The sequence below is a fragment of the Strix aluco genome, unplaced genomic scaffold (assembly GCF_031877795.1).
Source record: "Strix aluco isolate bStrAlu1 unplaced genomic scaffold, bStrAlu1.hap1 HAP1_SCAFFOLD_86, whole genome shotgun sequence".
NCBI classification, from domain to species: Eukaryota; Metazoa; Chordata; class Aves; order Strigiformes; family Strigidae; genus Strix; species Strix aluco.
The window spans coordinates 12,775-74,673 of NW_027436536.1; the positions used below are offsets into that span (position 1 = coordinate 12,775).

Genomic DNA, 61,899 nt, shown 5'->3' on the forward strand with positions numbered 1-61,899 from the left:
CCCAAGCCCTAACCCCAACCCCCAACCGCTAACCCTAACCCCCAAGCCCTACAACCTTACCCTAACCTCTAACCCCTAACCCTAACACTGACTCTTAACCCCTTACCCTAACCCCAAACCCCTAATCGCTAACCCTAAACCCTAACCCCTCCCCTTAAACCCTAATCCTAAACTCTAAACCCAAAACCCTAACAACTCCTACCCCTAACCCGCTACCCCTAACCCCTAATGCGTACCCCTAAACCCTAACCCCTAACACTAACTCCTAACCCTACCCCCTAAACCTAATCCCTTACCCCCAGCCCTAACCCCTATCCCCAACCCCTAATCCCAATACCTAACCCCTAACAATAGCCCTAACCCTAATGCATAACCCTAACCCCTAAACCTAACCTCCAAGCCCAAACCCTAACCCTAACCCCCAACTCCAATGCCTAACCCTTAACCCCCAGCCCTAACCCTAACACCCCTAACCCCTAACACCAACCCTTAACCCCTAACCCAACCCCTAACACCAACCCTTACCCCTAAAACCTAACCCTAACCCCTAACCCTATCCCTAACCTCCAACACCTAGACCTAACCCCTAACCCCGTCCATAACACTGTCCCCTAACTCCTAACCCTAACCCCAAGACCTAACCCTAAACTCTAAACCCAAAGCCCTAACACCTAAACCCTACCCCTAACCACTAACCCTAAGCCTAACTCCTTCCCCTACCCTAACCCTAACCCTAATCCCTAACCTTCCCTTGACCCTAACCCTAACATGTAAATCTAACCCTAATCTGAAACCTAACCCAACCCTAACCCCTAAACCTACCCCTAACTCACCCTCACCCTCAATCCTAACCCAACCCCCAACCCCTAACACCTAAGCCCTACCCCTAAACACTAACCCAAACCCATAACCTTAACCCTAACCCCAACCCTTAACCCCCAACATTAAAACCTAACCCTAACCATAACCCCTAACCCTCACCCTAATCTTAACCACTAACCCTAACCCCTTCCCCTACCCTAACCCTAATCCTAACCCTAACCCTCCCCTAACCCTAACATGTAAATCTAACCCCAACCCTAACCCTCACCCTAACCCCTAACCTGACACCCTAGCCCTCATCCGACACACTAACCCTAACCCTAACTCAAACCCCTAACCCCAACTCTAATCACCATAATGCCTAACCCTTATTGCCCTAACCCTAACTGCCCTACCCCCAACTCGTAACCCCTAACCCCAACCCCTAATCCTGCCGCTGAGTCCACCCTCTAACCGTAACCACACCCCTCGCCCTGCCTAGTAACCCTAACCCCACCCCCAGCCCCACCTAGTAACCCTTCACCCAGCCCCCAGCCCCACCTAGTAACCCTTGACCCAGCCCCCAGCCACATCTAGTGACTGTAGCCCCATCTCCAGCTCTGCCTAGTAACCCTAGTCCCACCCCTGGCCCTAACCCCAGTAATCCTAACCCTACCCCCAGCCCCACCTACTAACCATAGCCACACCTACTTGTTGTTATTGGTATAGGTTGTGATGGAGTGAGTGTAGGTGGAGGATGTTATGTTGTTGTGTGGTGGTGGGTGTTATGGGGGGGTAGGGGTTTATTCATTGGTGTCAGGTGTGTGGTGTAGTATTAATATTATACAGTAAAAGAATAAAAATAGTAAGTGTGGTGCAGCAGTAGAACATGGCCAAATTACCAGGGAGTAATGTAGTTTAAATTTTTTTTTTAATGATTACTCCCTGGCAACAGCCATGTTCTAGTACTGCTAATTACCAATTAACTAAAAGAGACAAAGAGAGAAATACAGACACAAAGTCCAAGTCCGAGAGAGACACAGAGAGACAAAATCAGAGAGACAAAGTCAGACACATGGCGAGAGAGACAAACGGCAAACACAGAGAGACAAACTTACACATCCAGAGAAACCACACAAGAGCCAACCCCAACAAATACACCTTTGTTAGAACTGCATTACAGAACAGCTTTTACTTACTTAATAAAGTTAGAACCAAGAGCAAATACAGCTTCATTGAGCCTACCTTGCACAAAGCTTTTATTTACTTTGGAAACCTTACAAGCACTGCAAGTACACCTTCACTAAATCCACATTACAAACCACCTTTTACATCCTTATTAAACCTTGGAACCAACACCAAATACACCTTTATTGAACCTACACTACACAAAAACTTATGGAATTCAAAAACCCCAAAACCATTACAAGTGCTTTACCTACCACTATTACCCCTCTCAGCATTTATGGTCATTTCACACATGCCCATTAGGATCATGTCTGTATGTAGGGCATACTAACTACATTCATAACTGTTTAGAGACTACTATGACATACGTGAGTCCAGGAACACCATTCCCAAGGACCTCAAAAATCACCCTGCCTGCCAAAAACTCCATCCCTAGACTGCTCCGCATCCAAACACTGGTAACAATCATCACCTTGCAGAGTGGCCAGGACCAGGGTGAAAAATAAATCCCCCAGCTGGGTTGTTTTTTTGGTTTTTTTCTGACTACTCAAAACACTCCACCTGCAACAACAGAAAAACCCCTACATTACATTAAACAGCCATGCACAGGCAAACACGTTTTAAACACACCACACATTCAGCTACCCCACTAACCACCCCCTGCTCTCAAAGCCATCCCAGTACAGGACCACGACATGTCCCTCACCCCATGGCTGCATGGCTCCTCGGGAACACTGTTCCCGGAGGCCTCCAAAATCGCCCTGCCTGCAAAAACCCCGGCCCTAGACCTCTCCGTGTCCAAACATTGGCGATGATTGTCGCCTCGCAGAGTGGCCAGGACCGGGGAAAAAAACCCAGCTGGGGGAAAAAAAAAAAGAATTCCCCGGCTGTTTTTGTTTTTTTTTTTTTTTTCCCCCTAACTACTCAAAAAATTCAACTCCACCTGCAAGAAAAAAAAAACATTAAACACTCATGCACAGGCAGACACATACTAAACACACCACTCATTCAGCTACCCCACTAACCACCCCCTGCTCTCAGGAAACCCACCCGGCCACCTGACCCCCACAACACTTCCTTGACCCACTGCTGTGGCACTCCTCGGAACGTGGTTCCTGAAGGCCTCTAAAAATCACCCTGCCTGCAAACGCCACGGCCTGAGCCTAACCTCCACCCAAACGCTGGCCATGAACATCACCTGACAGAGCAGCCAGGACTAAGCGACAATAAACCAGGTCAGGAATATAAAGAAATCCCCCTGCTCAAGAGTTTCTTTATTTTTAAAAGACACATTAACTTTCTCTAAATTCAATATACCCTGAAATGAAAAGCATCCTCACATCTAAGGATAGATGCCTTCCAAAACTAACACTCATTCAATATCTACTCTATCTAACCATCACCTCCCGGAGTGGTAGATCACCCCAACTGCATCATCATGCACCTCAAGCCATCACAACCACTTCATATGATTCCACACCGCAGGCCCTCATAGTTGGAAGAAGAGGAATATGTTCCCCTCTGTGCACTGCTCCTGGTCCTTCTTTGCTTCATTTTGTACACTCTGGAAAACTTCATGGAAGCATTTGCTTCTGGATTCCCGGTGGCCCTATTGTACCTGCAAAAGACAAAAGAAGGAACTCTAGAGCCTGCTTACCGATAACTACTGCCTATCCCCAAAACCAACCTACACAATCTCCACCCGAACAGGCCACGCTCACCGACAAATCATCATCCCCTTCTGGGACCATTCCACCCCATCCAGAATGGCTACAAACACACAAAGCAGCTCCACCTCAAACACACACGTCTACATGCTCACAAACATGACCTAAGGATGCAAGAGTACCACACAGGGTAGAGTTAATGCCAGACCAAGAGACACAGCCTGACAGTACACACAACGATGCTGAGGTGATGTGACGCAGATGCCCAGGTGTGGCCTGCCATGTGAGAATGCCAGAACGGTGGATGATATATGGGCGATAACACCTCAGTGAGTAATGGAGACAAAACACTGTGAAAGACTAAAGACTACAATGACACAGGTGTGGGAGATACGGACATGCCGACAATCAACATGATTAAGCAATGTCAATTTTATTGCGGTGAAGCAAGCCTTTTATAATGCTAGTGAGAATCACATGATATAATCACATGGTATAATTCTTTCTGACTGGACAGTTAGCTTTGCACAAGCTCCTTAAGCTCTTTCTTCTGATTGGATGAAAACTGCCACATTGACATTGTACAAACTTCCTTCTCTGCCCAAACCCACACCCTGAAGTTGTTTAACTTCCTGTGTTCTTCTTCATTCTTTCTGGGTTATGTCCTTGCCGACGCTGAGGCTTTACCAGTCTTGCTCATATGCAGGATTGCTCACAGGTCCATTTTCTCGCAGGGACTCCTTTAGAATCCCCACATATCCCTCTTTTTGTTTTTAAGCAATCTAAACTCCTTGTAAGCCTTTTTGCAACGATTGTCCAATACAGGTAATTTAGCATGGCAAAATAATAGCAAACACAATAATCACAATAATTACAATGATTCCTCCTTTTAACAATTCTTTTAACCATCCTGTAATTCCCAGGGAGTCAAACCATTCAGATAAGGCATTCCTTCAAGATCTTCACATCCATGCCCTTGTGCTAAAAGCAAAAATCAATGGCAGCTCTATTTTGTAACATAGCATGTCTGACACTATCAGCATCAGTTAAAAGACCACTTAAAGCTAAAGAAGTAGCATTACTTTGTTTGCTAAGCCAAAACTGCAGTGGATTCGGCCATGTATCCACAGGTATTTCTACCAAGCACATAGAGAACAGATTTTCAGGGCTTCCGGTGGCGTTTGGTTGTGAGACCACCCATCCTTCACCCTGAGACAGGTTCCAACACAGGCCAAACACCGAGCAGGAACCCAGCGAGAGCTGGCATCTGTGAAAACACAAACATAACCCTCGCTCCAAGTTAATATCTCATTCGGTTTCTGTTTCATCTTTCTTAACTTCCTTTTTCCAGTATCAAAGATTGGGTAAAGACCAAGATCAAAGTGAGAGGAAGACTGAGAAGAAGGATACTTTCATATTGCCTTCTGAAGAAACCAACCTCACACCCAGCTGTTACCTAGATGTGATTTCTATCTTTGTCTCAGGCATTTTCCCCTTTTCACATTTACCTGACCTTTGGTCATTCTCAGAACATCATCGGTTTGGGAGGAGAGCCCTTCAAACTTCTTTCTGTAGCTCTGGGATCCAGCACTTATCTGGGTGGCACCTGTAACTGTGAATGTAAAAGTGTTTTTCTTCCTTGGAGCTTTTTCTTCATTGTGACTGTCTAGAACACGGGGATGGATCAGACACCTTCCAGGGTGCCTTCGAGCTGAAATGATTCTATCGTTCTAGGAGAAATACAGTCATACAGCTCTCTACCCTACTTTATGGAGAGTATCTTGCATAAACCTCAGGTGGTCATGATGTAATTTTTTTTCTATTTGGAAACCTAATTTTTAATCATTTGAATGGGAACTCTTTAGTCCGAGGAGGAGAAGGCTAAGGGGACACCTCATCACTCTCTACAACTATGTCTTGTAGAGAGGTTGGTGCTGGTCTCTTCTCACAGGTCATTAGCGATAGAACAAGAGGGAATGGCTTTCAAGTGCAACAGGGGAGGTTCAGACTGGACATTAGGACAAAATTTTTTACAGAAAGAGTGGTCAGACGGTGGAATAGGCTGCCCAGGGAGGTGGTGGAGTCACCATCCCTGGATGTGTTTAAGGGTCGTTTGGATGCGATGTTGCGGGATGTGGTGTAGGGGAGAACTTTGCAGAGTAGGGCTGAGGGTTGGACTCGATGATCCCAAGGGGTTTTTTCAACCTGAACGATTCTGGGATTCTGTGAAATTTATAGAGGCTATAGTGATTGTAAACATGCATGCAGTTAGGCCTCACTTTCCTTAACTGAGAGAAGAACAGAAAAATCTAGAGTATCTGGTTTAGCTGAGAGTTAGAAAATGTAAAAAAACAGACAAGAAACACCTTTTTGAAATCAAGGACTAAGCGTCTTGCCTCCCCTCTAACTAGACATCGCAGTTTCAAATTGTAGTACCTGATGCCTTGCGGCAACATGGTCTACGTTGTCTGCCTGAGGCAATTTAAAATCGTACTCAGAGGGATACTGTGTCCAGTTAGATAAGGCCTGGCCTAGCCGTTACCTAAGAGCGCAGCGACAGGTTCTCAGGTGAACGTCCTTTTTGTCTGACAGTGGAAATGAGGAATAGAGTTGGCTTCTTTAGGAAAGTCCTGTAAGAGCTCCAATGACCAAAACGGGGTGACTTTTCCATGGACGGGAAGTGCAGGGTGTGCTTGGGCCATAGTCGCAGGCCCATTCAGTGCTGCACAACTTGGGGCTCCCAGAATCTGAATGGTTGTAGGATTATCTACACTGTCCTCCTTTCCTTTTAAATGCGATCTCAGAAAACCAGCACCTGAAGAGATGCTTTACACAATCCGAGTGCCTTTCCAAACTGGGATCATAAAGAACTAGCACCTCCCGATGCAATTTCACCCACCTCCCCACCCCAAAAAGCCATCCCAACAAGCCAAAGCCAAAAGAAAATAATTTTCTAGCATCTTGACATGCCGATATGCCCAGCACAGGATCGGGCTGAGTGAGAGGCCCAGCTCAAGGGAAAGACAGAGAAAAGCAGGAGGAGAAGGACACGGCCATGGGGGCGACACTTGGCTGGTCCTGGATTGTTGTGGAACCACAACCTCAGTACATTATCTCCTCCCTCTTCACTGGAGCTTCCCACAGAGAAATTACAAATCCTGTTCTCTTGAGTCATCAATTGCTCAGTCCAGAAAGTCATAGTTAGTAAGAAATACCTCATCACTGTACAATAAATACATGGGTCAATGAGATATTAGCAGTTCCTGTGAGGTGTGAACTGCTCTTGACTGAAATCAGAGGAACACACAGGGATCAGTGTTTTGTGTAATCAAATCCTTATCTAACATTTCCTTTTCACAGCCTCAACAGCACTAAGATCCATAAAAATATTAAAAACATACGTGTGCTTTATAGATCATGGGTGCATCCCCTATTATGTTTCTTAATCCTCTTCTGTCTGGTTGTCTCTGTCATTAGGGACCCAAAGGGGAGTCAAAGAAAATTGAGGATATTCTACATTTCATGCAGCAGGGCCCTAAAGACTGTATTTCTGTGTTTTCACACACTCACTGCATGACAAATCCTCCACACTGGTTGAAACTAACACTACTTGAAAATAAGTCCTGAGATAACGAGCCAAAGATCCAAGGCGGAGGGCTACTGAAGGAGAGCTGAACTTGCCTTGATATTACGTATGCACATACATCGTCTGCTGCTGAATTGAAAGGCCCAAGGGAAAGAAAGGATTTGTTGCTTTCACCTTACACCTGTTAAAACATACTAATGTTTTTCCAGATGGTACTTCTCAAGATCATCAGACACCTCCTGTAGGTGCATCATATCAGATCTCGAACAGATTAACAGTGGTACCACCTGTATTGTATTAAAAGTTTGCAAAGCTTCCAGCCGGAGATCCATCATTCCTGAACAAATTTATATGGCTAAATTTAAACCATCAACTCCCAACATCTTAGCAGCACTGATATTTTAATGAAGCTATTTACTAATTAAGGTAGCAAAATCCATCTCAAGTCAACACTCAAATGAGAAAGAAATTGGTTGTTGTAAAATAAAAACTGAGCAAAACTTCTCTGGGAACTTAGAGATTGCTTAAAATAGAAGGATGTTGACAATTTCCTCCTAATGAAGACATTTGCTGATAAAAGCTCCCTTGTAAAGTAAGACGTTATGTAAAGATATATATTTATTTTTTTATAACAATTGAATCTGTTAATTATTTAACTGTTTCTGCAGTCACTAGGGGTCAGGGCAGTCACAGGAATGGGCTCGAACAAGGCCCTAGAGCAAACCTTCGCTAGCATGTACTTTATTCCAGCTCTCCAGAGCCAAAGCCTCTCTGCAGTGCTCTGCAACGGCTTTAAATTAAGAAAAAAGGGTGCAGTAGGCTTGTTATGCTTCCTCATGGCCAACTCAGGGGAGAGGAACAACAACTTCTATTCAAAATCGCTAAATAGCTATTTTTTGTCTCTTAAAACACAGTGATGGCACAACCCTACTTCTCCATCATCCTACACGGTTTCCAAAAGGCATTTCTGTTCCCTCCTGAACTGCAGAGCCCTCACCACACCTTCTCCTCAGGGAAACAGTCTTTGAAAAGAGGTGTTCCCAGGCAGGGAGTCTCATTTTACCTTTCCAGTCTGGAAATATTTTAGATCATTTTAACTGCCTTTGCTTTTCCCATTCTGTTTTTCTTACAGGTGAAAATAATGATAGAAACATGCTACTGTTGAATGTAGTATTTGAGGCACCTGAGAGTACAACTACTATGCTGCAGAGTAACAGTTCCAGATCTGTGTCTACGTTATCACTTTAGACCCAGCCTTTCTGAGGGACCTTCACTCAGAAGCGACATTCTACTTCAGACCATTACATGATAACAAGATTTGCACAGCACAGTTATGAACCAAGTATTTGGCCAGTAGGTTCTTCCTGCAGGCTTGACTAACTAGGGGTACAGATCACACACCACAGAAACATCTAAATGCCTAATCACATTATTTATGTTTCAAAAAATTAATTTTACTTCCTGTTTTTTTGCCTCAAGAAATTATGAGCAGTGAAAGAAACCCTAAAGCAAAAGCAGACAATTCATAGATACTACTGCACACGTGGATGCCGCATCGAGGACAATTCTCACAGCAGCAAGATCACTGTAGTTTTGCTGCTAGAAAATCACAGCCCTGAGCTTCAGAACTGAGCTCTTCTCTTACTATGCTCCTCAGGCAGGTGACCTTGAAATACATAGCATAGCCAGGAGGACCACATGCAAAAGAAAGGTTAGAGAACGTAGAGCGACACAGCAGAGTCCACTTCATACAGTATGGCACATGTAGAAAGATCTCATGCCCGCTAGAAAGCCCTGCATAAGCCTCAAGTTTATACAAGAATCTGCATTTCAGCAGCATCACACTGAAGTGACAGTTACAGTACACCAACCACCAAAACCTAACTCAAGCTGCTGATGATGATTCATGAACAAAAAGTTCTGCTCAACAATACCCACTGCTTTCTAGGATCATTGCAACAAATTGTATTTACCCAGACTGTAGACCGCATTCAGTGTCATTATCCATATACATTACGCAACAGTCCCCAGAAACATTAAGAACCTGCTGGTCATCCATCAAGGGAAGGAATCAGGAGTTTAACAAAAAGCATACTTGCACTTATGGGGACTACCTGGCAAATTTACAGGCACACGAAGACCACCATTCTTCCCTCCACTTCCCCCCAACAGTTGTAACTGAACATTTTTTTTTCCCCACCCAGTTTTCTGTTATCTCAGTTATCTTAAAATGGCACACTATTTTCACGGCCATGTTGAAATGACCAGACTTCTTTTATTTCTCAAGATGTGCATGATTTTAGCTGTGTAACTCTTTCATCTCTTTAAGTGCTGGTCATTTGCTCAGGTGATACAGCAAATCATGTAACACTAAGCATTAAAGAATGACTTTTTGGGCTCACGCTTGTCCCTGGTTTCACACTAGGATTAAATATTCCTGAAGTTTGGCAGATGAGAGCATAATTAAAAGCAACCTTGCAGAAAGTAGTATTATTTCCTAAATACCTGAAATAATTAAATATTCCCGTACAAAATAGCAAAGAACACCGCCTAGAAACTTCTCTTTGAAGAGTGGACTGAGCCATCCCAGAAAGGGGTTACCATATCTAGTTATCATCGATTAAACAAGAGCTCCTCAGGGAAAAGAGAGTGCTTCAAAGATAGAAAACTTACCTGGCAACAAATTCCTACTGCATCAATTTTCAATCATCTCAGAAGACAGTAACACAGTACATGTCAAATCTTCACAGCCATCTTCCCTCTGAGCACCTCCCTTTCATTACATTGCTGCAGACAGCAAGCAAAAGAAAGATCTTTCAGACTAAAATGAAATTTATTAATAGAAAAAGACTAAATATATATTATCTAAGAAGAACCTGGTAGGTGAAAGTACAATAAAGACATAAATGTGACTGCTAGATATACAGTAAGAATTGTGAGCTCCCACAGACTGTGGGCTTATTTGCACAATTGCCATTTTCTTCTTTTCTCACAGCATAAAGAAAACAGAAAGAAAAAAAAAAGCGTAAATTACATTTATACCACCTGGAAACCGTTTGTATTTTAGTAGACGATGTACCTGAGAATAAACCCTGTATTCAGCCGCTCAAAACCTGTCAGTGTTTCCCCACACCCTGGAACACCCATCCCAGGCCATATATTCCTGCAGGCAGCCCCTGAACTGCCTTATTTACAAGCAGTTGCATGAACACCACGCTCATCTTTCCCACTGTTCATTTTTGTTCCTCTCTCGCTCTTGCTTTCTATTCTCTCACTCAAGTTTTACCTGTAGCTGAGAGAATACGTAATAGGTGTGTTAGAACAATTTTAATGTCATTGGAAGCACTTTCATATTTGTATGGGATGTTGATTCTGTCCCATACATTTGTTTGCCAGTCATCAAGGCAAAAATGACTGACTATGCATAATCACATGTACAAACACTGATATGCGAGAAGTCCTAAAGGATACTCACATAAACTACAGAATTGTAATAACTTTGTTCTGTAACGCTCCTCATCTTTTCCAAACTTCTCAGCCCATTACTTGTCATTCTCCTATGCTTCATCTTCTCTTCTTTTTCAGGTTTTTGGTTTTTTTTTTTTTTTTTAAAAAAACAACACTTGTTTATGATAAAGTCAGCATTACTTCCTTGCTTACCTTGCACATGCCAATTCCCTGACTGGGCAACTGTTCAAACAGAAAAGAACAATTACTTACGGTCTACTTTATCAACTACAACAAAGAAGCCCCATGAACAATGCACCAGGCTGAGTACAGGTGCCAAAAATCACAAAGCTCTCTAAAAGAAGATGAGATCTAGCTATGACTGTACTCTTCTTTTTCAGCTCCTCTCCAACTACTCTAAATTACATTTTTGCTTCAGAATATGGTGGTAGGCTTTAGTTAATTTTAAGTATTTTTTTCCTCTAAATTTGAAGATATAAATACAGTGGAAAAGCCAAAACAGTGTTTATGTCATGCTATATCTTTCAAAGCTCTCATCCCCTTCTCCATTCTGTAACAGAGTTCATTGTATCCCCTGTGAGTTGCCCCTTCATAATTACCCAGGAAGAACAGCACAAATATACAAATATCAGAAGGGAAGCCCAGAATGGAAGCAAGCATAGAGAGAACATCAGGAGAGTTTCTTTAGCTTTCAATTTTTCTCTCCCCATTTCAGTGTAAGGACTATGGGAACACACAGACTATGGGAAAATAGCGACTGTGAACAAACAGCAGCAGAACAAACAGCCTTGTCCTTGCTCAGCTCCCGGAGACAGCGGGTCTCCACAAGAGCACAGCTCCACCCAGACAGCTGTTATCCATGTCTGGATGCACTGCCTAGCCATGCTGCCATCAAAGGAGCAATTATTAAAAGGATCAATGTAATTTACTTGTGTTTTATGTTAGAGCAGAATTATTTATTTTTTGTTTCCCTTCAAACAATGGGCCCTATCAAGAATGGGTTAAAAACAAGCACACCTACACACCCTCCCTAGAGCCCTGCCAGCTAAAGGGGTGAGCCTCTGCCTCCTCAAGCACAGGAGACCAGCTAGATGAAGCTGGCCAGCTGAGGGTTCCCTGCCATGGGCTCAAGTTTACAATTCAAATTGACTATTTTCTGATGGATGTTAAGTTTCCGCATGAAGCTGAACATCATGCTATTGTGTAAAAAGGCGAGAAAAAACTTCAGCAAGGTCTTACTACAAAGCCAATGGATATGAACATTTCTCCCAGCTCTCACACAGAATTGAGGTGTTTCAGCAATTATCAGTATCCATTCCTCTCTTTCGAGTTTCCCTGCAAGCAATAGAACTAGATGCGATCTCTGCAAGAAATGAATGAATTAATGGCAAAGACTCCTCAGCATGATAAGAGATAGTGCATTGAGGGTATTAGGATCAGGCTTTAATGCCCAAAACCAGTCTCACAGCCATGTTCGAGCCATAATGGAGCTAGAACAAATAACAGTGCTACACAACATCAACTGTCCAAGGAGTTGGGTCCCCACCCCCACCCAAAATAAAACTTAAGAACAATGCAAAGATTAAACAGGTTAATTCTCTTTCTCTATCAAGAGAAAAGTGTTTATGCTCTCTGTTTAAAGCTATTCATAACAAAGATACAACACATTCATCCGTAGAAGCTTCCATTCAGGTCAGAGAAAACCCTTTTTAAACATCAACAAGTTACACCTCTTCAGCACTTCCTATAAAATAAATATTACCTATAAAATGAAGGTAGTATTGTAAAGAAAAAAAAAAAAAAAAAAAAAAGAACTACAGGAGGCATATCCCACTGAATTTGGGTAATACCTTCCTGGCAACTATTTCTGACCCAAGAGACTTCTGAACCAACACCTACCACAAAAGGTTTTTTCCTTCTTCAGGTGTTAGCTAGCAGAGATCACTGTTCTTTTAATTTAAGATTGTTTCTCTAGAACAAGTGCACTTTCCACTCAACTTTCTTCCCCAAAAGGAAACACCTTAATGGTAAACTGCTGTGCAAAGAATATTATGTGTGTAATACCTCTAGAGGGACCAGAGTTCAAATCAAATCTTTACAGAACCAAAATATCTAGGCTGTCTATAGGAGATCAACACTTCAGAGGGACACTCAAACTCACCACCTTAGCTTTCCCCTTGAAGAAACCTGCGATCCATACGCCAGCTGCTTATCCAAACACCAGCACACACAGACCTTGCTAAGCAGACCCTTTGCTTGTGCTTCGCTATCAAGCATCTAAGGTCCTGTCTGCACTTCCACATCAGTGAATATCCCCAACATACTGTCGCTGTGTCCGATGGCTGCTGGTGGAATCAAAGGAGGCTCCTCTTCTGGGGTCAGGGAAGATTGTGGTATGGGCAAAAATGAGTGAAGAGGAAAGGCCACTGGTGGATTTGGACATGGTTGCAACAAATACACAGCACAGTACTTACACAGTTGGAAAAGTAAAAAAGGTTTCAACACCCTCTGCTATCACCTCAGTAGTTCCTAGACATTGAAGGCTGCACCCCACTCCCACATGGCAGAATAGCAGAGTCCTTCAGCTGATGGGCTCAGGTAAGCCAAGCAGAGAACAGCTAGAAATAACACTGCCAAGTGATGAGGACTGGTTGTAAATTCAAACACCATTTTGATTCATTAATCTCCAACAGCTAAAGACAAACCTAAAGCAAAATCAACATGACTGTAGACTAAGCACTCATACTGGGGCTATTTTTCAGCCTGCTGAGAGAAAATGAGCTGATCAGAGACACACTTCATTGAGAGCAGCCACATTAGTGCTGCTTCAGCAAGCCTGCAGTTAGTTCCCATTAACTGACCTGTTTCAGAAGCTGGTAACACCATAATTAACCTTAGCTTCAATTTGAGGTGAAACCTGTCCACCTCCTGATGATACCGCACCTGCCCTACAAGCCAGTGCAAGTTTATCTCTAGTCTTTTGGTGGCAGTGTCCTGGTGATGAGCTGTGACTCATTTCCCATTAAGGGGCACAAACATTCAACACTGGCTCAACGGACAGTGGCCAGTTGAAATCCTACCAGGTGATTGCAGGGAAGCCAGGAGCCCACTACAACTGGCAGCACCAGGAGCTAAGAGCCATCAGCAGCGAGCCAGCTGAGAAAGACACAGAGCAACACCACAGTGCCAGAGTCATGCCCGCCAAGGCAAGCTTAGTGCTTCAGCAGCAACAGTCTGGACCAACTGAAAATATGAATGGTTTATGCATTCACATTTCAGAGTAGCTTGTTAGGTTACAAATACCAACATTCTATAGAATTATGTCCCTTAAGTAAATCGATGAGATTCAGAGATAAAGGAAAAACACAAAACCACAAACAACCAACTAAAAAACCCCTTCAACCACTATTTCTTTAAATCCATCCATCTGAAATCTGTCTTCAGCAGCCCCACCTTCTACTGTTCACTGTTATCTCTTACCATATACCTGCCCACATAATGCGATGTATCAGTAAATCTTGAGAACATTTACTACAAAATGCAGCTTTCCAGTATTGAATTTCATGTTATTGTTAGCTGATATTCTTCAGGGCCTACATGCATATATACAACTTATTGCTGACAAAAATCTCTCTCTAGTGAAATAGTGTACATTACACAGATAAGATCCTCCACATTTGTAAGAAAAATCCAAAGTTTGATGAAAATAATTTTGATAAGTTTTTCTCTGTTCTGGGGATAATATTTGAGTATCACACCTATATTTTCTCTGTAGCAGTTTCACCTTTCAGTAGATTTTGTATGTTGATGCAGAAAGGTTCAGGTACAATAGTTGGTACATAACTTTTCATGCATATACAAAAAGTTCCTCAAAACTGCCTTCAAAAATCTGTTTAAAGTTTCACTCTCCTTTAATCATTACATTTTAATATTCTAACATTCTAACAAGAGTCATGAAGCACTTTGCCAAATAAAATACAATAAAAATCCTTCTGGATGAAGTTTTTAATAGCTTGCAAGACATAATTCATCTGAGAAAAAGCTACACAGTAAGAAAACGACAGACTAAAATATCACACTTTTTCCATTCACATAGGCACATTGCTTATTGTTAGCATTGTTGTATGACTCCAGCAACACACTTCCTCATAAATATCAGCCCCTCAGAGACACCCCACTTAGTAAAAGAACTCTCTCAAACAAACACAGACAGACAACCAACAGTGCCAGAAGGTCAGCCGACAGATGGGACAGGTGTTAAAGCCCAGATCTGAACGTATAATCTTCCCCATACCCCTAAGATACAGAGTTCAGCCTGTGACACAGATCATGAAAATATTTAACTGTGGTAATATTAATGTGCATCCCTCTATGGATAAGAGCTGATCCTATGAAGCTGATAGTTGTATTCTCCCCATCAGAAAACCTCCAAGCTATCTCGCCAATATAGAAACTCGAAGTACTTCACTAGAATCCGCATTCATCTACGCGGTTACGGGTATGCCTGTGTACAACTCTGACAGGCAGACATGCACACCCAGCTGTACACATTTCACAATGCAGAAGGAGAATAAAAGCAGAGAAACTGTAGACAGATTGTAAACTTTCTTAAACCAACTGATATACTGGAAAAGGATGCAAGTTCTTGGGTACATTGTAAACCAATCTAAATCCAGACTGCTGTCTGTCATCCCACCTCTCCCCTCCACAGCTGCGGCTCTGCTTCTCCCCTGCACCCCCAGCAGTGTTCAGGAGCCTGCACATATTCCAACAGTCAGGAAACCCATCTAGCTCAACACCAATTCAGCACAGACTCTGAGCGAAAGGAGAAAGTCACCTCAGCCTGGGTTAGACCGGTTTAATTGCCACAGAACTACTCTATGAAAATACAGTTTAAGTAAGCGAGAAGGATCTGATCTGTATAAGGTACAGGATTTACCTCGGGGATATTGAAAGAAACCATCTCATCCTCTTCTCTCCTCACAACATGTTCTTTCTTCTTCCCTTGGGTCAGTATTTCTGACCACAGCTACATGATCAGACACTTGAACTGACTTATCGAGCCAAAACTTGACACAGCAAAGAAATTTAAAAGATTAGCCTAAACAACTTACAGGAATTGTGCACTGAGCAGAAAGTTAGCCCACTTTGAATAGACAAGAAGAGTTTGTAAGGGGGGAAAAATAAGACAAGATTGTCACCTTCTACTGAAAAGGGACAGGCATTTACAAGCAAATATCCCCTGTGGAATACAGGGGCAGCAGCTGAAAAGGGGTAAAAAATGACAGCAAAGCCTACAGCGAGTACAAAAACAACTTTTTAGCCAAGAATAAGCATTCAGACTGTTGAATTTTGTAAGTTTATCAAACACAAGCTCTCCCAGAAGTGTTTTCTAAAACACATCACCCTACCATTAACTCTACAGACAAGATTAAAATACAAGATGCACAGACTATAACACAAGAAAACACACAGCCTATGTATTTATAAAGCCCATCTCCATAAAATCAGTGATACCCTCTAACAGACTAGAAGTACTCAGGTATCACCTCATTTATATTACAGAGAATATTTATTCCTTTAGAACATACCAGCAATTTATAAAGCTAAGCAAACAAACCCAAAACACCCCCCCACCCTATATGACTCTAAGAACACAGATTTCACTTTTTCAATATGCTATCCGGATAACACATATGCACATCAAAAAAAGAGCCCCAACTAACAATATTTAATTGGTTATTGGGCTTTTCTATAACCCAGGCACTACACAGAACTGTTTTAAAGTTAACAGAATACACACAGCAAAGGAAAGCATTACCTTGAAACAAACTCTTCTCATATTCTACACATTCTGAAACATAATCGGCTTTAATCACTGCTACACATAATACTATGGAAATGATGTAGGTGAAATGCAAGTCACATCTTAGAAAGAATTTTATGTAAATAGCTAGCAAAAACCAAAAGAACCTTGTTTTCTATGAAAACATATTACTCACAGAGTAGCCATCCCAATCTGTCTTCTCAGTTCTCCCCTTCAAGAAACACTCTCAAATAAAGAAGATAATGTGAAGAATATGGTGGTGATTCGTGTTAAAAATATGGTGACTTTGTTGGTGTTTGCCATGTACATAAGTTAAAGGAGATTTATCATGGCTTTATGGTTAAAAGGGGTTTGGAGGTTTTTTTTTCCTCAGTGACTGTTGTTAAGCAGGTGGAAACTTACTGGCAGGACCCCTGTCAGAAGACCCCAGCAACACCGGACTGCGCAGGTGAAAAATGATTGGAGGAACCCCTGCCAGGATCCCCAGCAACACCAGAAAGCCCGGGAAAGTTTAAGGGGCTCTGCTGATTGGAGGAACCCCTGCCAGGAGCCCCAGCAACACCAGAAAGCCCGGGAAAGTTTAAGGGACCCTGCTGCGCATGTGAAGATGGGACTATGAAAGGGAGTGACGCAGCACTACCTGGTGCTCGTCGGTGCGGAGCAGAAAGCCCCCCCTGCCCCCCGGCGTGCCACACTTTTTTTTACTTGTTCGTATTGCAAATAAATTTATAAAAGATATTTGCAGCTCTGCCTCTGCATTTATAACAATAATATCGGAATCTAGAATTCATAAACTCAAGCAAAAGTTCAACAGTGTTTCTGCTGAACTACTGCTCTCATAGCACTTCAGAACTGTCTCTTCTCCAGACAAAAAATACTCTTTTTTCTCTATTTGAGCTCTAGTCACTATAAGAACTCACGACCTGACCATCTCGCTTCAACCATCAGTAACAGCCCTTGTTTCTCAGGCACCCCCATCCTTTTCAATAGTTTACGTGATTGAAGCAATCAAGATAAGCTTGATTACTCTTCATTTCCATTTAACATTAGAATTGCACCTGAGGAAAACCTTCCTGCTTGAAGAGCTGTTTTCTCCTGAAAGTTGTAGGTGATTTAAAGAAAGGTATCACCTCTCCATGAAAAAACTTTCATCCCATCTGTAGGCAAATACAGCTAGCCTTGCAATACCAAAGCACGCAGCAGAAACAGATTTTTTAAAAAATTGGCTAATTAGCCATCTAAACTTGGAAAAAAATAAAGGCCGGTATTTTCCTCACATCAAATAGATGGTTATCAACCTGAGAGAAAAGCACAGAAGCAGCATACAAACAACAGTTTTCCTGATTCTAGGATCACAGCAGTGCTGTGAGGATCATAAAGTGTTAAAAGCCACGATGAACTTCTGCAAATAACAAGAGCATGACCAGAGGTTTAAAAAAAACTCTCAACAAATCTGCTTGAAAACTTTTTTTCTTCTTTTTTGGCTTTACCACCACAACCTCCTAGAGAAGCATCTGATTTTCAGACTTTGAAATGTTAGCACAAGTACTGTCACGCATATTCAACAAATAAATAAAGTCACTTTTAAACTTCCATAGTATGAAGGTATTTGATTAGGTTAGATAAGACTGTCCTGCTAAAAGTACCTTTGTGTCTGAACAGCAAACGTTGGTTTTCTGAGTTTGTTGAAGCTTCAGGACAAAAGTTCAGTTTGTGTTCCTTCAAAGTATCTTGCAAGAGAAAAATCTATTTTCCTTCAACAAAGGCAATACAGACAGACAACCCAGAAAAGTACAGAAATGATGTACGTGCTAATCTCAGAGAAAGGCTCTGATATTACAAGACATCAAGACAGTTGGGAAGCAAGCTTTTTTCCAAAGATGTATTCAACTTTACAAAAGCATTATGGTTTTACCTTAAACTTTCTGCATCTGGGATGTTAGCGGGGCACTGCCATCTAAACGCCACGGTGCAGAGTAGCCTCAGGGTCTTTCGGTAGCTTTAGGACCTGGCTTGTGATAGACTCTGTTGGCCCAAAATCCACATGGCAGTGAGCTGTGGTGAGTGCTCGAATCCATCTGCCGCCATTAACCGCGTGTGCGAAGGGCTCCCAGTACCAGCTGAAGTCACAGAATCGTCCAGGTTGGAAAAGACCTTGAAGATCACCCAGTCCCACCATCAGTCAAGCGACACTTGGCCGGCTCCTCAGCACTACCTGGGTGAGAACGAGCTGACAGGAGGGTGATGGGCTCTTCTCCTCGCCCTGTGCCCGGGAATGTCCCCCGCCTGGAGCAGGGACAGGGCTGCCGGTGGGGCCACCTTTGGCGGGCCCTGCCCACGGGCAGCTCGGCCCGGCCCCGCTGCAAGGGCTCCCTCAGCGCCGGGCTCCCCGCGCCGAGGGCCCGGCGGGGCAGCGGCCGCCCGAGGAGCGTTTCCCACAGCTCCCGAGCTGGCGAGCGCGGCCCGTCATTCCCGCTGGAGGGAGGGGGGGGTGGATCCGCCGCCGCCGCCGCCAACAGCCCCCGCCGGCAGCTGCGGGTCCACGCCCTGAAGGAGAGGGGCGGGAGGGGACGGCGGCGCGTCTGCCCGAGGGGCTTTTCCCGCGCAGCCCCGTGAGGGGCCGGGCAGGGCCCTGGGGGGAACCCGCCCCCCGCCGGGGAAAGCTCCTCTCCAGAACTGCCCGGCCTCTGCCAGGGGCAGGCAGGGAGCGGGCGCGGCTGGAGGCTCTGGGGCTCAGCCCCGGGGGTCGCAGCCCCTGGTTTTGGGGTGGTTCTGGGGGCGGCTCTGTGCTGGGCTCCGTGCTGGGGTGTCCCGGCACCCTCCCAGCGGCCTGGCTGGCTGCGGGCTGCCGCCGGCTGAGGCTCTACCCTGGGATGAGGGTGGGTATCCAGCTTAAATGGGGGGGAGGGGGAAATGTGGCTTTCTCTGAATGTTCCTGATCAGGTTACTGTTGCGAGGGATAATTTTGTAAGGTCTCTCTCAAAACCCCCAGTTTTTTTCCTGAGAAGTGAAGATTGGCAGTTGGAAATAGATGCTGAAAGACTTCTAAAAGTGGCTGAACTGCTGGGCCAGTTTTGCTGGGCTGTCTAAGCAAAGTGAAGTTCACGTCCTTTCCCCCTTCCAGCCGGTGTATCCTGACCCTGCGGCAGTAAATCGATGGGCAGTCACACAAATGTTCTTCCCCAGTACCTGCTCTGCCCGTGCGGTGACACCGATGGGCAATCTTTAGTTTGTAGGTCAGGCGGCATTTGATTCTGTGTGCTTGTTTATCACTGCCCTGGAGTCGTTCAGGGGAGAGCTGGTGACTGAGTGTGAAGTGCTAGTTCGTACTTATTGTGGACCTTGAAATGTTTTTTCAGTAGCAGTCTAGCTGCTGTCTAGCAGTTCCTGTCTCCTTGGTGAATTCTGTTCCAGGTTCCTTGTTTTCATGGTGCCTGGGTCAATCCCAGTGTTTCTCTATCCTGCTGCATTGAGACAGGGAATGCAAACAAATTGTAGTTAGACGGCACAAGACAGAGGGACTCGTGCAGAGGCAGGGAGGGCTACGTGCAGAGACATACCAGGTGCTGATAGTGTTGCTAGGCTACTATCTCCTGGTCCGGGCAGAAGCCTTGAAGATGTGTGGGTCAGCAGCAAGATTACCCCGGATTCCGGTGCAAACTGGCCTGGCAGTTTGGCCAGGGAACAGGGAATGACTGAGGCTGCGCAGAACGACTGGGTGAAAAGTTCACCAGCGAGGAAGAGGAGATACTTCATCTATACGACCCCCGCCCAGGAATTTACGACCACTGCCCAGGACTTGAGGAGCTCAATGCGCAGGTGCAAGGGGAGGAGACCTAATTACCATGAGAAGCAAGGGGAGGCGGTGATAGGCTATGAATATGTATAGGCGTCTTATGAATATACAATACTTTGTACCATAAAAGCAAGGGAATACCTACAGAAAGGCGCGCATGCTTGTGGAGGCGCGATCCCCCATGCGCCCAGCGCTGAATAAACATACCTGCTTTACAACCCCAAAGTTGTAAAGTTCTTTTTTCTGCAAGTCAGCATTAACTTCTATAGTCACTTTCTTTGGGTGGAAGAGTCAGGACGATTCCACTGTAAAAATATGCAGATGGGGTCAGAGTTGGGCTTTGCTAAGGTTTGCACAGAAAATGGGTTGTATTGCCCATTCCTCTTAGTTCATTTGTATGGTTGAAGCATAATTCTTCATCGAAGCCAAAGCAGGAGATTGCTTTGAAATGTTTCTTATGCCAGCAGATCTTTGACCAACAAACCAAGAATCAACAGCTTGTATCGATATTAAAACCCTTCACAGCTGTATGGGGGGGGGGGGGTAGCAGGGGAGGGGCTCCTGTGAGTGACTCTTTATCAGGGAGTGTAGTGATAGGATGAGGGGTGAGAGTTTTAAACTGAAAGAGGGCAGATTTAGGTTAGATGTAAGAAAGAAATTCTTCCCTGTGAGGGTGGTGAGACACTGGCACAGGTTGCCCAGAGAAGCTGTGGCTGCCCCCTCCCTGGAAGGGTTCAAGGCCAGGTTGGACGGGGCTTTGGGCAACCTGGGCTAGTGCAAGGTGTCCGTGCCCATGGCAGGGGGTTGGAACTAGATGATCTTTAAGGTCCATTCCAGCCCAAACCATTCTATGATTCTGTGACTAACCCATCTAATATTTGAGGCTGGCTGACTGTGAAGTAGAAAAAGAGCCAGTTTGAATAATGGCATCATTAATCCCTTTAGCCTTAGGGTCTGACAAGCGTGATGAGTTGTATAGACCTTTTAATGCGTCTTCCCCCTTTTGCTACTGGTGTTTCTGTAGAGACCCTTGATCGTTAAGTACAGTGCTTCCCTCCTGTCCCGCTCCTTTCTCTCTCCTGGTTTCAGCTGGTAATGCAAAGTAGGGTTTCTTCTCCATTTTTCCCTTTCTAAAGCAAGGGTTCTGTGGCGTAAAGAAAATGTGAATGCTGCCTTTAATTTAATGTTGTCCTGCCATGTCAGCCCTGTGCTGCTTCTGATTGCAAATAAGTCTAAACACGCAGGGCAAGCAGAGGGTTGCAGGCACAAATTATGCCTTGCTATAATTGGAGTTACGGGGGCTCCAAACCCAGGTGCCTGGTGTCCTGCTCAGCCTAACTGGGCAGTGAGCTGGCTAAGCCAGGTTTGAGCACCCTCTGCATACGAAGCTTAACTTCTGCTGCTTTATATGCTGATGTACATCTCTTGGGTTTAGACCAAACAGATGTATGTACAGCTAAGCCTCTGAACTCTAAAAACTGAACACTGTGTTTAGTGCGTGAGGCTCTCCTAGCAAAATTAGGTGCAGATTGGTTGATATTTTCATTCATACTCTCTTCCATAAACAAAAACAAGGCAATGCTGGATTTACTGCATCAGCTCTTTAACAGATCACTTTGTTATATGTCCTTCCTCTACAACCAACTGCAATGCCCTTCCAGAATCAGAAGCACAGCAAATACATTTAACTAAAAGAAGCCAGCGTTAAATGGTCTTATTTAATGTTAGCAGGAAGCTGATGGGAATATCCTTAAATCAAAACTGATATGAAACTGAAATGTGTCCAAAACTTCTGCTGTGTGTAGCGTCACCCTTAGTGGATTTCAAACCTTTTCATTTCCTGGTGATTGGTTCTAACTGTCTAGAGCAATGCAAGTAAGTTGGTAGCAACTTAGATGTTTTCTTACATCCACAGATATTTTTGAAAAAGTAGTTGTGACTTCTAAGTTAGGTCAAGTTATCTAAAAATCATAAGCAGGACAATTTTTTTCTCATTTATATTAATGCTGGGTAAAAGAACAGACATTGATTTGGAAACCTGTAAACTGAAGGATGATTTCCAGTAAGGTTGTGGGTTTTTTTCTTCTGTGAAGTCTTCAGTATTTTATTTTCTCCCACAGTAATTCTAAGCTGCAGAACCAGCCTCAAAGGCATTATGGAATTACTTCTCCGATTAGCTTGGCTCCTCCTAAGGCTATAGACTGCATCCATACTCAGAAGCTGGTTGAAGCGATGAAGCCATCTGGGGTATTGAAAGATGGGGAAGAACTGAATCACAGGTATAACAAGGCTGTCACATTTGTTAACCTCTTGGGTTTTTAGGGCAAGCTTAATATGAGTTTTCTTTACAAACTGGTTGTTCTTGGTAAACTGAATAATTTAGTCAATGAATAGATTTCAGAACTTGGTGAGAGCAAGGTAAGGATTTTTTTCATATGTTCTTATCAAAACAGCTGAACCCTTTTTATTTCTTTCAAAGGCCATACTACTAGGATTGATGAAGTTCAACTTTTAACTTCTTAAGTATTGAGTAGAGCTGTAGTAACTGCCATTGCAATAAGGTATAAAAGATACTTCAGTTCAAGATCTTGAAGTCTTTGGGGCACTGAATAGATGTGTGAAGTGGCTCTCTCAGTTGACTTGTAGCAGTTAACAAAGCTGAAACAACTTATTGTGGGGTGAGATAGATGGTCAGTGGCACTAATCTTGCCCCAAACAGCCTGCAGCCCCCAATCTAGTTAGAAATGATTACACTAGATTTGCCCTTTGTATAGCTCTTAGATTGTGTTAATTTATGTATGTCTGCTGTGGGGGAGACTAATAATGCGTCTTAATTTCTGTAAATTAATGAAAGGAGTGCTACATTACTCATCTCTTTTTTTTTTTTTTTTTTTTTTTTTTCCGAGTTGCAAGCACTCCAGAAAAACAGTAGCAGTCTATTAGACTAACAATTCAGTAGGGAGTGAGAATACATTTTTTATGGAGGCTCTTGTAGTCTTTCTAAAAAACTTGTACGCTGCCTGAACTTCCACATAGATCAATGTGTATCTTATCTTCTAAAGTAAACTCTTCTACCCACAGAGTCTTCCCCCTTCAGCAGTAGCAAACGTTGGTGGCAAAATATTTACATTTGGATCTTACTGGCTCAGAGTACACAGTAAAGGTGGAACTTTCATTGTCTGGTGATAGTTCTAATGTTTGAAAGTGACTTCCAGCAATAACAGAAGAAATGGAATCTCTTTGCAGGTGCTGACAGAGATGCTGTTTCTGTTGCTCCTAGACATGTAGAAAGATCAGATACTTTTCAGTCATTCTTTGAAAAACTAAAACATCAGGAGGAAATAAAAAATCTTAAGAGTGACTGAGCTCTCTCCTTGATAATTGTGCAACTTTTACAAAAAGAATATTCATGTTAAAGACTCATATTGGTAGTGGATGTCTTACAAGCCAAAATTTAAGAAGGAATTGTTTCTGAGCACCTTCTAAAATACTGTTTCCTGCAGCATGAGAAGTCAGGCTTTTGGTTCCTTTCTGCAGTGACTGTACATCACATAAGAATCTTTGTGGTACACTTCTCCCCTGCCCGTGGTTTGAGAATGAGTCAGCTGTATCAGAAAGCAAGGTTGTCCCTAGGAGCCTTGCCTTTAATCTTAGGTCTAGTAAGGGGCAGGAAGAGGAAGGGGCAGCCTGAAAGCTAAGGCAGTTGAAGGGGATGTGGAAAGGCTTCTGTCAGCGCCTTTGCCGTGGTGTCCCTCTGGATGTGCTTTAGAACCTCTAGTTCATTCTGCCCTGGTCCTGTTCCTCTCTGGCCACTCAGCCCCAGACGTTGCGGAAGGGACGCACGCTGTCAGCTTGACATCAAGTGAGTAGGGGCTGCGCTGTGAACGTACAAAACTACTTTGTAAAATCACCCCCAGGTGCATCTATTGTGCACCTCGTGTGTGAAACTAAGCTCCTGAGAAGTGTTCCTCTTAGCCTGGTCTTCCTCGTGCAGACATTTGGACAGACTTCATGTGCACAGCGAATGAGCCTTTGCTGAAATGACTGTCACCTGAGACCAAACTCTCAGTGGGCTGTGGCACCGTTCTGACAAGGGGTCTGCAGCACTGAAGTGTCCCATAAGGTATCTGACAGCCCCTCAGGCACGGTAGAAAATCAGAATAAGGAAGGGTAGTGCATGCTGTCGGATGTGGACAGAACTTTTTCGATTTCTCTGGATGTTAACCAGTGGTAAGATAGCTACAGAAATCTCTTACTTTTCTTCCTCACGGCCAAGGGAAGTGCCTTACCAGCACTGATGGCTCGTTGTGCACCGCTGGTTCATTACAGCACAGGATCAGCCTCTGAATCTCTTGGCTAAGGAACTCTTTAAAGCCAGTGTTAGCACCGTATTAGTGCCATACTGCTTGCAGCTTACTAACAATTTGTTTTGGTTCAGAAGCAACTCAGTGTTTATACTAAGTAGTTTAGCAGTGTAAAATCTGTAGTTTATCACAGTTTAGGAAGAACATGAAAGTAGCAAAAAACATTTTCTTACACAGTTATCTGTTCCTTTACAGCCAGTTGAAGATGCGTACGTACCAGTTGACAAGTTTGATGGCGTTGAGGTAAGCGTTTTACATTTTTTCTTTTAAGTGAGAAATATTTTTTTCTTCCTTTGGAATAGGATAACTTCTCCAGGGACCTGTGACCATGCTATTTCACAAGGTCATTTGTACCTTATAGTGTGTTATAAATTGAGACCACAATGGACTATAATTCACTCTTTATTAATTATAGCAAGTAGAATATGAGCAAAGACAGCGCTGGACGGCAGGGGAGTCTGCGCTCCGCCAACTGCCGTGCTGAGTAGTTCAAATAGTCCCCTTTTTATACATCTTTACTTCCGTGCTCATGAGGTAGTGGAGGTACTCCGCGCATGCTTCAGTTGTTGTTAGGGGGGTCGTTTCCTGCCTCCTGGTATTTGTTGAGGCTGAAGTAAGAAGTCTTCCCTCTTTGTCTCATAGTTGATCTTTTACTCATATATCCTTATATGGGCTGTCTTGTCCTGTTTCTTGTCGCTTCCTGGAAATCTGGTGGTTATCTTGCATGAGCAGTATCTGGTTCAGTTTGTGTGAGTGATTACAGTTATCTTATCTCACACAGGCGGCGTCCAGTGGTTGTTTGCATGAGTGGTTTCTGTCGTCTAATTTTACATTGAGCTTAACATAAATCTTAATAAACAATACCTTAGTCCACAGTTTCTCACATAGTGTATTTAGGAAGCTGTAATTAAACAGCCTGACCACAGCCTATCCCAGGAGAAGACGCTGCAGTAAAATGGGAGCTTACAGGAAAATAAGCCCCCAGGCAGCCTGGCAGGCATGGGAACGTCAGGGACACCCCTTTCTAAACCTGTGCTGTGGAGCAGGGTAGCCTGCTGGAACAGCACTTATCTCACAAGGACTGTGCAGAGGGGCAGTAAAGGCAGTGCCCTTGCTGACTCCTCCCAGCTCTGACCAGCTGGCTTTCTACAGAGGGATGGGTATGGGGTAGTTCACGGTGTGAATCATGTCAGCAGACTAAATGCCTTGTTGCAAACCAAAAATGAAGTGGGCATGAGACAAGCAATCTGGAAAATGGCAAGTAAAAGTACTCATGTGAGTCCTGCCTGGGTTTGTCAGCTGCAGGAATCCTTGTATCTGAACACATCTTGTACAGTGACTGCAGACCTGCGTGCTGTAGTACCTAAGCAAGTCACTGCTTGGTACCACTCTCATGAAGTCACTTGTTCCGTGACTGTCTTGTGGCCTTTGTCTGGTGCAGACATTCACAGAATAACTTTCTTCCCTCAGCCGAAGTCATCGTCTGTCTGGGGGGGGGGCGGGGGGCGAGGTCGTCGCCTGTGTTGCGGGGGGGGGGGGGGCGATGTGGTTGCCTCTCTTGGGGGGGGGGCGATGTCGTCGCCTGTGTTGGGGGGGGGGGTGCCGATGTCGTTTGTCTTTTGGGGGGGGGGGGGAGAGGTCATCGCCTGTCTTGGGGGGGGGTGTCCGAGGTCGTCACCTGTCTTGGAGGGGGGGGGGACAAGGTCGTCGCTTGTCTTGGGGGGGGGGGGGGGGGCGAGGTCGTCGTGTATCCTGGAGTGGGGGGGGGGGCTGAAATCGTCGCCTGTCTTGGGGTGGGGGGGCGATGTCATCGTCTGTCTAGGGGGGGGCGGGGGGCGCCGATGTCGTCGTCTGTCTTGGGGGGGGGCGAGGTCATCGTCTGTCTTGGGGGGGGCGAGCTCGTCGCCTGTCTTGGGGTGGGGGCACGAGGTCATCGCCTGTCTTTGGGGGGGGGGCGATGTCATCGTCTGTCTTGGGTGGGGGGGTCGAGGTCGTCGTCTGTCCTTGGGGCGAGGGGGGCTGAAATCGTCGCCTATCCTGCGGGGGGGGGGCTGAAATCGTCGCCTGTCTTGGGGTGGGGGGGGCGAAGTTGTTGCCTGTCTTGGGGGGGGGGGGGCGATGTCGTCGTCTGTCTTGTGGGGGAGGGCGCCGATGTCTTTTATCTTTGGGGGGGGCGGGGGTGATGTCGTTGCATGTCTTGAGGGGGGGGGCAAGGTCGTCGCCTGTCTTGGTGGGGGGGTCCGAGGTCGTCGCCTGTCTTGGGGAGGGGGTCGAGGTCGTCGGCTGTCTTGGGGGGGGGGGGGGCGAGGTCGTCGTGTATCCTGGCGTGGGGGGGGGGGCTGAAATTGTCGCCTGTCTTGGGGGGGGTGGGGGGGCGAGGTCGTCGCCTGTCTTGGGGGGGGCGAGGTCATCGTCTGTCTTGGGGGGCGGGCGAGCTCCTCGCCTGTCTTGGGGGGGGGGGGCGATATCGTCACCTGTCTTGGGGGGGGGGGGGGCCGATGTCGTCGCCTGTCTTGGGGGGGGGCGCCGATGTCGTCATCTGTCTGGGGTGGGGGGGGGGGGGGCGATGTCTTTGCCTGTCTTGGGGGGGGGGGAGGGCAATGTCGCCTGTCTTGGGGGGCGGGCGATGTCGTATTCTGTCTTTGGGGAGGGGCAAGGTCGTCGCCTGTCTTGGGGGGGGGGCGAGGTCATCGCCTTTCGGGGGTGGGCGGGGGGAGCGCGACGTCGTCGCCTGTCTTGGGGGGCGTCGAGGTCGTCATCTGTCGTGGGGGGGCGGATCGAAGTCATCGCCTGTCTTGGGGAGGGGGGGATGTCGTCGCCTGTCTTGGGGGGCGAGGTCATCGTCTATCCTGGGGTGGGGGGGGGACGCTGAAATCGTCGCCTATCCTGCGGGGGGGGCCTGAAATCGTCGCCTGTCTTGGGGTGGGGGGGGGCGAAGTCGTTGCCTGTCTTGGAGGGGGCGGGGCGATGTCGTCGCCTGCGTTTGGGGGGGGGGGGGCGATGTCGTCGTCTGTCTTGTGGGGGGGGCAAGTTCGTCGCTTGTATTTGGGGAGGGGCGAGGTCGTCGCCTGTCTTGGGGGGGGAGGGGGGGCGAGATCGTCGCTTGTCTTGGGGAGGGGGGGTCGAGGTCGTCGCCTGTCTTGGGGGGGGGGCGAGGTCGTCGTCTGTCTTGGGGGGGGGACGAGGTCGTCGTCTGTCGTGGGGGGGGGGTCGAGGTCGTCGCCTGTCTTGGGGGGCAGGGGCGAGGTCATCGTCTATGCTTGGGGGGGGAGGGGCTGAAATCGTCGCCTGTCTTGGGGTGGGGGGGGTGAAGTCGTCACCTGTGTTGGGGGGGGGGGCGAGGTCGTCGTCTATCCTGGGGGGGGGGCGGGGGCTGAAGTCGTCGCCTGTCTTGGGTGGGGTGGGGGGGCGAAGTCCTCGCCTGTCTTGGAGGGGGGGGGGGCGACGTCGCCTGTCTTGGAGGGGGGGTGGTGCCGAGGTCGTCGCTTGTCTTGGGTGGGGAGGGGCGAGGTCGTCGTCTATCCTGGGGGGGGGTGGGGGGTTGAAATCGTCGCCTGTCTTGGGGTGGGGGGGGCTATGTCGTCGTCTGTCTGGGGTGGGGGGAGGGGGCGAGGTCGTCGCCTATCTTGAGGGGGTTGCGGGGGCGAAGTCGCTGCCTGTCTTGTGGGGGGGCGCGAGGTCGTCGCCTGTCTTGGGGGGAGGGGTGGGGTGCGAGATCGTCGCTTGTCTTGGGGAGGGGGGGCGATGTCGTCGTCTGTCTGGGGTGGGGGGGGGCGATGTCGTTGCATGTCTTGGGGGGGAGGGGCGAGGTCGTCTTCTGTCTTGGGGGGGACGAGGTCGTCGTCTGTCTTGGGGGGGGGCGAGGTCATCGTCGGTCGTGGGGGGGGGGTCGAGGTCGTCGCCTGTCTTGGGGGGCGGGGGTGAGGTCATTGTCTATCCTTGGGGGGGGGGGGGGGCTGAAATCATCGCCTATCCTGGGGGGGGGGGGGGCTGAAATTGTCGCCTGTCTTGGGGTGGGGGGGGTGAAGTCGTCGCCTGTGTTGGGGGGGGGCGAGGTCGTCGTCTATTCCGGGGGGGGGGCGGGGGCTGAAGTCGTCGCCTGTCTTGGGGGGGGTGGGGGGGCGAAGTCCTCGCCTGTCTTGGAGGGGGGGGGCCGACGTCGCCTGTCTTGGAGGGGGGGTGGTGCCGAGGTCGTCGCTTGTCTTGGGTGGGAGGGGGCGAGGTCGTCGTCTATTCCGGGGGGGGGGGGGTGGGGGGTTGAAATCGTCGCCTGTCTTGGGGGGGGTGGGGGCCGAATTCCTCGCCTGTCTTTGGGGGGGTGGGTGCCGATATCGCCTGTCTTGGAGGGTGGGGGGCGATGTCGTCGCCTGTCTTGGGGGGGGCGCCGATGTCGTCGTCTGTCTGGGGTGTGGGGGGGGCGATGTCATCGCCTGTCTGGGGGGGGGGGGCAAGGTCGCCTGTCTTCGGTGGGGGGGGAGGGCGATGTCGCCTGTCTTGGGGGGAGGGCGATGTCGTATTCTGTCTTTGGGGAGGGGCAAGGTCGTCGCCTGTCTTGGGGGGGGGGCGAGGTCATCGCCTTTCGGGGGTGGGCAGGGGGAGAGCGACGTCGTCGCCTGTCTTAGGGGGGGGCGTCGAGTTCGTCGTCTGTCGTGGGGGGGCGGATCGAAGTCATCGCCTGTCTTGGGGTGGGGGGGATGTCGTTGCCTGTCTTGGGGGGGGGTGGTGGGGGGCGAGATTGTCGCTTGTCTTGGGGAGGGGTGGTCGAGGTCATCGCCTGTCTTGGGGGGGGCGATGACGGCGTCTGTCTTGGGGGGGGCGGGGGGCGCCGGTGTCGTCGTCTGTCTTGGGCGGGGGGGCGAGGTCTTCGTCTGTCTTGGGGGGGGCGCCGATGTCGTTTGTCTTTTGGGGGGGTGGGGGCGATGTCGTCACCTGTCTTGGGGGGGGGAAGGCGATGTCATCGCTTGTCTTTGGGGGGGGCAAAGTCGCCTCTCTTCCGGGGGGGTCAAGGTCGCCTGTCTTCGGGGGGGGGGTGGGCGAGGTCGTCGCATTTCTTGGGGGGGAGGGGGCGCTGTCCTCTGTCTTGGGGGGGGGTCGATGTCGCCTCTCTTGGGGCGGGGGCGAGGTCGTTGCTTGTCTTGGGGGGGGGAAGGCGATGTCGTCGTCTGTCTTGGGTGGGGGGGTCGAGGTCGTCGTCTGTCGTGGCAGGGGGGGGGTCGAGGTCGTCGTCTATCCTTGGGGGGAGGGGGGCTGAAATCGTCGCCTGTCTTGGGGTGGGGAGGGGCGAAGTCGTCGCCTGTCTTGGGGTGGGGGGGGCGAAGTCGTCGCCTGTCTTGGCGGTGGGGGGCGATATCGTCGCCTGTCTTGGGTGGGGGGGGGGGTCGACGTCGTCGCCTGTCTTGGAGGGTGGGGGGCCAGGTCATCGCCTGTCTTGGAGGGGGGTCGATGTCGTCGTCGTCTGTCTTGGGTTGGGGGGCGCGAAGTCGTCGCCTGTCTTGGGGGGGGGGGGGGGCGATATCGTCACCTGTCTTGGGGGGGGTGGGGGGGCGAGGTCGTCGCCTGTCTTGGGGGGGGGAAGGCGATGTCATCGCTTGTCTTTGGGGGGGGCAAAGTCGCCTCTCTTCCGGGGGGGTCAAGGTCGCCTGTCTTCGGGGGGGGGGGTGGGCGAGGTCGTCGCATTTCTTGGGGGGGAGGGGGCGCTGTCCTCTGTCTTGGGGGGGGGTCGATGTCGCCTCTCTTGGGGCGGGGGCGAGGTCGTTGCTTGTCTTGGGGGGGGAAGGCGATGTCGTCGTCTGTCTTGGGTGGGGGGGTCGAGGTCGTCGTCTGTCGTGGCAGGGGGGGGGGTCGAGGTCGTCGTCTATCCTTGGGGGGAGGGGGGCTGAAATCGTCGCCTGTCTTGGGGTGGGGAGGGGCGAAGTCGTCGCCTGTCTTGGGGTGGGGGGGGGCGAAGTCGTCGCCTGTCTTGGCGGTGGGGGGCGATATCGTCGCCTGTCTTGGGTGGGGGGGGGGTCGACGTCGTCGCCTGTCTTGGAGGGTGGGGGGCCAGGTCATCGCCTGTCTTGGAGGGGGGTCGATGTCGTCGTCGTCTGTCTTGGGTTGGGGGGCGCGAAGTCGTCGCCTGTCTTGGGGGGGGGGGGGGGCGATATCGTCACCTGTCTTGGGGGGGGTGGGGGGGCGAGGTCGTCGCCTGTCTTGGGGCGGGGGCGCGAGGTCGTCGCCTGTCTTGGGGGGGGGCGCTGATGTCGTCATCTGTCTGGGGTTGGGGGGGGGGGCGATGTCGTTGCCTGTCTTGGGGGGCGGGCGATGTCGTATTCTGTCTTTGGGGAGGGGCAAGTTCGTCACCTGTCTTGGCGGGGGGCGAGGTCATCGCCTTTCGGGGGTGGGCGGGGGGAGCGCGACGTCGTCGCCTGTCTTGTGGGGGGGTGTCGAGGTCGTCGTGTGTCGTGGGGGGGCGGATTGAAGTCATCGCCTGTCTTGGGGAGGGGGGGTCGAGGTTGTCGCTTGTCTTGGGTGGGGGGGGGTGAGGTCGTCGTCTATCCTGGGGGGGGGGTGGGGGGTTGAAATCGTCGCCTGTCTTGGGTGGGGGGGGGGTCGAGGTCGTCGCCTGTCTTGTGTGGGGGCAAGGTCATCGTCTGTCTGGGGGGGGGGGCGAGCTCCTCGCCTGTCTTGGGGAGGGGGTCGATGTCGTCGTCTGTCTTGGGGTGGGGGGGGTGAAGTCGTCGCCTGTGTTGGGCGGGGGGGCGAGGTCATCGTCTATCCTGGGGGGGGGGGTGGGGGCTGAAGTCCTCGCCTGTCTTGGAGGGGGGGGGGCGACGTCGCCTGTCTTGGAGGGGGGGTGGTGCCGAGGTTGTCGCTTGTCTTGGGTGGGAGGGGGCGAGGTCGTCGTCTATCCTGGGGGGGGGTGGTAGGGGTTGAAATCGTCACCTGTCTTGGCGGGGTGGGGGCCGAATTCCTCGCCTGTCTGGGGGGGGTGGGTGCCGATATCGCCTGTCTTGGAGGGTGGGGGGCGATGTCGTCGCCTGTCTTGGGGCGGGGGCGCGAGGTCGTCGCCTGTCTTGGGGGGGGGCGCCGATGTCGTCGTCTGTCTGGGGTGGGGGGGGGGGCGGTGTCGTCGCCTGTCTTGGGGGGGGGGCGATGTCGTCGCCTGTCTTGGGGAGGGGGGGCAAGGTCGCGTGTCATCAGCGGGGGGGGAGGGCCATGTTGCCTGTCTTGGGGGGGGAGGGGCGATGTCGCAGTCTGTCTTTGGGGAGGGGCAAGTTCGTCGCCTGTCTTGGCGGGGGGCGAGGTCATCGCCTTTCGGGGGTGGGCAGGGGGAGCGCGACGTCGTCGCCTGTCTTGTGGGGGGGTGTCGAGGTCGTTGTGTGTCGTGGGGGGGCGGATTGAAGTCATCGCCTGTCTTGGGGAGGGGGGGTCGAGGTCGTCGCTTGTCTTGGGTGGGGGGGGGTCGAGGTCGTCGTCTATCCTGGGGTGGGGGTTGGGGGGTTGAAATCGTCGCCTGTCTTGGGGGGGAGTGGGTGCCAATGTCGTGTGTCTTGGAGGGTGGGGGGCGATGTCCTCGCCTGTCTTGGAGGGGGGGGGGGCGACGTCGCCTGTCTTGGAGGGGGGGTGGTGCCGAGATCGTCGCTTGTCTTGGGGAGGGGGGGCGATGTCGTCGTCTGTCTGGGGTGGGGGGAGGGGGCGATATCGTCGCCTATCTTGAGGGGGGTGGGGGGGCGAAGTCGCTGCCTGTCTTGTGGGGGGGCGCGAGGTCGTCGCCTGTCTTGGGGGGAGGGGTGGGGTGCGAGATCGTGGCTTGTCTTGGGGAGGGGGGGCAATGTCGTCGTCTGTCTGGGGGGGGGGGGGGGCGATGTCGTTGCATGTCTTGGGGGGGAGGGGCGAGGTCGTCTTCTGTCTTGGGGGGGGACGAGGTCGTCGTCTGTCTTGGGGGGGGCGAGGTCATCGTCTATCTTGGGGGGGGGGGTCGAGGTCGTCGTCTGTCGTGGGGGGGGGGTCGAGGTCGTCGCCTGTCTTGGGGGGCAGGGGCGAGGTCATCGTCTATCCTTGGGGGGGGGGGGGCTGAAATCGTCGTCTATCCTGGGGGGGGGGCGGGGGCTGAAGTCGTCGCCTGTCTTGGGGGGCGTGGGGGGGCGAAGTCCTCGCCTGTCTTGGAGGGGGGGGGGCGACGTCGCCTGTCTTGGAGGGGGGGTGGTGCCGAGGTCGTCGCTTGTCTTGGGTGGGGGGGGGCGAGGTCGTCGTCTATCCTGGGGGGGGGGGGGGGGGTGTTGAAATCGTCGCCTGTCTTGGGGTGGGGGGCGTGAAGTCGTCGCCTGTCTTGGGGGGGGGCGATATCGTCGCCTGTCTTGGGGGGGGGGGGGGGGGGTCGAGGTCGTCGCCTGTCTTGGGGGGGGGCGAGCTCCTCGCCTGTCTTGGAGGGGGGTCGATGTCGTCGTCTGTCTTGGGTTGGGGGGGGCGAAGTCGTCGCCTGTCTTGGGGGGGGGGGGGGGGGCAATATTATCACCTGTCTTGGGGGGGGTGGGGGGGCGAGGTCGTCGCCTGTCTTGGGGCGGGGGCGCGAGGTCGTCGCCTGTCTTGGGGGTGGGCGCCGATGTCGTCGCCTGTCTTGGGGAGGGGGGGCAAGGTCGCCTGTCTTCGGCGGGGGGGGAGGGCGATGTCGCCTGTCTTGGGGGGCGGGCGAGGTCATCGCCTTTCGGGGGTGGGCGGGTCGAGCGCGACGTCGTCGCCTGTCTTGGGGGGGGGTGTCGAGGTCGTCGTCTGTCGTGGGGGGGCGGATCGAAGTCATCGCCTGTCTTGGGGTGGGGGGGCAAGGTCGCCTGTGTTCGGCGGGGGGGGAGGGGGATTTCGCCTGTCTTGGGGGGCGGGCGATGTCGTATTCTGTCTTTGGGGAGGGGCAAGGTCGTCGCCTGTCTTGGGGGGGGGCGAGATCATCGCCTTTGGGGGGTGGGCGGGTGGAGCGCGACGTCGTCGCCTGTCTTGGGGGGGGGGGGATGTCATCGCCTGTCTTGGGGGGCGGGGGCGAGGTCATCGTCTATCCTGGGGGGGGGGGGGGGCTGAAATCGTCGCCTATCCTGCGGGGGGGGCCTGAAAGCGTCGCCTGTCTTGGGGGGGGGGGTCGAGGTCGTCGTCTGTTGGGGGGGGGGGGGGGGTCGACATCGTCGCCTGTCTTGGGTGGCGGGGGCGAGGTCATTGTCTATCCTTGGTGGGGGGGGGGCTGAAATCGTTGCCTATCCTGGGGGAGGGGGGCTGAAATTGTCGCCTGTCTTGGGGTGGGGGGGGTGAAGTCGTCGTCTGTGTTGGGGGGGGGGGGGGGGCGAGGTCGTCGTCTATCCTGGGGGGGGGGCAGGGGCTGAAGTCGTCGCCTGTCTTGGGGGGGGTGGGGGGCGATGACGCCTGTCTTGGGGGGGGGGGGGGGGGGTGCCTAGGTCGTCGCTTGTCTTGGGTGGGGGGGGTGGCGAGGTCGTCGTCTATCCGGGGGTGGGGTGGGGAGGGGGGTTGAAATCGTTGCCTGTCTTGGGGGGGGGGTGGGGGTCGAAGTCGTTGCCTGTCTTGGGGAGGGGGGTGCCGATGTCGTTTGTCTTTTGCGGGGAGGGGTGTGGGGTGAGGTCGTCGCCTGTCTTGGGGGGGGGGACAACGTTGCCTCTCTTCGGGGGTGGGGGGGGCAAGGTCGCCTGTCTTCGCGGGGGGGGATGGGCGAGGTCGTCGCATTTCGTGGGGTGGGGGGGGTGATGTCCTCTGTCTTGATGAGTGGGGGGGGGTGCGCGGTGTCGCCTGTCTTGGGGGGGGAGGGGGGGGGGGGGCGCGAGGTCGTTGCCTGTCTTTGAGTGGGGCAAAGTTGTCACTTGTGGGGGGGGGGGGCGATGTCGCCTCTATTGGGGGGGGGGGGGGGGGGGCGGTGTCATCGCCTGGTTTTGGGGGCGGGGGGGTGAAGTTGTCGCCTCTCTTGGGGGGGGGGTGGGGCCGAAGTCGTCGCCTGTCGGGGGCGGGGCGTGGGCCCATGTCATCGTCTGTGTTGTGGCGGTGCTGTCGTTGTCATCTCTCTTGGGGGGGTGATGTCGGGAAGTAGTTGGCTACATGCAATAGCGATATCATTATCCTAAATGATGTGCTTTAGTTTCCTGTGAAAAACAAAAATGCTACTGGGTTCGCTTCTTTTCTAGCAAGACCACGCACGCGACCTAACTTCTAACAAAACCATGTTCTAGATAGGAGTAAAGAGCAAAGCAGAATTAGATCCTATAAGATTTCCTTCTCAGAAATACCACAGGCTGCAATATAAATTATTTACTGTACATTGCCAACAATTCAGAGTGACCTTGACATTCTGACTAACTCCCCTAAGAGTCCCAAAGGACAGAATAGACAAAAAACCACGGAATTGCATGACATGTATCAGAAACTGTATGAACCAGCCTAACTAACACCTAAGTTGCTAGAACAAAAATAAATTGCAAAACATGACAAACACCCCCACAGGAGATTTATCGATAACATATGAAGGTGATCCTCTTCTCTGAAAAACTCCGGAAGAGATCTAAGCTGACGACACACGTCTTTGGGATACCAGATACCAAATAAAGACATGTGATAAGATGGAAAACAAATAGATGGCTCTGGAGCACAAAGATGGTTTCAGAAAAGGTTCTGGCAAAACGAGAGGCATTGTCACGGGGATTAGAGAGACCAAAGAAGTCTCGGGGATGCAACGAATTCAAAAGGGAATCAAACAAAGTAGAGATGTCCTCAGGGGGCCGGGGAACTGAATGGAGGTGCACCGAATGGATGGGAGGACAGAAAGACCGACTGGGGTAACAGATGCGGATGCAGGAAGGGTTCCAAATGGAAAAAAGGAGCTCAAAGAGCCCTCACGAGAGCTCGGCAATGGGAGCGGAGGAGTCCTGAGCGGGCCTTGGAGACCAAAGAAACCTTGGAGATAACAAAGGGGAACTGCAAAGGGGATTTCAACAAAGTACAGATGTCATCAGGGGATGAATGAAGGCATGCTCAACGGTTAAAAGTGTGACTCAAATTCTTCCTTGTATTCATGATACAAGTCTGGGACTTCACAATGAAAACACCAAAGTCAAACAAACAAACAAAAAAAAAAATCATACCTTCAGCATGAAAGAGATTGCTATTACCATCTAAAGCTAGGATTTAGCCAGTGTAAGCACAACACCCAGTGTTTCCAGTGCCAAGCTCTACACTGCGTGTCAGCTGTCAGAGAGGCAAGGGGGGCTGGAGCTCGATGCGCCAACTGTCAAATCAAATAGACGAAAACACCAACTTTTCAGTTTATTTTTTAAATAAATTTCACTCATGGATGACTAGCAAGAAATGCATGTTCATACATTAACTATAAGCTATTGAACAATCCTCTCTGTTTTCTAAGTAATTTGAGTCAAACTAATGCCTTATTATGAAAGACAAGACCTACTAGATCTTTCCTCGAGATAATTTTTTGGTTGTAAGTTAGGGCATCAGTTCTGAAACACTCCTTCCTATTATGGGAGGATTTTATAGTTACCACTGCAATTAAAAAAAAACCAACAAAACCCTTTTCCCCCATAAAGTTTGTGGCTACATGGCATTCTCCTAGGAGACTTTCATAGGTCTTCGTGTTCCACAAAAGTTCTTGTCAAAGCTAAAAATTTTGATGGTGGTAGGTCAAGGCAAGGTTTCCATGATGAAATTTTCAGTGAACTTTGCCTAATGATCACTGATTTATTCCATCTTAAGAAAGAATAACTGGGGTTTTTTCCCCTTAAACATAAATGGATCCAAGGACATGTTACATCAATTTCCTTCCTTTTACAGCCAGGCAATCTCAATAAAGCTGAACTGTGAATCGTACAGTATCTGTGGTCTAAATTCAACTTAGAAATGGTTTCACCACTTCTTTTTGAAACATAGTACACATTTATCTTGGACCAGTTTGTTAATGTGTAGAAATTAATATTTTGGTTTTAACAACCAAGTCAAATATGACACTAAATCAAAATTTTTGAAAAGTACGAAGGAGGAGTTACCTGTTCACCAATTCTAACTTTACAATGAACACTGAAAATGCAGTCAGTGTGGCTGTTGCTTAACAATCACAAATTTTACAGGTGAGTCTGAAAACAAGCAGGCTCTGCTGCAAACGTTTGGTTCTCTGAGATGCTGATCTATAAAAGACCTCTAACAAACTACCGCAGCTTAACAGACACTTAGTTTACAGTTTAACACCTGTAACAATAAAATAATTAAAACAGGACTTTCAACAACATAGGTAATGGCACATAACTTGGAATTATAAAGTGACTTTAACCCCTTACGATGACATCTTAAAAAGTATTTGGATACAGAACTTCCAAGCTCACCTTAAGAGGTCAACACATTAACTCTTAGAGAAGTCATTCGCCGTTGACAAACCTTGTACTACTCACCCTTAAGACTCACTGCAGTATCAGTTACATTAACTATGAAAAACACATCTCCTTGTCTTTCCAATAAACTGTTCCATTTGAAGTTTTTGACAGCCAGGATACACGAGAAGTGAAAAGAAAGTGAAAGTCAGTCAGCATTGTTCAACATCATTTTAATCTCCACCAATGGAAAATAATATAAAATATAAACATGTTAACACAAACAGAAAATGTTTTGGAAAAGACCATATGGTACTATGACAGGGTTTTAGTTTATAGAAATGTAATTTATAATTTTATAAAAAATATATGAAAGAATAACAACATCTTTCAGTAACATCAGACAGTATAGAAAAAATAAATCTCAACATTAGTTGTACTCTGATGGTCCTTCTAGTAAGAAATTTAAAAGTGCTTTTCAATAACAGTGTTACAACTCAAGATTAGTGCAATATGTCAAATCTGTTTTAAAGCAGATATTTATAGCAATTATGCAAGTTCTTACAATCAACAAAGCCCAATCTAAAAATTAACACTAAGTGAGGTAAGTATTCTAATTAGAATTAAACATTCCTTAAACAGCTTACACACCAATTCTACTGCAAGGAAAATACTGGTGCTCCTTCATAGAAAGGCTCAAACCTAAATATGACGTGAAACTTACACTACAAACCAGTGAATACTTGGAATTTAAAAAAGCTCTTGAAAAATATACAGTTTAGTATGTTTACAACCCAATGCTACAAACAGTACCTAATGCAAAATATACCAGCTTAAATAAACCCAAACTTTACAGTTAGTGTACTGAATTTGCTTTTGAATACACTATTTTGTTCCGAAGTCCTCCTAGAAGCTCCCATATAAAGTTAGCACATTAACTTAATGTAGAAATTTCACTGTATTTTTATCTGTAAATATGAACAATTTGGTTACAAACTATGACTGCAACTATGAGTACCGTTACTCTTCAGGCAAGTGAAAAACACAGCACTAGTTGGGGGGGGAAAAAAAAAAAATCAAGATTTACTCTTCCCTGTTTTATACATGACAAGCTGGCAATAATAAAAGATACCCTATAGTTCTACAGGTTTTCTGCGGGAATTTGCAGAACTCTAAAACCAGTTTTCATTTTATTGTAGTTTCTTTACTCTGTGATTTACAAGTAACTATTGCCTTTTATATGCAGGAGGCAAAAACTAGACTGCTAATGCTGAGCCCTTATGGCTCATTTGCATATGGAGCCAAAGGCAGTTCATATTTTATTTCTCAAGGTGTTTATAAGCAGGATTTAAGTCACTATCAACAACAGGAATAAAGTATAAATTAATGAACTTTCATTCTAATAGGCTATGGCTTAAAAAGCCTACCAACTGAACTGTTTTTTATAGTATTGCACTGAACTTTAGTATTGAACTGACAGTTGAAGCCCGCACAGAACCCATTTTATAACAATATTGCAATAAAAAAAGCAATCAATAAAATGCAGTATCTAAAAAAAAGGCCAGTAGTTTAGTCCTTTCTCCCACCACAGTCTGAACTGCATCATCTGAAATAGGTCTGGGACAGTCTTTGGATACCAGCTACAAGTTCTTTCAACATAACAGACAACCCATAACAATAAGAGAAGCAATTAGAGTTTTCTACAGTAATATTATAAACTGAAAGACAGTACCCCTGAGTGTATGTCTCAAATACCTTAGAAGGACTTGTTGCCTTTGCTCAAGATAGCTTCAGAAATTAGACACAATTATTCTGTGACTGCATATTATCTCTACTCTGTTATTTTACTGGCACGTTGAGTCCTTTTTAAATATGCTATATTAACCCTGATAACGATGTGGAGACTTCCTGCTCCTAAACCAGGAAGCTGCTTCCTAAAATGCAGTAAGTTGTCATTGCAGTGACAAGTTGCTTAAGGCTTTAGTAGAGTCTCTAATCATCTGTTCTACCTTGGGATTTCCAGCTCCACTGGTTGCCAGCTCCTTGTCAATAAGCCCCAGGTCAGGCAAGTCGGGGATGGAATTGGCAACAATCTGCACTGTCCTCTTCTGGTCACCTCCAGGTGTTCCCATCAGGATTGGGATTCTGCGGCTTCTGGCAGCCTCGAACACAACTTCACCTCTCTTCACAATTCCCTGTGAATTTACAACAGTTAAAAAAAAAAAGTAGTGATACAAATACAGTATTTTAGTTCTAGCCTGTAGTTTACAAATATGTACTGAACGCTTGATAACGGATTAAGCCCTACATTTTACAAGGCAAATAAAAAAATCATTTAGAAGTCCTGTTAGCAGATTTACATGCACAATCATTAAAAAAAAAGGGAAAATCAGCAAATCAAAAATCCCTGAATTGGTTTTAGAGGACACAACAGATGTACAAATTTAGTATAAATTCCTAGAAGAATTCTTGCTTAAAAGCCATAAAGTCTGACTACAAAGTTTAGAAATACTCACCCTATTTTACAGGTGAGGAATTGAGACTAAGAAAGATCGTCTGAATTCAAAGTGCTTTAGTTTGTGCTCAACTTGCATAGTACCCTCTGACAAGTTTAGCAATTTGATCCAAGATTTCACAAACCTACAGAAGAACCAAAAATTCAAATCAGAGTTTACATGTTCACAATCGCTAGCTGAATTCTAAGCTTTCAGTTTCTTTAATAAAAAGGCTAATACTGAAAGAATCTATGGCTGAAGGGGGAGTTGCAGAATATAAGTATGGTAAATCCATAGAAAGGAAAATAAATTCTAAATAACCTCTTACTAATAGAGAAAGGTATGGAATTGAAAAGTAACAAAGGTTGCTGACCAAGAGATACTGTACTGTCATTGAACCCATACAACAGAAGACTTTGAGCCTCTTGGATTTCAAGTACATGTGGGGAAAATAATTCAGAAATAAGTGAAAACAGAATTCAAATCTACTTCTGTGGAAAAAGTAGAAGCAGAGAGTCCCAGAGATACATAGGAGGCATAAATAATCCATTACAGCTCCTCAAAAACAAAAGACTAACAACATAATAGACAACTGTTTACAACGGACAGCTCAAAATTTAAATAACATCAAAAGCGGGACAAAGGGAAAGGGATTAAAATACAATCAAAAACAAAAAAATTAAGGAAGCAGAGCAAAAGTGTTACAACAAAATGAATATGCGCTACTCTGACTGGTTAGAGGAGGACTGTTAATACATCAAGAAATATTACCCTGCCATTAAAAAAAATTAGACCACAAACAAATGGTAGAAGGAAAGAATAAAATTCAAATGTAGCTGAAAAAATATTTTGTAAAACCATACAACAGTAATGGGTTTTGTATAGTTTGACACAGCCCTGTAAAAGAACAATGAGAATAAGGAATAATAACTGAAAAATAAGAGAAAGGGAACTGAAGAATTATCTTAGGAACAGATCCTTAAAGGAAGTAACAGCACTACAGAATGAGCCGTACGTCCCTTGGGAACCATGGCGGGAGGCAGCAGACATGGTACCACACAAGGACTGGAAGCAGTCACCGTTCACAGGAGCCTGACCGCCTCATCCCTGCTCCAGCATCTTTAGTGGCTGAGCCTGGACGAGCTGAGGGGAAAACATGTGGGCTTATTCCAGCATCTGCCTGTTACCAAGAAAGAAAATACATCAAGTGACAATGACAGCCCGACACCATTCCCACTTACAAACAAAGGGAGACTTACCTGCTACACCTCAAGTTTTCTGGCTATAGCCTCAAGCACCAAGAAACTATCACTCATAGCACTCTGAGGAGGCATAATTTTGAGTAGAATTAACCCTGTGGCGTCCATCTTGCCATTTTATTCCCAAGAACTGAATCTCCTGTGCTGGTCCCTTGATCTTGCTTTTCTTTATGGCAAACCCAGCTCTCAGAAGAATCTCAATTACTTTTCGTCCTTTCTTGAACACTTCTGCCTTGTTGCCCCACACAATGATGTCATCGATGTACTGTAGATGTTCAGGGGCATCACCCTTTTCCAGTGCAGTTTGAATTAGTCCATCACAAATAGTGGGGCTGTGCTTCCACCCCTGGGGCAGTCGATTCCAGGTATATTGGACACCCCTCCACGTGAAAGCAAACTGTGGCCTGCACTCTTCTGCCAAAGGAATTGAAAAGAATGCATTGGCGATGTCGATTGTTGTGTACCACCTGGCTGCCTTTGACTCCAGTTCATATTGGAGCTCTAACATATCTGGTACAGCAGCACTCAGTGGTGGCGTCACTTCGTTCAGGCCACGATAGTCTGCTGTCAACCTCCACCCTCCGTCAGACTTCCGCACTGGCCACATTGGGCTATTAAAAGGCGAATGTGTCTTACTGATGACACCTTGGTCTCCAGTTGACGGATCAGTTCTTGGATGGGAGCCAGAGAGTCTCGGTTCGTGCGATACTGCCGTCGGTGCATGGTCCTCGTAGCAATTGGCACCTGTTGTTCTTCAACTCGCAACAGTCCTACAACAAAAGGATCTTCCGAGAGGCCAGGCAGATTAGACAACTGTTTGACTTTCTCTGTGTTCACACTGGCCACACCAAAAGCCCATCGGTATCCTTTTGGGTCTTTGAAATACCCCCTCTTGAGGTAGTCAATGCCCAAGATACAAGGGGCTTCTGGGCCAGTTACAATGGGACGTTTTTCCCACTCGTCCCCGGTCAAGCTAACCTCAGCCTCCAGTACTGACAGTTCTTGACATCCGCCTGTCACTCCTGAGATCCAGATAGGTTCTGCCCCTCTATAGCCTGATGGCATTAATGTACACTGTGCCCCGGTGTCGATTAAAGCCTGGTACTTCTGTGGATTTGATGTGCCAGGCCATCGAATCCACACTGTCCAATACACCCGATCATCCCTTTCCTCCTCCTGGCTGGAGGCAGGGGCCCTCTATTCCTGTTCTTGGTCAGAGTATTCATTGTCTGACCCTTGCCGTGCCAGGCCGGAGACTCCTTCATCAGGGCCAAGGGAGGTGATCTCAGTCTTCCTGTATCTGGGAGATCGCTGATTACTTTCTTGCGGTTTCACACCAGCTACATTAACAACCTTCTTGGATGTCTTCTTCTTGGCAGGGGTCTTTCCTCGCAATTCATGTACACGAGCTTCCAACTTGAAGGTGGGTTGACCATCCCACTTCCTCATGTCCTCCCCCTGGTCACGCAGGAAGAACCAAAGTTCGCCACGTGTCATGCGCCTAGGTTTCCCTTTCCCTCTGACTGGGGTGGAAGAGAACTGATTTCTTGGGGTGCTCCTGACATTTAAGGCACTCAACCGTAGAGATGAGGAGGTACCAAGACTCTCTTCAAAGTTCTGAAGCCAGGAAGAGACTGCCTCCACAGTTGGCGTACATCTTAGTCCTTCTCCCACATCCATTTCTGGATAGTACATCGCAGCCAAGCCAGCAGAATACGAGGATGGTGCACCTTTAATCACCTTCCTCCACATGGCCCGTGTGCACAGGACATCCTCTGGATTTTTAGGGGCTTCATCATTATCTGGATCACCATAGATGACTTCCAGCACTGCTAATTCTCTCAGGTACTGCACACCTTCATCTGCAGTAGTCCACTTCCCTGGGGAGTTGTCCGTAAGATCTTCCTTGAAGGGATATCTTACTTTAACACTTGAAAGGAACCGTCTCAACAGACTGCAAATTCCTGTTTCTTTTCCAATTCCCCTTTCAATTCCTCGATCTCTAGCAAGGGAACCCAGCTGTTGGGCTTCCTTACCTTCCAGCTGCTGAGCATCAGCCCCATTATCCCAGCATCGAAGCAGCCAGGCAGCAATCTGCTCACCCGGCTGGCGGCTATAGTCTTTCCGCAGATCTCGCAGTTCTGATGATGTCAGGGACCGGGTAGTTTCTGCCTCCTGTTTGAGCTCTGTTATTCCCTCTTCTGACCCCTTTCTGAAGGACCCGCTTCTTCCTCTTCTTTTTCGTCCCTTATTAATCGAGGGTATGGACCTGTTGTTCTCCTTGTCCACTGTTTCTTTTTTACTACTGGGGCAATCTCTGCTGTTATTGTTTTTGTTTGAGTCCCCATCTCCACCACAGTCCTTTGAGAGCACTGAACTGCAGCTCAATAAGCACAGGCCAGGCCCCAGTACAGCGCTAGGAGTTGCTGATTTTCATCGGGATAGACAAGGCACCCTTCTATCAGGTGTTGTGTCAATTTTGCGGGGTTGCTTGCCTGTTCAGGGGTAAGATCCCAGGTTACAGGAGGTGATAACCGTCCTAGGAATCTGCACAAATCCTTCCACTCCCCCTGCCACCCAGGGACAGGCCGCCTCAGGGCACATTTTGGTATTCTCTCACCCAAAATTTGCCTTCTCTTACACCAAAAACCTAACGAGCTGTTGCTCACTGTGACATGGCCACAACTGACCTGCTGCCCACTGTGACATAGTTCCGATATTGACATGGCCACCATTGACCTGCTGCCCAGTGTGACATAGCCCCCACAGTGACATGGCCACAACTGACATGCTGACCACTGTGACATGGCCCCCACAGTGACATGGCCACCACTGACCTGCTGCACACTGTGACATGACCTCACAGTGACATGGCCACCACTGACCTGCTGCCCACTGTGACATGCCCCCCACAGTGACATGGCCACCACTGACCTGCTACCAACTCTGACATAGCCCCCACAGTGACATGGCCACGACTGACCTGCTATCCACTGTGACATGGCCCCCACAGTGACATGGCAACCATTGGCCTGTTGCTCACTGTGACATGGCCACCACTGACCTGCTGCACACTGTGACATAGCCCCCATAGTGACATGGCCACCATTGACCTGCTGCCCAGTGTGACATAGCCCCCACAATGACATGGCCAGCACTGACCTGCTGACCACTGTGACATGGCCCCCACAGTGACATGGCCACCACTGACCTGCTGCACACTGTGACATGACCTCACAGTGACATGGCCACCACTGACCTGCTGCCCACTGTGACATGGCCCCCACAGTGACATGGCCACCACTGACCTGCTTCTCACTGTGACATGACCTCATAGTGACATGGCCACAACTGACCTGCTGCCCAATGTGACATGGCCCCCACAGTGACATGGCCACCACTCACCTGCTGCCCACGGTGACATGGCACCCACTGTGACAAGGCTACCAGTGACCTGCTATCCACTGTGATATAGCCCCCACTGTGACATGGGCTACCAGTGGCCTGTTGCTCACTGTGACATGGCCACCACTGACCTGCTGCACACTGTGACATGAGCTAACAGTGACATGGCCACCACTGAACTGCTGCCCACTGTGACATAGCCCCCACGGTGACATGGCAACCAGTGGTCTGTTGCTCACTGTGACATGGCCCCCACAGTGACATGGCCAGCACTGACCTGCTAGCCACTGTGACATAGCCCCGATATTGACATGGCCACCACTGACATGCTGCCCACTGTGACATGGCCAACACAGTGACATAGCCACCACTGAACTGCTTCACACTGTGACATGACTTCACAGTGACATGGCCACCACTGACCTGCTGCCATCTGTGACATAGCCCCCACATTGACATGGCAATGAGTGGCCTGTTGCTCACAGGGACATGGCCACCACTGACCTGCTGCCCACTGTGTCATAGCCCCCACATTGACATGGCAACCAGTGGCCTATTGCTCACTGTGACATGGCCAACACTGACCTGCTGCACACTATGACATGACCTCACAGTGACATGGCCACCACTGACCTGCTGCCCACTGTGACATGGCCCCCACATTGACATGGCCACCACTGACCTGCTCCCCACTGTGACATGACCTCACAGTGACATGGCCACCACTGACCTGCTACCCACTGTGACATGGCCCCCACAGTGACATGGCCACCACTGACCTGCTTCACACTGTGACATGACCTCACAGTGACATGGCCACCACTGACCTGCTGCCCACTGTGACATGGCCCCCACAGTGACATGGCCACCACTGACCTGCTGCCCACTGTGACATGGGCTACCAGTGGCCTGTTTCTCCCTGTGACATGGCCACAACTGATCTGCTACCCACTGTGACATGACCTCACAGTGACATGGCCACCACTGAACCGCAGCCCACTGTGATGTAGCCCCCATAGTGACATGGCCACCACTGACCTGCTGCCCACTGTGACATAGCCCCGATATTGACATGGCCACCATTGACCTGCTGCCCAGTGTGACATAGCCCCCACAGTGGACATGGCCAGCACTGACCCGCTGACCACTGTGATGTAGCACCCACAGTGACATGGCCACAACTGACCTGCTTCCCACTGTGACATGTCCCAAAGAGTAATATGATCACCACTGACATGCTGCCCACTGTGACATAGCCCCCACAGTGACATGGCCACCATTGACCCGCTGACCACTGTGATGTAGCACCCACAGTGACATGGCCACCACTGACCCGCTGACCACTGTGATGTAGCACCCACAGTGACATGGCCACCACTGACCTGCTACCCACGGTGACATGGCACCCACTGTGACATGTCCACCACTGACATGCTATCCACTGTGACATAGCCCCCACAGTGACATGGCAACCAGTGGCCTGTTGCTCACTGTGACATGGCCACCACTGACCTGCTGCACACTGTGACATGACCTCACAGTGACATGGCCACCACTGACCCGCTGCCCACTGTGACATGGCACCCACAGTGACATGGCCACCACTGACCTGCTGCTCACTGTGACATGGCCCCCACTGTGACATGGCCACCACTGACCTGCTACCCACTGTGACTTAGCCCCCATAGTGGCATGGCCACCTCTGACCTGCTAGCCACTGTGATATAGCCCCCACAGTGACATGGCCACCACTGACCTGCTACCCACGGTGACATGGCACCCACTGTGACATGGCCACCAGTGACCTGCTATCCACTGTGACATAGCCCCCACAGTGACATGGCAACCATTGGCCTGTTGCTCACTGTGACATGGCCACCACTGACTTACTGCACACTGTGACATATCCCCACAGTGACATGGCCACCAATGACCCGCTGACCACTGTGACATGGCCCCCACAGTGACATGGCCACCACTGACCTGCTATCCACTCTGACATAGCCCCCATAGTGACATGGCCACCACTGACCTACTGCCCACTGTGACATAGCCCCCACAGTGACATGGCAACAAGTGGCCTGTTGCTCACTGTGACATGGCCACCACTGACCTGCTGCACACTGTGACATGACCTCACAGTGACATGGCCACCACTGACCTGCTGCCCACTGTGACATAGCCCCCACAGTGACATGGCAACCAGTGATCTGTTGCTCACTGACATGGCCCCCACAGTGACATGGCCACCACTGACCTGCTACCAACTATGACATAGCCCCCATAGTGACATCGCCACCACTGACCTGCTGCCCACTCTGACATAGCCCCCATAGTGACATGGCCACCACTGACCTACTGCCCACTCTGACATAGCCCCCACAGTGACATGGCAACCAGTGGCCTGTTGCTCACTGTGACATGGCCACCACTGACCTGCTGCACACTGTGACATGGCCCCCACAGTGACATGGCCACCACTGACCTGCTTCACACTGTGACATGACCTCACAGTGACATGGCCACCACTGACCTGCTGCCCACTGTGACATGGCCCCCACAGTGACATGGCCACCACTGACCTGCTGCCCACTGTGACATGGGCTACCAGTGGCCTGTTTCTCACTGTGACATGGCCACAACTGATCTGCTACCCACTGTGAAATGACCTCACATTGACATGGCCACCACTGAACCGCAGCCCACTGTGATGTAGCCCCCACAGTGACATGGCAACCAGTGGCCTGTTGCTCACTGTGACATGGCCCCCACAGTGACATGGCCACCACTGACCTGCTGCCCACTCTGAAATGGCACCCACAGTGACATGGCCAGCACTGACCTGCTATCCACTGTGACATAGCCCCCACAGTGACAAGGCCACCAGTGGCCTGTTGCTCACTGTGACATGGCCACAACTGACCTGCTGGACACTCTTACATAGCCCCCATAGTGTCATGGCCACCACTGACCTGCTGCCCACTGTGACATGGCCCCCACATTGACATGGCCACCACTGACCTGCTGCCCACTGTGACATAGCCCCCACAGTGACATGGCCACCACTGACCTGCTGCTCACTGTGACATGGCCGCACAGTGACATGGCCACCACTGACCTGCTGCACACTGTGACATGACCTCACAGTGACATGGCCACCACTGAACTGCTGCCCACTGTGACATGGCCCCCACAGTGACATGGCCACCGCTGACCTGCTGCACACTGTGACATGACCTCTCAGTGACATGGCCACCAGTGACGTGCTGACCACTGTGACATGGCACCACATTGACATGGCCAGCTATGACCTGCTGCCTACAGTGACATGGCACCCACAGTGACATGGCCACCAGTGTCCTGCTGCCCACTGTGACATAGCCCCCACAGTGACATGGCCACTACTCACCTGCTGCACACTGTGACACGGCCCGCACAGTGACATGGCCACCACTGACCTGCTGCCCACGGTGACATGCCCCCCACAGTGACATGGCCACCACTGACCTGCTGCCCACGGTGACATGGCACCCACAGTGACATGGCCACCACTAACCTGCTATCCACTGTGACATAGACCCCACTGTGACATGGGCCACCAGTGGCCTATTTCTCACTGTGAAATGGCAAAAACTGATCTGCTGCCCACTGTGACATGACCTCACAGTGACATGGCCACCACTGAACCGCAGCCCACAGTGATATAGCCCCCATAGTGACATGGCCACATCTGACCTGCTCCCCACTGTGACATGTCCCAAACAGTAACATGATCACCACTGACCTGCTGCCCACTGTGACATAGCCCCCATAGTGACATGGCCACCACTGACCTGCTACCCACGGTGACATGGCACCCACTGTGACATGGCCACCAGTGACCTGCTATCCACTGTGACATAGCCCCCACAATGACATGGCCACCAGTGGCCTGTTGCTCACTGTGACATGGCCACCACTGACCTGCTGCACACTGTGACATGGCCCCCACAGTGACATGACAACCAGTGATCTGTTGCTCACTGACATGGCCCCCAGAGTGACATGGCCACCACTGACCTGCTGCCCACTGTGACATAGCCCCCACAGTGACATGGCCACCAATGACACGCTGACCACTGTGACATGGCCCCCATAGTGACATGGCCACCACTGACCTGCTACCCACTATGACATAGCCCCCATAGTGACATCGCCACCACTGACCTGCTGCCCACTCTGACATAGCCCCCATAGTGACATGGCCACCACTGACCTACTGCCCACTGTGACATAGCCCCCACAGAGACATGGCAACCAGTGGCCTGTTGCTCACTGTGACATGGCCACCTCTGACCTGCTGCACACTATGACATGACCTCACAGTGACATGGCCACCACTGACCTGCTGCCCACTGTGACATGGCCCCCACATTGACATGGCCACCACTGACCTGCTCCCCACTGTGACATGACCTCACAGTGACATGGCCACCACTGACCTGCTACCCACTGTGACATGGCCCCCACAGTGACATGGCCACCACTGACCTGCTTCACACTGTGACATGACCTCACAGTGACATGGCCACCACTGACCTGCTGCCCACTGTGACATGGCCCCCACAGTGACATGGCCACCACTGACCTGCTGCCCACTGTGACATGGGCTACCAGTGGCCTGTTTCTCCCTGTGACATGGCCACAACTGATCTGCTACCCACTGTGACATGACCTCACAGTGACATGGCCACCACTGAACCGCAGCCCACTGTGATGTAGCCCCCATAGTGACATGGCCACCACTGACCTGCTGCCCACTGTGACATAGCCCCGATATTGACATGGCCACCATTGACCTGCTGCCCAGTGTGACATAGCCCCCACAGTGGACATGGCCAGCACTGACCCGCTGACCACTGTGATGTAGCACCCACAGTGACATGGCCACAACTGACCTGCTTCCCACTGTGACATGTCCCAAAGAGTAATATGATCACCACTGACATGCTGCCCACTGTGACATAGCCCCCACAGTGACATGGCCACCATTGACCCGCTGACCACTGTGATGTAGCACCCACAGTGACATGGCCACCACTGACCCGCTGACCACTGTGATGTAGCACCCACAGTGACATGGCCACCACTGACCTGCTACCCACGGTGACATGGCCCCCACTGTGACATGTCCACCACTGACATGCTATCCACTGTGACATAGCCCCCATAGTGGCATGGCCACCTCTGACCTGCTAGCCACTGTGATATAGCCCCCACAGTGACATGGCCACCACTGACCTGCTACCCACGGTGACATGGCACCCACTGTGACATGGCCACCAGTGACCTGCTATCCACTGTGACATAGCCCCCACAGTGACATGGCAACCATTGGCCTGTTGCTCACTGTGACATGGCCACCACTGACTTACTGCACACTGTGACATATCCCCACAGTGACATGGCCACCAATGACCCGCTGACCACTGTGACATGGCCCCCACAGTGACATGGCCACCACTGACCTGCTATCCACTCTGACATAGCCCCCATAGTGACATGGCCACCACTGACCTACTGCCCACTGTGACATAGCCCCCACAGTGACATGGCAACAAGTGGCCTGTTGCTCACTGTGACATGGCCACCACTGACCTGCTGCACACTGTGACATGACCTCACAGTGACATGGCCACCACTGACCTGCTGCCCACTGTGACATAGCCCCCACAGTGACATGGCAACCAGTGATCTGTTGCTCACTGACATGGCCCCCACAGTGACATGGCCACCACTGACCTGCTACCAACTATGACATAGCCCCCATAGTGACATCGCCACCACTGACCTGCTGCCCACTCTGACATAGCCCCCATAGTGACATGGCCACCACTGACCTACTGCCCACTCTGACATAGCCCCCACAGTGACATGGCAACCAGTGGCCTGTTGCTCACTGTGACATGGCCACCACTGACCTGCTGCACACTGTGACATGGCCCCCACAGTGACATGGCCACCACTGACCTGCTTCACACTGTGACATGACCTCACAGTGACATGGCCACCACTGACCTGCTGCCCACTGTGACATGGCCCCCACAGTGACATGGCCACCACTGACCTGCTGCCCACTGTGACATGGGCTACCAGTGGCCTGTTTCTCACTGTGACATGGCCACAACTGATCTGCTACCCACTGTGAAATGACCTCACAGTGACATGGCCACCACTGAACCGCAGCCCACTGTGATGTAGCCCCCACAGTGACATGGCAACCAGTGGCCTGTTGCTCACTGTGACATGGCCCCCACAGTGACATGGCCACCACTGACCTGCTGCCCACTCTGAAATGGCACCCACAGTGACATGGCCAGCACTGACCTGCTATCCACTGTGACATAGCCCCCACAGTGACAAGGCCACCAGTGGCCTGTTGCTCACTGTGACATGGCCACAACTGACCTGCTGGACACTCTTACATAGCCCCCATAGTGTCATGGCCACCACTGACCTGCTGCCCACTGTGACATGGCCCCCACATTGACATGGCCACCACTGACCTGCTGCCCACTGTGACATAGCCCCCACAGTGACATGGCCACCACTGACCTGCTGCTCACTGTGACATGGCCGCACAGTGACATGGCCACCACTGACCTGCTGCACACTGTGACATGACCTCACAGTGACATGGCCACCACTGAACTGCTGCCCACTGTGACATGGCCCCCACAGTGACATGGCCACCGCTGACCTGCTGCACACTGTGACATGACCTCTCAGTGACATGGCCACCAGTGACGTGCTGACCACTGTGACATGGCACCACATTGACATGGCCAGCTATGACCTGCTGCCTACAGTGACATGGCACCCACAGTGACATGGCCACCAGTGTCCTGCTGCCCACTGTGACATAGCCCCCACAGTGACATGGCCACTACTCACCTGCTGCACACTGTGACACGGCCCGCACAGTGACATGGCCACCACTGACCTGCTGCCCACGGTGACATGCCCCCCACAGTGACATGGCCACCACTGACCTGCTGCCCACGGTGACATGGCACCCACAGTGACATGGCCACCACTAACCTGCTATCCACTGTGACATAGACCCCACTGTGACATGGGCCACCAGTGGCCTATTTCTCACTGTGAAATGGCAAAAACTGATCTGCTGCCCACTGTGACATGACCTCACAGTGACATGGCCACCACTGAACCGCAGCCCACAGTGATATAGCCCCCATAGTGACATGGCCACATCTGACCTGCTCCCCACTGTGACATGTCCCAAACAGTAACATGATCACCACTGACCTGCTGCCCACTGTGACATAGCCCCCATAGTGACATGGCCACCACTGACCTGCTACCCACGGTGACATGGCACCCACTGTGACATGGCCACCAGTGACCTGCTATCCACTGTGACATAGCCCCCACAATGACATGGCCACCAGTGGCCTGTTGCTCACTGTGACATGGCCACCACTGACCTGCTGCACACTGTGACATGGCCCCCACAGTGACATGACAACCAGTGATCTGTTGCTCACTGACATGGCCCCCAGAGTGACATGGCCACCACTGACCTGCTGCCCACTGTGACATAGCCCCCACAGTGACATGGCCACCAATGACACGCTGACCACTGTGACATGGCCCCCATAGTGACATGGCCACCACTGACCTGCTACCCACTATGACATAGCCCCCATAGTGACATCGCCACCACTGACCTGCTGCCCACTCTGACATAGCCCCCATAGTGACATGGCCACCACTGACCTACTGCCCACTGTGACATAGCCCCCACAGAGACATGGCAACCAGTGGCCTGTTGCTCACTGTGACATGGCCACCTCTGACCTGCTGCACACTGTGAAATTGCCCCCACAGTGACAAGGCCACCACTGACCTGCTTCACACTGTGACATGACCTCACAGTGACATGGCCACCACTGACATGCTGCCCACTGTGACATGGCCCCCACAGTGACATGGCCACCACTGACCTGCTGCCCACTGTGACATGGGCTACCAGTGGCCTGTGTCTCACTGTGACATGGCCACAACTGATCTGCTACACACTGTGACATGACCTCACATTGACATGGCCACCACTGAACCGCAGCCCACTGTGATGTAGCCCCCATAGTGACATGGCCACAACTGACCTGCTGCCCACTGTGACATAGCCCCGATATTGACATGGCCACCATTGACCTGCTGCCCAGTGTGACATAGCCCCCACAGTGGACATGGCCACCACTGACCCGCTGACCACTGTGATGTAGCACCCACAGTGACATGGCCACATCTGACCTGCTCCCCACTGTGACATGTCCCAAACAGTAACATGATCACCACTGACCTGCTGCCCACTGTGACATAGCCCCCATAGTGACATGGCCACCACTGACCTGCTACCCACGGTGACATGGCACCCACTGTGACATGGCCACCAGTGACCTGCTATCCACTGTGACATAGCCCCCACAATGACATGGCCACCAGTGGCCTGTTGCTCACTGTGACATGGCCACCACTGACCTGCTGCACACTGTGACATGACCTCACATTGACATGGCCACCACTGACCCGCTGCCCACTGTGATATAGCCCCCATAGCGACATGTCCACCACTGACCCGCTGCCCACTGTGACATGGCACCCATAGTGACATGGCCACCACTGACCTGCTGCTCACTGTGACATGGCCGTTACAGTGACATGGCCAGCACTGACCTGCTGCCCACTGTGACATGACCTCACAATGACATGGCCACCACTGACACGCTGCCCACTGTGATGTAGCACCCACAGTGACATGGCCACAACTGACCTGCTCCCCACTGTGACATGTCCCAAACAGTAACATTGCCACCACTGACATGCTGCCCATTGTGACATATCCCCCACAGTGACATGGCCACCACTGACCCGCTGACCACTGTGACATGGCCCCCACAGTGACATGGCCACCACTGACTAGCTTCACACTCTGACATGACCTCACAGTGACATGGTCACCACTGACCTGCTGCCAACTGTGACATGGCCCCCATAGTGACATGGCCACCACTGAACCGCAGCCCACTCTGTTGTAGCCCCAATAGTGACATGGCCACAACTGACCTGCTCCCCACTGTGACATGTCCCAAACAGTAACATGATCACCACTGACCTGCTGCCCACTGTGACATAGCCCCCACAGTGACATGGCAACCAGTGGTCTGTTGATCACTGTGACATGGCCCCCACAGTTACATGGCCACCACTGACCTGCTACCCACTGTGACATAGCCCCGATATCGACATGGCCACCACTAACCTGCTGCCCACTGTGACATAGCCCCCACAGTGACATGGCCACCACTGACCTTCTGACCACTGTGACATGGCCCCCACAGTGACATGGCCACCACTGACCTGCTGCCCACTCTGACATGACCTCACAGTGAAATGGCCACCACTGACCTGCTTCACACTGTGACATGACCTCACAGTGACATGGCCACCACTGAACTGCTATCCACTGTGATATACCCCGCACTGTGACATGGGCCACCAGTGTCCTGTTTCTCACTGTGACATGGCCACAACTGATCTGCTGCCCACTGTGACATAACCTCACAGTGACATCGCCACCACTGAACCGCAGCCCACTGTGATGTAGCCCCCATAGTGACATGGCCACATCTGACCTGCTCCCCACTGTGACATTTCCCAAACAGTAACATGATCACCACTGACCTGCTGCCCACTGTGACATAGCCCCCAAGTGACATGGCCACCACTGACCTGCTAGACACTGTGATATAGCCCCCACAGTGACATGGCCACCAATGACCTGATACCCACGGTGACATGGCACCCACTGTGACATGGCCACCACTGACATGCTATCCACTGTGACATAGCCCCCACAGTGACATGGCTACCAGTGGCCTGTTGCTCACTGTGACATGGCCACCACTGACGTGCTGCACACTGTGACATGACCTCACAGTGACATGGCCACCACTGACCTGCTCCGCACTGTGACATGGCCCATACAGTAACATTATCACTACTGACATGCTGCCCAGTGTCACATGGCCCCACAGTGACGTGGCCACCACTGACGTGCTGCCCACTGTGACTGGCCACCACAGTGACATGGCCACCAGTGGACTGTTGCTCATTGTGACATGGCCACAACTGATCTGCTGCCCACTGTGACATGACCTCAGAGTGACATGGCCACCACTGACCCGCTGACCACTGTGACATGGCCCCCACAGTGACATGGCCACCACTGACCCGCTGACCACTGTGACGTGGCCCCCATAGTGACGTGGCCACCACTGACCTGCTTCCCACTGTGACATGGCCCCCACAGTGACATGGCCAGCACTGACCTGCTGCCCACTGTGACATGGCTCCCACAGTGACATGGCCACCACTGACCTGCTCCGCACTGTGACATGTCCCATACAGTAACATGATCACTACTGACATGCTGCCCACTGTCACATGGCCCCACAGTGATGTGGCCACCACTGACCTGCTGCCCACTGTGACTGGCCACCACAGTGACATGGCCACCAGTGGACTGTTGCTCATTGTGACATGGCCACAACTGATCTGCTGCCCACTGTGACATGACCTCACAGTGACATGGCCACCACTGACCCGCTGACCACTGTGACATGGCCCCCACAGTGACATGGCCACCACTGACCCGCTGCCCAGTGTGACATGGCCCCCATAGTGACATGGCCACCACTGACCGGCTGCCCACTGTGACGTGGCCCCCTTAGTGACGTGGCCACCACTGACCTGCTGCCCACTGTGACATGGCCCCCACAGTGACATGGCCAACACTGACCTGCTGCCCACTGTGACATGGCCCCCACAGTGACATGGTGTCACGGTCCACTTGGTGGACTCGTGATGATTCGTTTGCTACGATCTCGAAAGTGCAAAATTAAGGTGACCAACACCAAAGGGGATAGCAGTAATCAAACAGTGAAACTTTATTGGGTTGCCTGTGAAGAGTCACGCGATAGTTAGAGATGGGTGAAAGAAAGGAAAAAAAAGTAAAGTTAAGTTTTAGAGAGAAGAGGGAGAGAGGTTATAGCTACCACTGCTGATCTCACGACGTCCTAACGGTCCCGGGTCCAGCTGATGCTGCGTCGTCGATCGTCGTGGTCCTTGGTGGGGAAGCTTCCAATTTTCGTTGTCCAGAAGTAATCTTTTATGCTTAGTAACACACCTTGCTCCACCTCTGCCTCAGGGGTCTCCGCCCTTCTCAGAATTAAATTATCATATCTCCACCCCTCTCGAGCAAGGCCATCGCGCGTGCGCGGGGGGGAGTGTCCTAGGTGTGGTCAGTCTCAGAGGCGGGTAACCTTCAACCAGGAGGTGTGTTTTGGTATTATAATGAAGCAAAGTTCATCTGAGGTTCATGATTTCTTCATCGGTGTTATGGCAACAGTCACGATCCATCTTTTTGACAATGGCTATGCAATTACCACTAACTGCTCTGGCTAGGCCCAGGTACCGAACAATAGCACAACACTCTTTGTACTGCACGGCTCAGGCACCAAAGAACAGCACTGCACTGCCTGCACCACACGGTTCAGTACTCAGGAGAACAGCACAGCACTGGCTGTGCCACACAGTTCTGCATTCAGGAGCCTTTGCACCACATTCCATTCCAGGGGTCGGCAGCTGCGCTCCAAACAGGCCGTTGTCGGGTACCTCACTGTCCATGTCCCTGATGACAATGTTGAGACAATGCTGATCTTCTGACCGACTCTTACACATGGCCACCACTGACCCACTGACCACTGTGACACGGCCCCCAAAGTGACATGGCAACCAGTGGCCTGTTGCTCACTGTGACATGGCCACCACTGACCTGCTGCACACTGTGACATGACCTCACAGTGCCATGGCCACCACTGACCTGCTCCCCACTGTGACATGTCCCATACAGTAACATGATCACTACTGACATGCTGCCCACTGTCACATGGCCCCACAGTGACGTGGCTACCACTGACCTGCTGCCCACTGTGACTGGCCACCACAGTGACATGGCCACCAGTGGACTGTTGCTCATTGTGACATGGCCACAACTGATCTGCTGCCCACTGTGACATGACCTCACAGTGACATGGCCACCACTGACCCGCTGACCACTGTGACATGGCCCCCACAGTGACATGGCCACCACTGACACGCTGCCCACTGTGACATGGCCCCCATAGTGACGTGGCCACCACTGACCTGCTGCCCACTGTGACATGGCCCCCACAGTGACATGGCCAGCACTGACCTGCTGCCCACTGTGACATGGCCCCCACAGTGACATGGCCACCACTGACCTGCTGACCACTGTGACATGGCCCCCAAAGTGACATGGCAACCAGTGGCCTGTTGCTCACTGTGACATGGCCACCACTGACCTGCTGCACACTGTGACATGACCTCACAGTGACATGGCCACCACTGACCTACTCCCCACTGTGACATGTCCCATACAGTAACATGATCACTACTGACATGCTGCCCACTGTCACATGGCCCCACAGTGACGTGGCCACCACTGACCTGCTGCCCACTGTGACTGGCCACCACAGTGACATGGCCACCAGTGGACTGTTGCTCATTGTGACATGGCCACAACTGATCTGCTGCCCACTGTGATATGACCTCACAGTGACATGGCCACCACTGACCCGCTGACCACTGTGACATGGCCCCCACAGTGACATGGCCACCACTGACACGCTGCCCACTGTGACATCGCCCCCACAGTGACATGGCCAGCACTGACCTGCTGCCCACTGTGACATGGCCCCCATAGTGACATGGCCACCACTGACCTGCTGCTCACTGTGACATGGCCGTTACAGTGACATGGCCAGCACTGACCTGCTGCCCACTGTGACATGACCTCACAATGACATGGCCACCACTGACACGCTGCCCACTGTGATGTAGCACCCACAGTGACATGGCCACAACTGACCTGCTCCCCACTGTGACATGTCCCAAACAGTAACATTGCCACCACTGACATGCTGCCCATTGTGACATATCCCCCACAGTGACATGGCCACCACTGACCCGCTGACCACTGTGACATGGCCCCCACAGTGACATGGCCACCACTGACTAGCTTCACACTCTGACATGACCTCACAGTGACATGGTCACCACTGACCTGCTGCCAACTGTGACATGGCCCCCATAGTGACATGGCCACCACTGAACCGCAGCCCACTCTGTTGTAGCCCCAATAGTGACATGGCCACAACTGACCTGCTCCCCACTGTGACATGTCCCAAACAGTAACATGATCACCACTGACCTGCTGCCCACTGTGACATAGCCCCCACAGTGACATGGCAACCAGTGGTCTGTTGATCACTGTGACATGGCCCCCACAGTGACATGGCCACCACTGACCTGCTACCCACTGTGACATAGCCCCGATATCGACATGGCCACCACTAACCTGCTGCCCACTGTGACATAGCCCCCACAGTGACATGGCCACCACTGACCTTCTGACCACTGTGACATGGCCCCCACAGTGACATGGCCACCACTGACCTGCTGCCCACTCTGACATGACCTCACAGTGAAATGGCCACCACTGACCTGCTTCACACTGTGACATGACCTCACAGTGACATGGCCACCACTGAACTGCTATCCACTGTGATATACCCCGCACTGTGACATGGGCCACCAGTGTCCTGTTTCTCACTGTGACATGGCCACAACTGATCTGCTGCCCACTGTGACATAACCTCACAGTGACATCGCCACCACTGAACCGCAGCCCACTGTGATGTAGCCCCCATAGTGACATGGCCACATCTGACCTGCTCCCCACTGTGACATGTCCCAAACAGTAACATGATCACCACTGACCTGCTGCCCACTGTGACATAGCCCCCAAGTGACATGGCCACCACTGACCTGCTAGACACTGTGATATAGCCCCCACAGTGACATGGCCACCAATGACCTGATACCCACGGTGACATGGCACCCACTGTGACATGGCCACCACTGACATGCTATCCACTGTGACATAGCCCCCACAGTGACATGGCTACCAGTGGCCTGTTGCTCACTGTGACATGGCCACCACTGACGTGCTGCACACTGTGACATGACCTCACAGTGACATGGCCACCACTGACCTGCTCCGCACTGTGACATGGCCCATACAGTAACATTATCACTACTGACATGCTGCCCAGTGTCACATGGCCCCACAGTGACGTGGCCACCACTGACGTGCTGCCCACTGTGACTGGCCACCACAGTGACATGGCCACCAGTGGACTGTTGCTCATTGTGACATGGCCACAACTGATCTGCTGCCCACTGTGACATGACCTCAGAGTGACATGGCCACCACTGACCCGCTGACCACTGTGACATGGCCCCCACAGTGACATGGCCACCACTGACCCGCTGACCACTGTGACGTGGCCCCCATAGTGACGTGGCCACCACTGACCTGCTTCCCACTGTGACATGGCCCCCACAGTGACATGGCCAGCACTGACCTGCTGCCCACTGTGACATGGCTCCCACAGTGACATGGCCACCACTGACCTGCTCCGCACTGTGACATGTCCCATACAGTAACATGATCACTACTGACATGCTGCCCACTGTCACATGGCCCCACAGTGATGTGGCCACCACTGACCTGCTGCCCACTGTGACTGGCCACCACAGTGACATGGCCACCAGTGGACTGTTGCTCATTGTGACATGGCCACAACTGATCTGCTGCCCACTGTGACATGACCTCACAGTGACATGGCCACCACTGACCCGCTGACCACTGTGACATGGCCCCCACAGTGACATGGCCACCACTGACCCGCTGCCCACTGTGACATGGCCCCCATAGTGACATGGCCACCACTGACCGGCTGCCCACTGTGACGTGGCCCCCTTAGTGACGTGGCCACCACTGACCTGCTGCCCACTGTGACATGGCCCCCACAGTGACATGGCCAACACTGACCTGCTGCCCACTGTGACATGGCCCCCACAGTGACATGGTGTCACGGTCCACTTGGTGGACTCGTGATGATTCGTTTGCTACGATCTCGAAAGTGCAAAATTAAGGTGACCAACACCAAAGGGGATAGCAGTAATCAAACAGTGAAACTTTATTGGGTTGCCTGTGAAGAGTCACGCGATAGTTAGAGATGGGTGAAAGAAAGGAAAAAAAAGTAAAGTTAAGTTTTAGAGAGAAGAGGGAGAGAGGTTATAGCTACCACTGCTGATCTCACGACGTCCTAACGGTCCCGGGTCCAGCTGATGCTGCGTCGTCGATCGTCGTGGTCCTTGGTGGGGAAGCTTCCAATTTTCGTTGTCCAGAAGTAATCTTTTATGCTTAGTAACACACCTTGCTCCACCTCTGCCTCAGGGGTCTCCGCCCTTCTCAGAATTAAATTATCATATCTCCACCCCTCTCGAGCAAGGCCATCGCGCGTGCGCGGGGGGGAGTGTCCTAGGTGTGGTCAGTCTCAGAGGCGGGTAACCTTCAACCAGGAGGTGTGTTTTGGTATTATAATGAAGCAAAGTTCATCTGAGGTTCATGATTTCTTCATCGGTGTTATGGCAACAGTCACGATCCATCTTTTTGACAATGGCTATGCAATTACCACTAACTGCTCTGGCTAGGCCCAGGTACCGAACAATAGCACAACACTCTTTGTACTGCACGGCTCAGACACCAAAGAACAGCACTGCACTGCCTGCACCACACGGTTCAGTACTCAGGAGAACAGCACAGCACTGGCTGTGCCACACAGTTCTGCATTCAGGAGCCTTTGCACCACATTCCATTCCAGGGGTCGGCAGCTGCGCTCCAAACAGGCCGTTGTCGGGTACCTCACTGTCCATGTCCCTGATGACAATGTTGAGACAATGCTGATCTTCTGACCGACTCTTACACATGGCCACCACTGACCCACTGACCACTGTGACACGGCCCCCAAAGTGACATGGCAACCAGTGGCCTGTTGCTCACTGTGACATGGCCACCACTGACCTGCTGCACACTGTGACATGACCTCACAGTGCCATGGCCACCACTGACCTGCTCCCCACTGTGACATGTCCCATACAGTAACATGATCACTACTGACATGCTGCCCACTGTCACATGGCCCCACAGTGACGTGGCTACCACTGACCTGCTGCCCACTGTGACTGGCCACCACAGTGACATGGCCACCAGTGGACTGTTGCTCATTGTGACATGGCCACAACTGATCTGCTGCCCACTGTGACATGACCTCACAGTGACATGGCCACCACTGACCCGCTGACCACTGTGACATGGCCCCCACAGTGACATGGCCACCACTGACACGCTGCCCACTGTGACATGGCCCCCATAGTGACGTGGCCACCACTGACCTGCTGCCCACTGTGACATGGCCCCCACAGTGACATGGCCAGCACTGACCTGCTGCCCACTGTGACATGGCCCCCACAGTGACATGGCCACCACTGACCTGCTGACCACTGTGACATGGCCCCCAAAGTGACATGGCAACCAGTGGCCTGTTGCTCACTGTGACATGGCCACCACTGACCTGCTGCACACTGTGACATGACCTCACAGTGACATGGCCACCACTGACCTACTCCCCACTGTGACATGTCCCATACAGTAACATGATCACTACTGACATGCTGCCCACTGTCACATGGCCCCACAGTGACGTGGCCACCACTGACCTGCTGCCCACTGTGACTGGCCACCACAGTGACATGGCCACCAGTGGACTGTTGCTCATTGTGACATGGCCACAACTGATCTGCTGCCCACTGTGACATGACCTCACAGTGACATGGCCACCACTGACCCGCTGACCACTGTGACATGGCCCCCACAGTGACATGGCCACCACTGACACGCTGCCCACTGTGACATCGCCCCCACAGTGACATGGCCAGCACTGACCTGCTGCCCACTGTGACATGGCCCCCATAGTGACATGGCCACCACTGACCTGCTGCCCACTCTGACATAGCCCCCACAGTGACATGGCAACCAGTGGCCTGTTGCTCACTGTGACATGGCCACCACTGACGTGCTGCACACTGTGACATGACCTCACAGTGACATGGCCACCACTGACCTGCTGCCCACTCTGACATAGCCCCCACAGTGACATGGCAACCAGTGGACTGTTGCTCATTGTGACATGACCACAACTAATCTGCTGCCCACTATGACATGACCTCAGAGTGACATGGCCACCACTGACCCGCTGACCACTGTGACATGGCCCCCACAGCTCTACCGTGCATTCAAAGAACCTTATGTACTCAAACATCTAAGTACAGTTAATTCTGACTTCAAAGCCATCTTGTAGGTTCACAGGCAATTTGATTGCCAGTTTCTCTCTACCTTCACACAGAATTCCCCAGCATCAAGTAACAGCTACTTTATTTTTAAAGCATTTAACGGCCCACCATCACATTCCCTTTTATACCACCACAAAAGCATCCCCTCCAAATTTAATATAAAAGCTAGCATTTTTACCCGATGAGAACACTGAATGAACACAGCAAGCAAACAGTTTTAGAAGGAATACATCTGAAATTTTCAAATATCAGTAAAAGTTTGTGAGGTCAAATAAGTTTGTGGTAACTTATCAAATTAA

At 50.7% G+C, this 61,899-nt stretch overlaps 2 long non-coding RNA genes and 1 pseudogene across 3 annotated transcripts; 1 reads left to right on the plus strand and 2 right to left on the minus strand.

Annotated features, from left to right (window-relative positions):
- Positions 1-2,322: 2,322 nt before the first annotated feature.
- LOC141918950 (uncharacterized) lies at positions 2,323-18,692 on the minus strand. 2 transcript variants are annotated; one of them, XR_012621847.1, is made up of 3 exons: positions 18,453-18,692; positions 9,916-10,029; positions 2,323-3,607 (listed from the first exon to the last, which is right to left on the minus strand). It is a non-coding gene; the product is annotated as an uncharacterized LOC141918950 (long non-coding RNA). The 2 variants fall into 2 exon arrangements; XR_012621848.1 differs by lacking the exon at positions 2,323-3,607 and adding an exon at positions 5,140-5,268.
- A 1,798-nt stretch (positions 18,693-20,490) lies between these two features.
- Positions 20,491-25,797, plus strand: LOC141918945 (poly(A) polymerase gamma-like; annotated as a pseudogene).
- An 11,450-nt stretch (positions 25,798-37,247) lies between these two features.
- On the minus strand, positions 37,248-39,792 carry LOC141918943 (uncharacterized). The gene is made up of 2 exons (XR_012621845.1): positions 39,552-39,792; positions 37,248-39,230 (listed from the first exon to the last, which is right to left on the minus strand). It is a non-coding gene; the product is annotated as an uncharacterized LOC141918943 (long non-coding RNA).
- Between the last annotated feature and the right edge of the window lie 22,107 nt (positions 39,793-61,899).